The sequence below is a fragment of the Chanos chanos genome, chromosome 8, assembly GCF_902362185.1.
Source record: "Chanos chanos chromosome 8, fChaCha1.1, whole genome shotgun sequence".
Classification (NCBI taxonomy): Eukaryota; Metazoa; Chordata; class Actinopteri; order Gonorynchiformes; family Chanidae; genus Chanos; species Chanos chanos.
Genome location: NC_044502.1, coordinates 35,455,938 through 35,526,550, shown reverse-complemented (window position 1 = coordinate 35,526,550; position 70,613 = coordinate 35,455,938). Strand labels below are relative to the sequence as shown.

The following is a 70,613-nucleotide window of genomic DNA, read 5'->3' as shown; positions in this document are numbered from 1 at the left end:
GAGAGGCGAAATTATAGAAATTCTTAAAATATGAAAGTAAAAGTCAAGATTGTTCTTAGTTATTGTCAGCTTAAATCGCATTTTAAGAAAACACATGAATCTCTCGTGTGGGCGATCAGGCTAGGCATTATGGAAAGAACCTTACAGGAGTCCAGTAATTCAACTACAAATCGTAAGCTTTAAACACAGACTTATCACACAGGTCCAACTGAGAAGAAAAGAATGGAACCTAAGTATTTAAATAAACAATGGTCATGACTCTCACAGGGTCTTCGAACAGCTAATATGGTTAAGCTGATGACTGGCATTACGGCATTAAGTCATTTGTCCTCAAGACTACGTTCAGCCACTGTGGGTTTGGCTTATCACTACGACTGCTTAATAGAACAGTGTAGATTGTATAATGCCAGTAAAGCATCTGGTCACAACTAGCCTGTAAATGTTGTGAACATTATAACGATCACCGGTGCCTATTCAACATCATTTCTTTCTGTCTGCTCTGCAGTTCCAATTATGTAATGCCTGATGGGTTTAGGTTCCGGGGATCTACCATTGGCTAGTGACGGGGCACCTTAAAGTTCATCGCCAAAATTAACAACATATATACATGATGAATTTACACAAAAATTTTAAAAGGAAGAAATTATTGTTATGTAGTCTGAAATAAGTGAATCTTTGGGGTTATACTTTAGAATTTGCCGGTCGTGAGATTACAAAAAACACGTAACCTCCTGAATAAGTAGTATGTTCCGGATTACGCGTCATCCATTGTTTACAAATCAAGCTAACGTCTTGCTTTCTGCTGGGTAGCGTGGTGAGCGAGGACACCGCTGACGCGCACTCATTCATTTTGAAAATTTTGTGTAAATAGCCCTAAAAACCCAAAATGCCGTGTCGAAAGGAGAACTACATATTTTTGGAGCAATCTGTAACCGTGGATTCTAAGGAGGTGGACGCTCTGGTGACAAAAATCGGCGAAGCCTTGCAGCTTCACAACAATAGCACTAACCCAAAGACGATGTCATGCCTCCATGGTCTCTCCACCAGCAACGGTAGTCTCAACGTGAAACAAACCAACAACAACACTACGGACGTGCAACGGCGTAAAGGGTGCTGTATTCGTTTTCGCACTCGAGGGCTTCGGAACAGAGCTAGTCCATATAACATCCCAGGATCGAGCGATCAAGAATGGGACCATTTTAAACCATGGAACCGCAAAAAAGTCGACGTTGCGAATGACGAGGACGACCCCCACCAACTACTTCAGGAATTAATACTGTCTGGCAATCTGATCAAAGAAGCAGTTAGGCGACTTCAATTTGCTTCTGAATCGGAACGTGATATTTCACAAACGATTGATTATCAGCAGTGTTAACCTGGATTTCTATTTCCTCCTTTGTTTCATCGGATAAAATGATATTGTACTGGGAGTATGTGTCAATGAACTGTGTTCAGTGCTGAAATCAAATGTTTGGTCAGATTTGTGTTTGTTAGCTAACAAATGACGCTTTATGTCGACTGATATTTTTTCTGGTTTGTGAGTCGGCGTTTTCATCCACCTCCTTGCTTGTCTAATTCAAAGTCGAAAAGGTTTTTATTTGAACTGTACCTTTTCTAACTGAAATATTTTGGGTAATGATCGTCCTTCTGTTAACATTGTCAAAATTAGCTGAATTAATTCTGTGTCAAACACATGCTATCTTGCATCTACTGTGGCCAACTAGCCAAGTCACCAGTTTATTCACCACTCTAAGCAAATGAGTGTAGCATCTGGTGTGGATGGGGCTTAACGGCTGTCCTTGCTAGCAAATAAGCTTAAGGGAGAACGGCCTTGTTTACAGTACATGCGAGTGGGCCGATAACAATGATTAACGCTACCTAGACTGCAAGATACGTGTGGTATGGTTTCATATTGAAAAGAGTCGTCAGATACTCTGTTTCAGGCAGTCATTATTTGCATTTCAGACTGACATTTATTTTCACTCAATGGACACGTTCACACATTGTCCCTCGAGGACTGAGACAAACAGGAAGAGAACGGCGTGGCTATTCCCAGAAGACCAACAACACGGTGTATTTTGTTTTAATTATTTTGTCCAAGCCGACACTGAGTGGTCTGGAATCCCGCATTGATGCCATTTCTCTATTGAACAAGGAGATGGGGTTTATCACAACAGAGACACTTGGTGCTTTACATTTGGATTCCGACGTGGAGTTCGTTTGTTTGTCATAACTTTCACTTTGTTATCGTGTATGCTTCGCAACGAAGTAGTTTTTATATTCCTGGTTTACTCAGGGATATTTGGTGTCTTTAATAAACACGGTGTATTTTGCAAATTTGTGTTTCTTGGTACTGCGTTATTTCAGTCAGTTAGCGTTTATTTCATGTCCTACCATATTCTTCCCTTGAGATAAAGAATATACGCATCACAATAGGCTACGATGGGGGCATTTCAGCCCAATCACTACTTGGGCATTGGCCAATGCAATACATTACGTCTCAAAGTTTCATTTAAAAATAGTGCCATTCTTTGAAGCATGTTCTAATTAAAAATGTAATTATGTAACATTCTTTGTAGGGCTTGCGCCTATTTAGGCTAATTGCTCCTACCTGGATAACAATAATGAAACAGACTGGCACTTGAAAATATACAGGATGCATTGTGTTGGCTGAGTTTCAGAAGGGTGCAGGTTAGCTAGTTTACAGGTTTGTAATTGTTTGGCTAGCCCTGAAGATTTGTATAATTCAGTGTTAAACATCTTTCTGCACATCTTAATACATAATTACTATTCACTTGCTCTTTTATTTAACATAAAAATTAGTTAAAAATGAATATCAGACATGCAAATAGTATTCACTGACATGTCATTCATACCTCAGCAGGCACAAAATTTCTCTTTTTGTAGATTTAACAGCTTCTTAATGTCTGTTAAGACTATTAGATTTTTTCCCACTCCTGTTTATAGAACCCATCTGGTTCAGAACTATTCTTGGGTCTCCTTGCGTGTTTAAGATCTCCCTAGACTTTTCAATCATTTTCAAGTCTGGGGCCTGATGATTCTTTCCAGGATGTACTTTTCAGTTGATTTTGGGGTATGTTTCAGATTGTTGTCTAACTTTGTTTAGTTTTAAATTCTTGACATACAATGGGAATATTACCACATAAGATTTGTTGATATAAAGAGATGTATTCCCTCTGTCAGTTAATCTTTCCAGTACTACTGCCTGCAATACAGCCACAAACTGGAAAAACTTACTCTTGTGCTTGATAGATAGTAAGGTTTTTCTCAAGTACTTCTCCAAACAGACCATTTGTTGAGGTCAAATAATTTTATCTTGTAAGTCTAAACCACAGTAAGTCTTTTTTTTTTTTTAAAAAAAAAAAAGCCTTGGGCCTGTTTTCTTTCACATTTTTAGGACAATACAGGAGGTTTCCTTTTGTCAAATCTGCCTTTAAGGCCATGACTGTGTAAAGAACATTGCATTGTTGACTTCTAAACACCTGCTCCAGCCTCAGCTAAACTTTGCTGACCGTCACATCTACAAATCTGCATATCTGCCTAGTTTTCAGTGAAGTATATCAAAAACTCTACCAAATCTTGCCTTCATTTCAACTAGTCTATTTTACTTCTCTTTTTTGACAATGTCTCAACAGCTAATATAGCCGCATGAAGGCATTTTGAGTGTGGCTATCTTTGTAACTGATTTATACATGTTTATGTAAGTCATTAATCTTTATTTTGAATTTCAGAGACAACTACTTTGTAAGTTACTCAAGTAGCTCACAACTTAGGCTCTAACACATTAATCAGCTTTTCTATACCTTAGAATGGCTTGTTGATAAAGAATGATCAGTGAGAGTGTACAAATCTTGGTATATGCTATTTTGAATCTGTAAACAAAAATTACAAATAGACATTGATTGTACATTAATATTGGTAGTAAGACTTTTTTTTTTTAAGTTTGTGCGATCGGGTCAGTCTTTGTTCACTTGGAGATTCAGTGAAATATTCACCTTTACAAGGCATGCCCAAACATTTACAAAAACATTAAAATAACACATAATGGAAAGCCAAGAATGTTTGATCAGATCAGATTTATTACATTTTAAGAGTGTCAGTTGGTGCCTAAACCAACAGCTTCCTGCACCACCTTTGATGCACTGGCTTCAGCGCATCTGTGTTATGGCTTCGCAAAAATTGCATTATTGAATATTTGTAGGACATTTGAGGTAAACATAATTTGAAATGTTCTGTAATTTTCCACACTCCTCATTTTGAGGAAGGAAGCTATTTCAGGTCAATACTTTTTAATAAGGTTGAACGTATAGTAGTGGTAGATGAATACAAGCCTACGCAGGTACACTACTGAGGTGAAGTGTTAGAAATATTGTCAGTGTTGTTAATGTAATGTCTATAATGATTTCTATAAAGAGTCAGGTTGGCAGTTTCACAAAGCTGTAATATTGTAAACACATGCTGGAGAGTAACGCAAGTATTTGATCATTATTTCAACTTGCCAGTGTCATTTTACAGCAAAAGATTTCATCATGTATTATACATTTATATGATATACATTTTCAGATTAATATCTTTGCAATACACTCGAGCATGAGCATGGTTGTTTACAACACCTCCTTGTTCTACAAATACAGTGACAGCAGCTGCATTTCATGATTCATTTGCACAGCAGGTGGCAGTACAACACTGAATACAAAACCCAACAAGGTTTCAAATCTTTCCAAATAACAAGTTCTCCCATGGTTGTGTTGACATTACAACACAACAAAGCATAAAAATAAAAATGTCATTCTCTGGTGTTTTCAGAAGATGGTGTAATAAAAGAGAGGAAGCTTGTTCTTCAATGCTGATGGAGAACCTGAGGGTAATAATTATTATTACAAAACACATTCAGCGTTTGGTACAACGATGCAAAGTTATGCAAAACGAACCAGAATAAATGTTGGACACAGGGAAGGGAACACCATTCAAATTTAACCTCCGAATTGTACTATAAAGATAGCTGTTTTCACAATATTTCAGTTGATCTCCTCTTAACTGTTTAATAGAGATGTTTATCAAGCTTTCTGTAAAAAAAAAAATAAGAAAAATCAGACTGTCTACACATCCAGTGGGAATTATGAAGTTTCTCCCATTCCCGAGCTTTCCAACAGTTAGAAGCTTTTGTTGTTCCTTTAAGTGTCACAAACAGCTGAATACTTGATCATTTTAAACATGAGTCTTACGTAAGTGCGCCTTGTGTTTTTTCAACTTGTCCTACATTTTGACCTGAATTGCAAAATAAAGATGATGAAACTGCAGTTCAAAATGCAAGCTGATGGAATTGCAGTGCTTTGCGCCTCCGCTGGAGATTCCCTTTCTCTCTGTTCTTCTTGTTTTAATGATAGCATCGAACAATTTCCAAGTTGGTTTGCACATCATAGATCATCAGAAGATGTTTGAACCATGTACAGGGAGGCCATGAGGAAAAAGAAGGGAAAAAAAAACAAACAAACCAAGAATCCACATGAGCATACTGAGGTAACCTTACTGACATAAAGTGGCAGATGGAAACAGATGTCCTCCATGAATAAAGACATCGCTGAGAAGAGCTTATTTGGCATATGACCAAATGCATCGCCACGCCAGACAGCACCAACCACAGCTCATGGGTTTATTTTGTTCAATTTACAGCTCATGTATCTTTGTACCTCCCCAAGAAACACAATTCAGAGTGTACTTATTTGTACGGCAGATATCAAACCAGAGCTCAAACGCAGATATAGCTAAAAGAGCATCTGGCTCAAATTGTGGGAGATAGAGCTTTGAGGGTAAGACTACTGTCAGATCAAAACAGCTTATTCACTCTTTATCAGCGATACTGATTCGTACTTCTGATGTGTAATTATTGCGAGGAAGAGATACTGAGAGAAATTAGATTTTTGGAGAATCCACTGAACTAAACCCTTCTTTTTGTGAGCTGCAGCTATAAACCACTTATTTAAAATGCGTTTGGGAACTGTTGGAAATTGTGCTATCGTGCAGTGTTATGTCCTCTGTGGGAACAAACACACACGGACAAAAACGTTTGGTTATTCTCTAATCAGTGTTCATTGTAATGAGTCACTGTAACAGATAAGATAACCACCAGTCCTGAAGGTCACGTGAGTGTAAACCTGTCTGCTGTTTGAACGTTACAGAACAATACAGAGGGCGAAATGTACCGCAGAAAAAAAGTGACTCAATAACATGATGCTCCAGCTGAGCAATACATGTCTAACCATGGCGAAAAACAGTCATAACAAGGAAAAAAATTCATTAATATTTAATGGAAATGATTGTCATATTTGGGCAGTGCTCCAGACACTCCTCTTCCCATGTACCTCACCTTAGCCCCAGAAAAGCACATTAGCAAATTATTAATTACCCAGACTGCTCGGTGTCCGCCCTGTGTTACATAAACCCTCCGACAATTTGTTCAGAGCAGAAAACATTACCCTGTTCTCCCTTGACTAAATATTGAAAAAAGAGCCATCAAATCTGAAATGTCATCTTCAATGCTGGGGTGTAAGCCATCCTAATAAGGTAAAAAGTCTCACTATGAAAAAAAAAAAGTTTATTTGGCATGAGATTGACAGATGGAGTGACTTCTGAGGAATGGCAGATAAATTTAGTCTTTGAAGGAGGTGTCTCAGCAGTGTGGATTAGTGCCTTTTGTGTTATCCTCATGTATTGGAACCTCAGGGGAAAACAGAGTGTACATTAGATTTTTCCCTTCATGCTTTCTTTCAGTGTTTCTGTTCCCCCAGTCTCTCCCTCTGTTGTGCCCCTGGCATGGAGATCCATTTCTAGTCAGCCTCACAAATCCCTTCCCTAAAATGTGAGAAAATCATTGACTCACTGGAACATTCCTGGCAGACGTAAGCCATCTGAAACCTCTTATACCACGAATGATGCAAGATTAACAATTAGTGTCACTTAAAGAAAGACTTATCTGTTGAAATAGCAGTGAGATTTCTTTTTTCTTTTTTTTTTTTTTCAGTCAGACAACAGCAGTCAGAAAAGGCTCTATGCTCTGCTCTCTTCTCTCAGTCTTCTCCTTACAAACACCTATTAATGCAATAAATATGATCTGGTAAAACTGAACTACAATTGGATTTCAGTTACATCAAATTGGACAAAGGATGTAATGTACTTGAACTTTACATGTATATGGAATGTGTGTGTATGTAATGTAAAAGGTTTTTTGACCTGTAAGTCTTGTAGTGTTGCCTCAGTCCAACTCAGTTGAAGCTTTCTATGTCTTGTAGAAACTGAGGATGCTTGTGTGAAGGTCCAGACAGGGACTTCTGCCAAAAGGCTGGTGTATGAAATGGAAACGTACGTTGATCAAGAACCCAGTTATGTTTGTATATTTTAGAGATGAGAGGCAAACCTCAGAGAGGTTACAAAGACACAGACAGTCAAATGGTCACTTGAGTCACTCTTTCATTTAAACCTTTTTACATTTGATGCAAACTGATTACTTCTACTTTGCTTTTGCACTGATTTCTTTTTTAAATGTTGGATGACATAGCACTTACTCAGGAATGAAAACCTGTGTTGTACGGGTGATTTTCTCTTGTGTTTGTCGGTGACTCTGATGTTTAATCTGCGAGAGGAGCTCAGGGACGTACTCAGAATTCTGCTCTCGTCTACCAGTGGAGGGAGAAGAACAGAAATGATTTCGAAATGTAAGAATATCCTCACATGATCCTTTGTACTTACCAAACAGCCACATCGAGTTGCTCGGTTTGACTGCAATAACAAAAAGGATTCATTTTTGCTGAAATATGAAATGAACCAAATGTACTGTAGAGCGGAACTCAGCCATTCCTGAATTATTTAGAGCAGTGCAATTAAAACTAATTTTCTGTGAAATGGAGGACAGCTTGATAGCTGTTTTCAACATTTTTATTAACCCCTGTCAAGCCCTGGTCCTCTCTTTCCCCCTCTAGTGGTTTGTTTTGATTAAGATCCATTATTTCCTGGTTTCCTTGGTTTATCTTGTTAATTGAATTATTAGCCCCACTTGCGTCTTGTTTGTTAAGTCTTGATTTGTTTCCCTCTTTATACCCCTGTGTTTTAGTTCTCCCTTTCGAAGTCTACTCTTGTAAAAGCATGTACTAAGCTCTTTAAGTCTGTTTCAAGTTCCTGTTGTGAATTCAGTCAAGTTTGTCAGTCTAGTCTGTTCTTTGTGCCCTGTTCGCATCCAGCCTGGTTTCTGTTTGTGTCCTTCCCTGTCTCAATATAAAATCCTGTGGTTACGCACTTGTGACCAGCTCCCCGTGCAGTCTGTTACAACTCCATACAGATGGGCAGTTTTTCTGAGGACAATGCCAAAGATACTCCCATAGCAGAACCACCTGCCAAATGTGATACCTACACAATAATAAGACATAGCCTGGAACATCCTCAAAACTGATGATATATTTTCAATTCTTTCATCTTGTTGGTTCTTCCAAATTGTTCCAAAGTTCTTCCAAATTGTGTATTTAACCAAGGATAGGAGACAATGTGTGTGAGAGACAGAGAGACAGAAAAGTTGACAAGCTACACACAAGTCAACCTGATTCTGTGAATGCACAATGTTGCAGTCCAGTGTAGGGAAAATTTGTCACTCTTCAAAAAGAGGAAGCATTTCCTTGAGGACACCGATGGTGTAACAGGCTGGTGTTTGAAGTTTCAGATGAAAGGGTTCTGCTCAGGGCTTGGGTAGCGGCAGACAGCCCGATTATTGTTATTCAAATGACGGAATGATTTTACACCTGCGCAAAAAAAAAAAAAAAGGATCGACTCCTATAATAAGACTGTTGTACCATGAGAATAATCTCTGCCAGTTAATTTTAATGTCAATGCTGTCTTCTTTTTCTCTCATTCATTCCTCAAATACTGTAAAAGTGGCTTAACAGGATGTAAGAGATACTGTATGCCCTTCCATGTAATTCAAATAAGTGTTAAAAAAAAAAACTCAGTTAAGTTATTCTAAGATTCCCCTTGACTTTCAGTCCCGCTCCAGTCTTAGCTGACTGTCCCAGCTGTAATTTGTTTGCATGTCTGCCTCAGAATCTTTGTCCCGTGACAAATTCTCTTCCCTTCTTTCTCTGAGGGCCATCACCTGGCCTCCATTTTGACTTTGTTGTTGTCCTCAAACTTCGTGTCACAGTGTCCTGTGTTATACTCTGATTAAAGGAGACATATTTGGAAGCTAAGGTTTTAACAATACTTTTAACCAGGATTGTTAAATTTAACAATACTTTTAACCAGTAGACGATTTGTAGGGGGATGAGAGGGGATGCAACATCACCAAAATGCATCCCCCTTGTTAACCTGGCATCCCCCTATATACTCTGTAGAGTAATGTCAGTGACCATTCGGCCATCCCCCTTGTTGACCATTGGGCAGTCCCCCCTGTAAAAAAAAAATAACAAATCACCTATTGGTTTCAACAACAGGCTTTTGTATTTACTGGATTTCAGCAGATCAGGATAAGGGGAAAAAACAGACAATTAAACAATGAAATATCACTCAAATAGCTGGACCTCAGTGAATGGTCAAAAAAGCAAAAAATATAAGATCTGGTATCCCACATTTTTCTATGTTATGAAAATCAGCTATGTCTAGTGAAGTCTGAACAAAAGGTCACTGTTATAAATAGGTTTTTACGTAGGTTAGGCGTGCTAAGTTGCCCCTTCATGTTCCCACACCAACCACCAACCACCCCACTCTAGCTCTCACCGTCTGTGTTAGTTGTTCCCTGTAACCCTGACCTATTTGTGAGATACCTCCATCTACCACCAGGTATCACAGGTCATTTTAGCACTCATTTTTCACTCTCACTCTTCAGTCTCCGAGGACAGAGAACAGCTAGACTAATGTCCTTCGCTTGTCAAGGTAAGTGTATGGAGGTGTATGTATCCTCTCCTAAATGCTAATGCAAGACCGTAGTGGAACAAAAAATAGCCACTACTTAACTACTTAAAAGAAATAGACTTTTGGAAGTACCAGCTCAATTTTGACCAAAACTTTCACACATATATTCATTAACCTAATGCAAATAATTGAAGCATTTTTGTTCTTTTTGTCATGCTCACCCACAAAGACATAGTTTACTTGCATTCATTCATAGGTATCAGTTCATATTCAGACATATCTTCTTCATGATATTCTACCAGAATGACAGTAACCTGATATTCTCCCTTATTATGGTTACACTTTTCACACCTAGTGAGATTCTGCTGTGGCCGGGTTGAGATCCGAGTGTCTGATTGTGCTCCTAACATGTCTCCAATTGTTATTCCACAGGTCTCACAATGTTATTGGAAATAAGGTAGACTTACTCTCTGGCCATCCTTCCTGACATTATTTACCGTAGAGTAAACACAGCTGCTGGACCCAGGATGCAACTCTGATTTAAAGGTCTCAGTACCACAGAGTTTCCCACATGGAGGAAGGCTGCTGTCTACGTGAATTATACTATGAGAGCATGAGAGAGGGTGTCTGTTTGGTGTCCTGGCCGTTCTTCCAAAGACCAGTGTTTAGTTAAAGGGGCAATGTATTTTACTTTCCTGCCATCCTCTTGAAGAAAAAAAAACATTGATGTATTTCGATTGTGGTATGAATGTCAAACAGTTTTTCTTTAAGGTGAGAAGTAATTATTTCGCTCTACCTAAGATGCAGTAAACAGGGCTTGGATTGACCCCAAAGGTTTACTAAGCCTAATCTCTTGACAAAGCAGGAACATTAAAAAGCAATAAAGTCAAACCTTTAAAGCCTTAAAAGTTAAAATTGTGTACGTGTTCATCAATGTAGATATATATACATGTACACACACGACACATATGAATCTACACAGACCGAGCAGACAAATTAGAACCTACCTTTTTTTGTGTTTCTGGTGCCTGGCCGACAGGTCTGGGGGAAGAAGCCAGTCTAGTGGGAAATAGACAGGGCTCCCATCACAGCACATCAAACACATTCAAATGCATTCTATTTATACCTCAGCCAGAGCACACTCACTGGTAGTCCTCATCTGACTGGATCAGCGCACTGTTTGTAATTTATGAAGTTGTGTAAAAACACTAGCAGCTTTATGAAGTATTCTTCAAAACAGCTCAGACGCCACTCTATAACATAACAAATAGTTTATCAATAAAACACTTAGCGGAAGTCATTTAAAATACAGATTTATTAACTACGGAACAATATTACAGTAATACATTGCAGTGAAAAAACAGGATGAATTTGGATAGATTTGTGCCTGAAAACACTGAGAGGTGAACATACATTGAAAACAGAGCTTTTTCAGTCTACTGCTTAACAAACTGTACTGCTCCTTGCGTCATCACAAGCCAGTGTGTCTCTTAAATAGGTCGGATATCACCATTTAATGTACATATAAATAGATTAGACTTGTGAATTATGTATGTATGTATAATGTATTATGAATTCTTGTGAAAATTACAGCAGCCACACAATGGATAGAGTGATAATTAATAAAATAAAATGCAGATGAATCTTATATAACTGATTATAAGGTTTGAGGTCAGAAATTGCATTAAATAGTCTCCTCTTTCCATTCCTTCACCCAATATACGGTTATTCTTCGTTATAAAGGCATTGTTGTTCTGAATGGTCTCCATAAACACTCCTATTTCCTTCCAAAGTGGCGGCATTCTCTGGAACAGTCAGAATTCCCATTTACATTTAAATAGACTCTGATATACAGTAGACCTAGTGTTTACGGAAGCCACATATGCCATACAGGTTCTGGGCAGCTGCACTCCTCACAGTTCAAATTAGGGGAGTCTTAGACCACCTCCTGTAAATATTCTGGCAATAAGTCAAGCAATCTGCTGCAAGGAGAGCCAGACAGCCATTTAAGGACATCGCACTCACAGTCTGATTTGTGAGAGACTGAAAAGAGGAATTCTTGTAAGGTTTTGGATGGCTGTCAAAGTGAGGAAGAGGCTCTGACTCGCTGTGAACTAATGCCAGAGAATGAAATCTTCTATCTTATTCATAATTATGTATTACAGTAAGTAGACACAAGAACTGGATACAATGTTGTGTCTGAAATGGTAATTAGCTTATGGTCGGCATCTATGACATTTGCGCCAAGAGAAGTGACTCGAAAACCAAACCATCAAATCTGTCAGCTGTTACCAAGCTATTTTCCAACAGCAGAAGCTCCTTGGACTCCTGCGATGTTTCAGAGGGCTTATGCCGACAGATACAAACATGATTTATCTGTGATCTGGCACAAAATGAACACTGTGTGCCTGTTATCTGGCAAAGTTTCATCCTTACAACCACAAAACAACAGACTGCACAGACTCTGAGGTATCCTAGACTAAATTCATGCACGGTTGCATCCAACTTCACTCTCTATGTCAGAGAACTTAAAAATGAAATCTCTGGCCTCTGTCTGGACCCTAGGGTATATGAAACAGACAGGGTTTGAACCTATCTAACGTGCTATCAAAATGATTTGTGTCGCTCTCTGTAAGTGCACGAATCCCTATCATCAGTGAAAATAATACAGTTTCCTTCTCGGGAATGAGTTTGAATGCCTCTCAAGTTAAAAGCAGCACAGAGGGAAAAGACTGCTCTCCCACAGAGATACAATTTATATGGTCTGGAAGCACCTGAGCAGTCTCCTATTGCCCATAATGCCTATATGTCAAACCCTTTGATCTAACAATATGTTCTAAAGGTGTCAGGGGCTGGACAACCACTATACAACTGCCTGCCCATCAGTTACTAAGTAATTTATCAGATCAGCTTGGTGTCTCTCAGCAGGTTCAAATCATTATCTGCCCTGCTGGGTCTCTGTGAATGGTCAAGAGGCACTCACAATTATTCGAAAAGCATGTGGATTTCCAGACAACACGTCACAGGCTTAGGGAATTACATTATCACAGAAATGCTCAAATAATTTAAAAAAAATCAAATGCTTTCAAACAAAGAAGAACCTTTTCACAGATTTAAAAAAAAAAACAGCAACATTTTTTTTTTCCGGTACAGAAAAGAACTTTCAATGACAAGTTAATTACATGGATAAGGAAGGAATGCCATGAAGACTAACAGACTGCACAAAGGTAGATTTAACACTCAAAGAGCATCACAATTCAACACAGATTCAGTTCAGATGTTTTTAGCCTTTACGTAAAACACTGTTTCACCACAGTCCATCTCACAAAGATTTCAGAACCTCTGTTTCCACTTCCCCGTAGTCAGTGGCCCCTCACGCTGTGACTCCCTACCACCATGGGTCGTCACCTGCACTGCTGTGTGTGCTGGCTCTCTCTCTGCCCTGAAGACGCAGCATCTCCATCACACTGCGGGCGTACGCATCCCGCAGGTTAACCCCCAGCGTAGTCATGTCCGACGCGGAGTTCCGTGTAAGCCGTTTGAGGGCCTCCCCATGTCGCAGGGCCGCCTCTTTCATCTTCAGTGTAAAGTAGCAAGCGGAGAAACGGTCGTTGATGATGGCAATGGGCAGTGCCAAGATCAGGATGCCTGACAGGATGCAGATGAAGGCAATGATCTTGCCCACTGTGGTATCCGGCCTGATGTCGCCGTAACCCACAGTGGTCATGGACGTGGTGGCCCACCACCAGGCGCAGGGCACATTGGTAAAGGTGGTCTCTGGGGTATCGTGCTCCACGGCGTACTCCACCGTGGCGAAGATGGAGATGCCAACTGAGAGGAACAGCATCAGCAGGCCGACCTCCTCATAACACTGGGCAATAGTCATTCCCAAGGACTTCAGACCTAGTCCAGAAAACACACACACACACAAACACATACACACACACACACACACACACACATACACACACACACACACACACACACAGACTTATGAAAGATACTTCATCTTGATATATTAGCTATAACTTTCCAAATAAATGACAATGTCTGAAAAAGTTTGAAACAGAAACCTAACTCTTCTAACTCCAGTTTTAACATATTGAATCAAACACAATGCTTCAAAAGCCAGCACTTCTATTATTATTAAAGTCATGACAATATGAAAATAACACGTTATTGAAGTCAAGCCTCTGACTCTTTTAATACTTTATAACTGACATATTTTCTGATCACTCCTTATTTCAGTCATTTTATGGGCGAGATGAAATACATTCTGTCATTGTGCTCTCACAAAGTCATTTCTATTAATGTTCCTCATTCATATGCTCTGAGATACCAACACGCCAGATGAAACAGTGAAAGGAATGTCCAGTGAATCAACAGCAAATCTCAAGCACAACAAGTTCCAGTGGAAATCCATCCTCTAAAGAAATGTCAATGCTGGTTGGTGAGATGAGAAGAGATATTGATCAAAGACAAAGCACAGAGCAGTGATATTGCTTAACGCTAGAAGAACGATGAGCATAATGAAGTGAATTTTAAACGGGGCCTGGAATGGACAAAAGTAAAGAAACAATAGCCTGATTCTGAGCTCTACGACTCATTTTGCAAAGTCATGCTCTCAAACGGCAGAGCCAGCTTTTAGAGGACCACTTGAGTATGTATGCTTAGCCTATTTACAGCTTTACAAAACCTCTGCAGAGTGTATTTATAGATTTCCCTTCAAGCATAAGCTCATTGCATAGGTTAGTGCATGAAAAAAAAAATCAAAACTCTCCCAGGGTTTAACTGGTCACAAATTGCTCCTAATGATATGTGAAACTCAAGACAGAGCCTTTGTGGGGAGGGAAGATTTAACAGCTATCTACCCAACCAAAAGATGCCACTCTATAAATACCTAGATCTTTGAACAGCTGGGATGATTTCACACTCTTAAAATTGCTTGGCACTCCATGAATATTTCATTTTGGATTTCATTACTTGAGTTTCACAGTGGGGGGAGAAGACAATTTAAAAGATGCCCTACAACATCGGGGGGGGGGGGGGGGGGTGTAAAAAAAAAAACCCACACACATCTTATATGTGTCTCTTCAAGTTTGAATGTAGGGCACAGATGTACCAAGATTCAAATACAATTTCAAATTGATTTTTGGAAACTCAACGCAGGCAAATGTTGAAGAATTTTTATTTTCATTGGTTTTTTTTTTTGTTTTTTTTTTTTAATTTTGGTTCTGGGACCAAAATCAGCCTGGCTTCCTCAGGTGGAAAAGGAGGTAATGTTCCTGAGTTCCTGAAAAAGTTTCTGGTTCCCTAGAAAAGTTCCTGTGATGGGAAAAAAAGTCATTTTAGATCAGTTTCTAAGCTCATACTTTTTCTGGAATAAAACTCATATTTATTGAAAGGTACAATTTAGCCTGCTGTGCTGTCATGAAGGCCTTACCTTGAGTTTTTTTTTCTTACTCATTTTGTTTATTGTGTTTCCTTTTTATCTAATCAGAGTAGCTGCCATCACACCATCGATGGAAGACAGAGAATGCCACAAATGACTAAGACAAGCATTATTAAAATGTGGGTGATATGAACAAGGCTGCATGCACTCTGTAAATCCCTTTGTGGTTCATCCATCTGTGTTTATGACAGACCAAGCGAGGCTGACTGACTGAAACTGGTCCAAAGAGAAATTTGACAGCAGTGCTCTAATATTCATTTAAATTATGGAGATGAAAACTGTAAAACAAACAAACAAACAAACAAACAAAAACAAACAAACAAAGTACCAATGGTTCAATAAATAAAAACTGGGATTGAAGGTACTTCCAATGAATTGGGTCTGAAATTGGCATTTTAATGACTTGGTAAATATAACTATTCTTTACTTGAACAGGCCTCTTTCTTCTGACTTTACATTTCAGAGCGTACATCTCAGGATTTGTCACTCAAAAAGGGAATCAATCTAATGTGTCCTCTTTTCTCCCTTCCTGACCAAAGTTGATGGAATATGCTTAAGCCCCAACTCCCAGCGCTGGATCTGTAACATCATTTCATTTAATTATTCATAACTCTAAGGCTGCATTTGAAATCAGGATCCGTTCCTTCCAAAATTCAGAAGATCAAAGCCAATCACAAAAAGGCTCAGAAACATTTTCCTCATCTGTGGGTCTGTCACCTCTGGAGATTTCCCATGGAAAATTGTCAGAGTGTGAATGAATGAATATATTTATTAACACTTGCTGGGAAAAAAATCTCTCAGGCAGCAAGAGTTCATGAATTGTTGTGATCTCTCAGTGGTTGTGGTGTTGTTTTACCACAGTGAGCACTTGGGTGTGATTAACAGAAAGCTACATAAATAAGACATACTGCATAGAATCTCACAATCATCAGTCCTCTATTTTACCACCAAGTTTTTTCACTTCAGCTTAACCTACAAACAGTGAAACTATTCAAACTGGTTTGAATATAATAACTATTTGCACAGAGATGATCCAGATAACCATTCGGAGGCTACATCCCCATCTAAAAATTAGACATATAGTCCTTAAGAAAGAATGGTCTTTTTGTAGGTTTAACTGGCCTTATGAAACAGCTATCCAGTTACCTAGCTTAGCTTGTTATTTGACTGTTGACAGTCATATTATGATTTAGATGAGTTCTGCTATCTTGCAAGACGTGCATTCAATTTGTGACCTAGAAATAATCAGTGACAATTGTGGTTTATTTTCCCCATAGGAGTGTGGCTTTTGAAAATCCTGCCTGTGTCTAATATAGCAGTGTCCCCAACCAGCTGGACAAAATAATACATTTGAATCAGCTAACCAGTTTTAACAATAGACTAGCTAAAGTTCAGGCAATCTCTTGCAAACAGAATGAATCATTCTTAATTGGCTCCTCATTGATGCATCACACAAGTGATCAATCAGTTATCACACAAGCAGTAATCAATGTTTGAGGCAGAGCTTCAAACAGCCATCAGACGGTACAGCTAGTAACAAAAAGCACCTCAAGTAAGTAAGTAAAACATCTAGTCAACAAAATTGACTAAACATTCAAAAGTTTACCCATATCTAATTCCTGTTAAATGGAACAAACCCTTTTTCATTGTATGTTATGTGGCAACGATTTCTCGATAGCACCTGGTGATTAAAATGACTCCGGCTGATTTGATGTGATGAGTGGTGGAGTCAAGCAGAACCACACTAACTAGCCTGATGCCTATGAACACAGATGCGAAGTGATACACTGGTAATACTGCTGACTGAACTGTTAAGGTACTAGTTTCACATAAGATTTATAAAACAGCTCTCTCTCTCTCTCTCATTTTTTTTAATGTGTCATTGCTTGACAATATTGCCATGATAACGGACAGTGTTTTGTTGTTGTTGTGTAGTGGTGGGACATGACGGAGAGCTCCATTTTTTAAATGAATCTCTCAGAAATCATTTTTTAATAGGATGTCTGGTTACAACAAAAGCTTACTAGAGCAAATATTTAATTTAAAGTAAAATACCAGTGTGCTCTTCTGTCAGTTGACTTATAATATTTCATACAAACTACAAACAGTCATGACACTTCATGCCATGACAGTTCAAATACAACCAAATATATGAACAGTTAAGAACTAGCCCTAACAGCTTTCTTTTCTCTTGTCAATCATTTCAAAGATCCCCTTGGCTGTTACAGCCATGTTCCAGGATCACAAAAGGTCACTGATACAGGTCGGCTCAGTTATTCCCTTGCTCATCTTTCCTCCTGCTCCTAAAGACATTTTCAAGAATAAGAGTATATTTCTTATGTATATCAGAGAATTTCAAGCCTTTTCTTGTCAAAATACGATTTCTCTGTTCATTTTCAAATTACATGATACTGTTACCTCTTTTAGCAGCCCTGTAGGCCTATGTTCCTGACAGGAGCAAGAATTTCACACTTGCTTGAAGTGCTCCTTTAGTTGTCTTCACAATGCTCAAGCTATTGTTACTGTTAAAAGTAGCAAAACCTGACTTGCTTGTTAAATGCCCAAGGAAACCAATAAAATCGACATGCTTGACATTTGAAGATTGTATAAGGTTGATGTAAGGGTCTATTTGTGAGGTAAGATGCCTATTTGCCCTGAAAGCTCAGTTCTACAGAGTTCTCTGCTGATAACATTTCTTTTGAGTTGGCCTCTCTCTATATCCACCCTGCTTCTTGCCTCTTGTGGTTTAATTAATGTTGCACATTGGAAAGACCTGACAAGAGTTATCTGAGTAAAAGATACAGAGACATACGTTACCTGTGGAATGTCGCCCTAGTTTCAGCATTCGGAGTGATCTCATCAGCCGCAGGACTTGCACGACCCGACCAACATTCTCCAGCTCTGTGGAGCCCCCATGCAAGCTTTCCACTGCCAGAGTGACATAGAAAGGAAGGATGGCGAGCAGGTCAATGATGTTTACCACACTTTTGCTGAACTTGCACTTGTCCTTGACACACATGAACCTAAGAACAAGTTCACCAGTGAACCACACAATGCAGATGTACTCCAGTGCATCCAGGAAAGGTGGCCCAAGAATAGTGAAGTCTAGTGAGATCAAAGCCATGTTCACAATAGACACAACCACAAAGAACACAGACAATGTCCCAAAAGTCTTTGCTGCTGCTGAGGAGTCAGGCTTCTCCATGAGATCCCAGAGTCGCTGCCGGAGGTCCTGGCACAGCACTCCAGAAAAATCCTCCTCATCGTTGTCCATCACCTCCACGTCTCTGCGTATATCCAGAGACTCTTTCATCTCCTTCCTGCGGTAGTACTTGTCCCTGCAACATGGGTCTATGCGGAGTTCATCAATGCCCCAGTACTCAATTTCCTGCAAAAACGATACAACACACAACTCCTCTCTAACATGCAAGTGACCTGTCTTGTAGAAGTTCATAATATATTGGAAGGTCTGAGAGTTACGATCGAAGAAGAACTCATTCTCCAACAAGTCTGCATCGTCACACAGGTCCAAAGCTGAGTCACGGTTGGAAAGGGCCAGCTTGCCCAGTCTGGTCTCCGGGTGAGACGCCAGCAGCTCCTGGGAGAGGATGTAGCGACTGCCTCCAACATTAATGATGAAGAAGTCCAGTGTGTCATCACTTGACGGAGCAGGCTGGCTGAAGAAGACGCTGGAATCCAAGGAAAGCAGGGATGCACTGTCCTCATAGAACTCCACTGGGCTTGAAGAATCGCCCATCATATTGTCCTAGAGGATGAAAGGCCTTCATCAAAAAGTGAATATCATTAGAGGTGGTCCACATAGGCTACAACATATTTCTAATTTTGAAATGATGTCAAAAATCATGATGATATTCAGAATAGCTAAATGAGGATTAAAATGAGCTAAAAGTAACATTTTCACTAAATTTAGTAGGGATCATAGCTCAACTGATGGTGTGAAATTATCTGTGGGTGTATGCATGCATCACCATATAAAAAACAGTTACAGACTCAGCGACTTGCATCATCTCCATAGCAAAACCTTGGTGAACCTCTCTGCTATGAATGAGTAGAATTATGTGAATGAATATGCTACTTCCTCCTCTTTGCACACTCTGGCATATGAGACATCAGACAAGCCATGTGAGGGAAGAAGCCTTTGGCAGTGCCCTACTTCTACAGTGCTCCTTGTTGAGATTTAAATATTTTAGCTGGTCTGCCTAATTAATAGCACAAATGGTACTATTCTTGTAATCATTAATTCTCTTTGGTAAGTTCCTCTCTATATAATAGTGTCAGGGTGATAACTCTACAGTCTGCATTTTTAATAAGATCATTTGAACTGGCACTAAAGGTCCCAGAGCGGATACCATTCCGTAAAGATTCATTTACACACAAATGAGGCGCGTGGTAATCTTGGAGAAAAATGTTTGTATTGACTTCCAGCGAGTAGACATACAATGTTGGCTGAGCCATAATGAGAGTCCATTTCCACAAACTCCTCTATTCTTATATTTCACTGAGACAAGGTACAATTCCTTATGGGGAACATTTGAAAGAAGACAAAAACGAACGGAGATTTTTATATAAGATTTATATAAGATATAAGATTTATAAGAACACGAGTGGATAACTGGGTAGATAAGAAATTATTGACACACTTCATTTTCAGCAGATTTTTTTCTGTATCCCAAAGTGCTTCTTCCGACGTATGTTCTCCTAATTGTGTTAAACCACGCCGATCAACCTAATGATTCTGTGGTTAATGAATGAGAGGTCTGCATTGATTTTGCGAACATAATGAGTCATTTGGGGGGGGGGGGGGGGGGGGGGGTGCAAATAAATCTGGAAAATTAATTACACATCTCAAAAGCAAAAAAGAGGCAATCTCTCTCCATGTTCTGGTAAATTCTTAAAATGTCATTTATTCATTTAGAAGTGAGACACAATATGATACACCATACACGTCGAATACATTTCGACCAAAGTACACGAATAGACTATTTCGGGCATGGTCGATTGTTGGTAAATGTACACATAGCTTATAAAAACTGATTTAATTTTTATTAATGGGAGTCTTCCCTAAGCAATAACACTTTCCCCTAAGTGGCAGCGCAGATACACACACACGCACACACGCACAAACACGCGCGCACGAATTTACAAACACTATCTGAAATACACGATACAACTAAATTTGATTTACAGCATCAACCACAGAAATCAACAGATTGCGAAGGACATTTACCTTTACTTCATGAGAGATCAGTATTCAAGTCATGTGCAGGTTGATCAGTGCTTCACTTTGTTGTTTTTTAATTCCATTCAGAGATCTTCCGAAAGCACTTGTCCGTTTAATCTTATTTATTTTGCATGACTTCACGGCATCATAGGCGACAAGTTTCCAGTCTGCGAAAGACAAATATTCATCTCATTTCACTATGTAGGACACAACCTCTCCACAAGAGTTTCTGCAGTTTTTCCAACCACTCATTTACCCTCAGTTGGATTTTGAAAGCGGTGGGCCGAGCGTAAGGAAGGAGCCAATCATACGACAACTCATGCTGCTAGGCAACAAACTCTAGATATTGAATACAACCTCTTCCAAATTAGATGCGTTCCAGTTTTCTAGATCGGAAAATCCACTTTAAACTAAGAGACGAATGCGCCCTATGTATGAGAAATAAGCAGATAAATAAAGCAAATAACAGTAAAATATCAGGCAAACGATAGTTACCATGAAGGTAACTCAGTGGTGACAACTAACGCAAGTTAACTACAACTGTGGAGAAGTAACAAATATTGGGTTGATCACCTTTTGTATTAAAGCAATTATGCCCATCTATTGGGATATTTCGGCTTGATCGGTTGAAATATCAAATATCACCTGCAAAACATTCACCGATAAGCCACAGTAAATTATTTAAACGGGCATTTTGAATTTTAGATTCATGAATAATTATCAGAGGATAATTCATTGCGGGCTCCTTAACTAGATGCAGATTATGTCCTTTAAGTTTAATCATTGTGATCAATTCTTTGTTGCATTCCGTGGTGAGATTTATGGTCTAGTGGAGGCTCTAGTGGAAATCATTAAGTCATGGGATGTGAGTACTAAAAATATCCATATATCTATCCCAATGAAAGGCTGTTGCTGACATTCTTGCTACCTATTCTTACTCGTACTTTTCCTGCAGCCCACCTGTTGGCCTCTGAAGAGACAGTCTACATTACATTTCTACTTTTCAGAGGCAATTATAGGAGAATTCAGACACTGTGCAGCCTCCTCTCCTCACGTACCATCATATACATGCACCCAACCAATCCTACATTTGATCCCTGTGCCATTTAAAGATGATATTTTGATGCTGGGATGAATGAACCATTTTCTAATAACCACACCCAACTACACTTTTACATGTTTACACCAACTTTTCCCAACCATTAAAAAGAATTACAGACCTTCCACCGTTTCATGTAAACATTTTATAGATGTCTCAAAATGTATCAGTATGATTTTAAAATATTATATAAACAGATAATATCGAAGACAACAGAAAAATCATATATTGTTTTTTAGTAAATGTATTTGTGAAAACATATGCTTTATGTGTAGAGACAGTAGTGCTGCAGTCGTAGATCTTTTCTGTCTCCATTTGATGAATGCATAACTTATGGATGTACACAATTTGATTAATGCTGGGACATTTTACTCTCTTAGGAGAAAAAAAATACTGTATGTACTTCAAACTGTAAATGCAAGGGAAGTGGTCATGATAGTGACACTAAATTCAATTTGACACTGAACAGTTGTGTAATTGGAATCATTAAAACATCTAAATTTTGTTCAGTGTGTGAATTTATATCCACCAGATGTAGATTTCGCTGGTAATCTAAACAAGTCTGTTTTGATCCTATATATTTCTGCACAGGATCATGTCTTGGATTTTATGGAGACCCTTTTAGTGCTGCAATGGGTTAAAAAGAGTGAGAAGGGCATTCGTTTCTGAAAGGTCTTCAAAGATGGGTTTTAAGCCAGCATTGAAGTACTAAATGTGAGCCATTGGTGTAGGTAACATTTGGTACCTCATTCCCTGACAAAGCATCAAGACCCAGGATTTGACATCTGTGTGAGAGATAGGTATGTGGCCCTACTAAGAGGGCACAGAAAGCAGCAGAACTAAACAGAGGTTTAGATGGAATTGAAGAGTGCTCTATTTTCTTTTTGAAGCAGTCTGATAGCACTAAGGCTTTCCCTTTATCATAAAAGGAAAATAGTGCAGGATTCTCTCCGATATGACGCTAAGAAAGACTGAATAAGCCAAGGGTGATGAAAAATGTTTTGACTAATGTTTGCATAAAGAAAGGTGCGTGTAATGACAGGCTGCATTGTTTTTCAAGATTGTTAAATCAAGTAGGACCACACGTTTCCTTTTTGATGAAGTAACAAATTTACACATTATTTAGGTTGTATACATACTTTCCTTGCCTTATTTTCAACATTTTAATAATGTAGCTAAATAGACGACCTTCTGGCATCTCACCAAACAGAGTGGAGATAACATGAACTCTGAGTGCCCCTGTTTTTGGTCGTGGTGATTGGCACCCCCTGCTGTTTGTTATTTGAAAGACTACACTGATTATCTCTGGTTATGGCTGATTAGGTAAGTAAATGTATTTTATAGATCTTTCAGTGTTGTAAGACATCAGTATAAGGTTTGCATGGTTGGATAGGCCAAAAAAAATGCAGGATTATTCTACAGAGTCGTTTCATCTTTTAATTAACACTGGGTGGAACATTCTGGCTGCGTTGTTGTGTATTAATCTACTTGTCATGGTTTATTTTTTATGACACTGTGTTATGTCTTACTTACAGCCAACGAATGATTTTGGCAGTTAGTTGAATGCTGTAATACAGAGGTAGCACTAAATCAGTTCAAGAGCAGAGACAAACCATCCAGATGGAGGATCTGAAATATTTAGTTAGTGTGCAGGCTGCATCTAAGCTCTATGTAAATTACACGTATAGCTGTATTTTTGCTTCTTTGTTTTACGGAAATATAGAGAAATGCTCCATAAACAACGAAAATGAATACTTCACTGACTCTAATACAGTTGTTGTGATAGAGCATCCACATTTTGAATCCAGTGGAAATTTAGCAGTTTAGGAGATGGTATCTATAAACATTTCACACTTCTGATTTTAGGGTTGGTTTGGATATTTCAGTCTGAAGAAGCATTCACCATCTATTTTCAGTTATAGCTATCACAATAAAGGTGTTATTTCATGTATGGAACTTTTCTGATGTTTACTCAGGGTAAGTCAAATTAATGTTAGGTGTAAGATCAAAACTAACCTGTACACATCCACTTTGATAATGAGTACATTTATGTCATTGGGCCATTCTAGGAATATATCAATGCCTTCATTTGTCTCTGTGGAAGCCTTTGGATTAAGCTGTAGTCATTACTCACCTCGGATATAAAAATCATTCATCAAGTGGATACTGTTCAGTAAACATTGGTACCAGCACAGTCCAGGTACCAGTGTAGAACTTAAGAGTCTGGGAATTAGGAATGTGGCTGTTTAGTGAGACTTAGTACAACTTAAATTAGACAGAAAAAAACAGATTGTTAAGTCATTGCAGACAAGAATTAGAGGCTAGAGAGAACGTTTTAAGTACCATAAATCCATAGAAGATTTTGAGCTCCAGGCAACATTGCTTGCTGACATGAGAAGACAGTAGGAGGAGTGCAGATTGGGATGGAAATGGGAAGAGACACATTCATATGTCAGGCAGTACAAACTGTTGCCTTCTAAAGTCCAGTGGCTTTGAGGGAGGTCAAAGTCAGGACAGTCAGTCAAGAAACAGATATTTATGAAGAAGCAGTTAATCTGTTCTAAGAGGTCAGTGTGAGAAAGGGGACACTGGTACGTCAGTATCAGAATAATTAGGCTCTGTGGAAGCCAAAAAAAAAAAAAAAAAGGGAGTTAGGATTTCAAACCCAGATGGAAACTAGGATGAAAAGAAGCAAAAGGAGAAAAGCATAAGGCGATTTTAATCAAGTCATGAAAGATAGAAGGATGCGAAATAAGGAATGCAGGAGAGTCAAAACAAAGATAAGGGGAATTCGGCATGGAAGTGTCAAGTCAGACAGGGAATAGGTAGAGAACAGACAGAGGCAAACTATGCATGCTTAGAACTTGTTTCATTCTTGTTCTTGACATTTATTTTCCAGAATATACACATCAGTGCATTATTTAACTACTAACTTATTGTCAACTCAACCTCTTTTATACGTCAGGAAAGGATGCAGTTGCAATAGAGCAAGCCTTGCACATGCAAAGAAGTTAAAAAAAATAGTATACAAGAATGTTAGCAAGAAAAAAAAAAGCTACAACGTTCGTTACAAAAAAAGTATAGAGGATAAAACAGATATCATTAAGATGTTAAAAAACTTGATATAAAAATAGTAACACCACTGCTATGTGCACCTCCTTACACAAAAGAATTTCTAACTTCAGTGTTTAACTCATCTTCATAGAGACTCGACCAGTTTCTATATGGGGTCCTACTTCTTCATTTACAGGCAACTCCCATCTGTGCTCACATGACATTACAGAAGAGTAAAGTACTCACTTTACAGAATATTGGAGGGAGAGATCTGGGCTCATGGTAAAAATGTGACAGATTACAACAGTGAAGAGGTTGTCAAATCCAATCCAAATTTTGGCAGATGTCTAGATCAGGCCAAGAATGCAGGATTAAGGTTTGAAAAGCCACTAATACGCTGTGACTTTTCATTGATAAATAAATCAATTCCATCTGGCGTTTTATCATTTCTTTGGCTGCAACAGTCTCTTGAAAATACCATCGGTCTAGTTTGAACATATAGCTGAGAGTGCATTGATGGATTTCCATTGCTGATGATGGTGGTAAACCCACAGCAATCCTTTGTTCACTAGAACAGCTAACTTTTAAGATGTACGTAACTTTCAAAGATGACGTAATAGTTAATTACAAAACCTGTTACATTATGAAGGGATAAACCCTTTTTTGGTATGACTCGGACCCCTTTGATGAATGTTGTGGGAGCCTGTTAGATCAAAGACCCCACTGAGCAGAATTTATTTAAGACCTATGTAGAGAGAACAATCTCAGAAAAATGCAATGTCTCAATATCACAAAGTCCACACAAAGCAATAAATAAGACAGGTTGTTTTACATACCACTCAGAATCCCTTAAATAACACTCAGACACTCAAACTTAATTTGCTACATCACCCATCCCCTCATCAATGCAAGTTACCTGACTGATTAACTGTGACAGGTTCCCTAGGTGTCAGACCAAGCATGCATGTCACACATTATTATTATTATTATTATTATTATTGTTGTTTATTATTATTGGTGTTATAATAATAACAATAATAATAATAATAATAATAATAATAATAAAGTGCGTCATAAAAAAAAACCGTGGTCTTGGCACAGCCGCTGTACCAACCATAGAATTAAACGTGAATCTCTATGGTACCAACATGGCGAGAGATAGATTCAAGGCGTTCTAAGTTAAAGGCCATCCAGTCATTTTAGATCAGTGATCACGGCCCGCCCACCCTGAAAACCGCCATGTTGAAATTGTTTTGACAGTACACACTGGAAATTACGTTTGCGACACAGTGGTCTGTATGAAACAGTTTATTTGCCTGTATTTTTTCATTTCTAAAACAGCGCAGACAGTGAATTGCAAAGCTATCGTTGTTTGTTTCGTAAGGCCAGATAACTAACTATGTTTTTTGGTGTATGTTAATAGCTTGTTGTGCTTCTAAGCCTTGTAAGCAATTGCTAAAGTGTAGTTTGCAGAGTAGTTCCAAGTTAGCTACATTAGCAAAGATTTAGTTTGTCACCTCTAATTTTGATACGTTTTTCTTCAGTTTTCATCAGTTTTCTCGTTAAAAAATGCCAGCTGCCTCCTGTAATTGTCGAATGTACAAGTATTAGAGCTGCCTTGTACCATCAGTCCCATAGCTAATCTAATGCCTTGAAAACAACTAAACGCGCGCCAAATCCGTTTTGAACATAGCTCAGTGGCTCTATCTTTGGCAGTGCAGTTAGCGGGTGCTGAATTTGGGGAGCTAGTCTGCCTCCACACGGTTGTCAAGACTTTTATCGAGATTGACGCTTATAGCGATTGCTGCAGGCAGTTTATGTTTTTGGAAGCTCGGTTTATATCGTTGAATCAGACATTCTTAATTTATATTTCAGTTAGCCAAAGTACCGCTTGAGCTAAATCGGTTTGCCAAAGTTAAACTGCTAACCTACCAACTAACTTGTAGGTAATATTGTTTGTTGTTGTTTTTTTCACCCCTCTCGTTTGTTTTTGCGTTGCACGTTAGCCTTAGGACCAAGTTGGAGGTTACTTAGGTCGCTGTTTGTAAACATTAAAGGGAAGGCGTACGGTGACTTACATTGCTTAATCCAGAAGAAATTAGCTAACTGATTCTGTCGAATAGTTTGGAAGTGACAACTGTTTTCTCGAGCAATCGGTTACCTATAGTTGTTCTGCTGCAGCCTACGACATAAATTAATATTACTTCATAACTGTGTGCCGTTATCCATCCTTAAGGTATGTCGGCAGATGCTGCCAAAATCGCCAGTATGACTGACGCTATGGAAGTGAATATACCCGAGGGAGAGGAGGACAGTATGAAAGAGGAATCCATGAAACAGAAACCCAGGAACAGAATACGTACGTTACGAATACATTTCATGTATCTGTTTGTTTTACATTTCTTTAAATATATTATGAACAATTTATATGTCTCTCTGCACGCCCGTTGATTTTTTTCCCTTGAGGTTTCATTGAAAAGCCTTTTAATTGCATTGTATTTGACTGTGTTGCTGGCAGACCAAGGTGAAATAATTGAAGGGAAAAGAGAGAAAAAGTTGGTCCAAAGACTTGATGTCCAGATGGGTAAACCAAAAGAAAGGCTGAAGATTGAGAGTGGTGAGTGAGTTAGCTTGTTTTCTCTTTAAACTGAAGTCCTGTTCTTTTGCTACACTAAAACCTTCTTACACAGACTGATTGCTTAAAATGTTGACATGACCTAAGAAGCTAAATTTACACAGTGTGTAATATATTTGTATTTCATTGTTGGCACGTCTTCCTGCTCAGGTACTCAATCCATTTTTAGACACCAAGCATAGTTTACAAAGTGAAAAGAGGGATCATAATTGGTTCTGTAGGCCTGAAACACACTTTTATTGTATGCAAATATACAGAAATCTGATGGCCACAGTAGACTAAATACATTCATGTGTAGATAAGAATGTAAAGATTGAGTGTTATGATGACACGGTCTTTAAGGTGATAGTTCAGTGGTTTAGGTTTTGATAGTGAAAAACGACTATTGAGGTGCTCAAGTCATCTTTGATGTCTATTGTTTTGATGTAAATGTCTTTTCCTTAGATGATCACACTCTGTTATGATCAGTAATTATTGTCTTGTCTTGAAAATGATAGGTAGAGGTGATAAATTGGGAGACATTGCTCGTGTCAACCACCACATCGGAAAACTTAAAGCTCCTCAGCTGAAACCACTGCATAAGATCCTCTATGATCGTCCAGGCGCTGTAAGCATGTAAAACTTGATTTGTTTCGTCAATAGTAAGTGTGTGTGGAACCAGTAGGACCTGTCTCCTGTCTTTGTCAGTCCATGCCGATTATTTTGAGCCACTGTCTCCAACTTCTACAGCATACGTGATTGGAAATTTAGTAACCTTTTGAATATACCTGACTGGAAATGTAGGTATTTAATATTGCCTCCAAATACAAGTATACCTAAATTGCTATTATGACTAACTGAGTTCTTTTTATTAGTTTAAAATGACATGATTCAGTGACAGTTAATCCTACAGTACACCGCAGCTAGAATAGAGTGATACTCTGCTTGATAGTCAGCTTATTTATTGAGAGAGCCATGTATTCCACATTTATTAAAGACACTACCACAGTGCAGTTAGGTCAGTATGTTGACATTTGTCTTGGTTATACACTTGCCACTAAACTGTGCTTAACATGAAATAGATGTTAGTGTCAAATAGTGTCAGTAAGCAGTGGACAATATGAGCTTTTGTCCATGTCTCTGGTTTACAGACTTCACATACATTTTTAGCAAATAAACATGCCCAACTAGCAGGACCAGGTACACTGTGCATGTTAACATCTTAGCCATGTCCAAATCATGAATAGTGTATCAGTAATTAATCACTGTATAAAATGTAAATAAATTATATTTTTAATTTCAGATGTCTTCAATGAGGAAGAACCTTCGATTGTTCAGTGGTTTCACGTTTGAGGCAGACAGTGAACTTTACCTCAAAAAGAAGGAGAAGCTTATGAGGTAGTTTCAGTAAATCTCAGTTGCCTTCAGTTTCTAAAAAAACAGATTGCAGATTTGTCGTAAATGTTTCATTATCAATACAAATGTATGGTTGTTGTTTATAAAAAGTGTTATTTTTAAATTCCTTGGATCATGTTGTGATGTGATGCTGTCGGAAGTAGTGTAATTAATCCATTAATCAGCACAGTTAATACATTAATCGGGTTTTAATCAGGAAGGAGGAAAAAAACGTATGCAAAATGGCTTCCATTCTGTCAGTTTGGGGATTTGGAAAGATTTCGATCAATAAATAGTTTTTTTTTTAAATTGTCTCCAGATGAAGAACTAGGTACTAACATGGGTCATGGTCATGCGTGTTCTTTGTGTTCTTTGCAACGGTTGATTCAGCCAGTTTAATCATTGAGATTCAGATTCAACCGTAATGATGGTGTGAAGTGTAATTCACTGCTATGACCCTCCCACACCTGAACTATCTTAACGTTTTGGTCCTTGTTCACTTTTATCAGTGACTTCAGTTATAAACTCACAAGTATGAAAACTAATGGATGTATTTTAGAGTCATGCTGCAAAACTCTTATCAGCTCAATATATTATTTACTAAAGTATCATTCCTTATTACAGGTAAACTGAAGAGCACTTAAATTTACAGACTACATCAGTCCTCTGCTGATAAAACCCTTATCAAAACAATGCTGTGCCAATTACTTCACCTCTGTTTAAATTATTTTCCATTGAATGTGTTAACTGTCAACTCAAATCTATCTGCTCTAGTTAATCAGCGTCTCTGAAACATTCTAAGTGGTTATCTTTTTTTTCTGTCTGTCTGCAGGTTCACAAACTTACAACTTAGGACCATTTGCCAAATTTTAGATCTGGAGAGGGGTGGAAAGCGAGACATTTTAGTCGACAGAATAATACATTTTCTCATGTGCCCCACTAACACGGGCAAGGTAAGTGTACAATGTCCAGTCACTTTCTTTTCCTGCTCACTTTAATAACAAAGGCAGTGAGGACATGTGCCATGTCATAATACACAAATTCTCATCTTGCTAATATTTTTTTGAGGCGGAATTTCTGTATTTAAGCATTTAATCGGTTTACCTCTGTAACAAAATTCTTGTGCAGCCTGTAATTACAAAACGGAAGAAGAAGAAGAGGACGACCACTAAAGACACCAAAAAAGAGAAAAAGACAACACCCAAGAGCAAGAAGCCTTCGGCGGAGACGAAGTCAAAAGCGATCGTTACCGACTCAAGTAGTGACGACGACGAGGATGAGGAAGAGGAAAACAAACATGTAAAGAAGGAAACGACAAGGGTGCCATCAGAGACAGATAATCAGAAAAAGAGCGACGGGGATAGTGACTCATCTTCATCTGGGAAGTCTGACGATCTTTCTGACAGTGATGAGGAAGAGGACGTGAGTGAGCCTTTATACGTCTCTGTTTCATAAAACGCCTGTGCAGAGTGTGTTTCATCAAGTCAGTGTTCTGTGTGTTTCGGCAGGTGAATCACAAAGCCAGTAGATGTTAACTGTGTTCTTGGAGTTTATGCAAAATTTCAACGTCATGTTGCTTGTTTTCTTAACTGAAGCAGACGCTTGTGTTAGTAGATATGATGAGCACATTTTGTTTTGCAGTTCATGAAACTCTGATACAGAATTCATTTGCACTGATACACAATACTTGTGATAGTAGGAGGAATCAGAATTTGTGTTAATGACATGCTAAAATTACGGATTTGCCTGAAGCGTTAGGGCTTCAGAACAGTTTAAGCTATGTTGTCTTGAGCAACTAAAGCAATTAATTTGAAATGGGTATTTTTTCTGTTTGTAATATTGCTTAAACCAGGCTTCCAAGTCCAAACAGAAGGCTTCTGGTAAAAAGAGACCCCCTGCCAAAAAAATGACCACAAAGTCTGAAGATGTCACTGACCAGACAGTGTCAGATGATGAGAGTGAGGGAGATGATGATGAGGACAGTAGTTCTAAAAAGGTCAGATGAAAGCTGCTCATTTTTTACTTTATGCAAATTTAGTTGGATTGCTGTGTTAAGTAAAAGAGTGTTGTTTTTGTTGTGATGCTAGACCACATAAATTGATTGAAATTGATCATTCATAGTTACATGAATAATGTATTTTAGTCTGTGTTTGTTAAAGCGAATTGAAGAGCCATGGGCCACTACTTGAGGTATCCTTCAGTATTTTTTATTTTCTGTTTTGAGTTGCTGATAAAACTGAATCACAGAGTATCTAACACGTCTCGGATGCATTGGTTGACCCAGCAATATAAAAAGGGTGTTTTTTCTTGTTATGAAAATGGATTTAGAGTACAAAAACAGTTCACTCTTTGACTAATCTTATTAATGGATAGTTCCCATGGGTCCAACTAAATAATTGTCAGAAAGGTGGAGAGAACAAGGAAATTCATCAGATAGCTTCTATAAAGGAAATGGTTTTAAAACAAGAAACAATAAAAGACTTTTACAAACACATTTTTGAAGGATGCAAAATATTGTCTACTTGACAAAATCCCAGAAAATATCAAGATATCATTTTTTGTTAATATCGCACACCCCTAAATGGAATTCACGGTGAAAAGAATAAAACTTGGTGAACCTGTCATTTAAAGATATAATTTGACTACTATCACACCAGAGGAATAATTAGCTTTGTTAGTTGCAATCTGCGCAACCATTTTTTTCTGGAGAAAATATCCTTAGTTAAACAGAAAGCCAAACAAACTGAAATCATATGAAATCTTATGACTGCGTGTCTTTCAGCCTGTTACAGTTTGGCAATGTTAAGGGGCCAGCAGTTAGTTAAACTTACTTTCCTGAGGGAGCAGCTTGTCAGGGGGTTTAGAAGTTAGTCACTCTGAGATGGTTAGCAAAATGTTCAGTGAATGATGGCCTACTAATACTCATACTCCTAGACAAAGAAGAAAGAACCAGCCAAGAAAAAAATCGCAACAAAACCTCTTCCGAAAACAAAGAAAGCAGACAGCAGTAGCAACAGGAGTAAGAAGACTCCCAGCAAGCGGAAAGGTGTGTACAGTATTTTATGCTTCTCTTTTCCTGTTAAGTATTTGCCCTGGAACTTCATTCACTCTGTTTATTTATTTGTTTATTTGTTTTGGCCTTATTTAGACCTGGATGACAGCTCAGATGACGATGAACCCTTGATCAAGATGATAAAAAAGCCACCAACAAATGACCAGCTGAAGGAAACAGTCAAGGTTCTCCTGAAAGATGCCAACTTTGAGGAGGTGACCATGAAGCAGTTCTGCCAGCAGGTTTGTTTCCCAGTGGTGTTGAGTTGGTAGAAAAGAAACTAAAATTGAACATATATGAGATAGCGGCAACAGGCCAGCTCGATTTTTAAAATATGAGTAGCCTCAAAGCAGATTTGTATTTCTGTGGTCAGGGATACACTTTTAGTTTATTTTGTGTGCAGTCACAAAAGCTAGCAGGTTTTTCTCTGAAGTCGCTGTGTTACACGTCATTAGACGTCTTTATCTTATTGAAATTGAATACACTTGTGTGATTCAGTTGAAACTGTGTATGTGTGCAATTTTGTTGGTCCTTGCTGTAAAAGTAAAGTGAACGGTGAATAAGTGTGGGAATTGGTCTGACTGTCCCACACTCAGTTCCAGATGGTTCATTGCCCTGTTTCTATTATCCCAAAATAAATGAGTCAAAGTATCCCCTAAGTCACATGTGTCAAAATCCGGTCCTTGAGGACCAGGGCCATGCTGGTTTTTGTTTTCAACTCTTAGTTACCTGTTGATTTTCAACAACAACAACAAGGTTTGTTGATTAAACTTGTTCGAATAAATTAACAAAATAGTAAAAGTTTAGGAGGAGCTTACAGAATGACAGCCATCTTGACGGTGCGTTACCTTGAAAAGAGGAGATTGTATCAGATATTGTATTTAGTTGGTCGACAAGAAAAACAGCAGGACCATGGCCCTCCATGACCGGGTTTTGACACCCTTGCCCTAGGTTCTCCACATTTGACAAATTTGGCCCCGCAGACCAAGAGACTTCGCTTACTAAGACAAGAACGTGTAGTCGAGTTTAATCAATATAAGACAGGGTTAGAGAGTCACACGAGCCAGAGATCTTTCAGGATTTGTATCGCCGCTTAAAAGTTTCATGAATTTTCTCTCTCAGGTTTATGACACCTACCCAGACTTCGATCTAACAGACAAAAAGGACTTTATCAAGCAGACAGTCAAGAGTGTAAGTACTGTTATGAATGATATAGTAATGACACAAGTTCAAACCATCTTTTTTTTTTCTTTTTTTCTTTTTTTTTTTTTCAACTCCTCTGTGCATCATAGCTTTCTAGTTATGTGTTTTCCTGTCCAGCACAGGGTAAGATCAAAACTGTATGGTCTTGTTGGTTTAAACTTAATTTGGTAAAATTGTACTCTGCCTGCTGCATTTTATTTGTGTTGCCAAAATCAGGGCTGTCAGTGTAGATTCAAAGTTCAAACATTGTGCAACTGTTATCTGAACTTTGAGTGCTAATTAATGTTTTGCACCAGTGTTCTTGTCTCAGAGCTTTGTAATTAACTTGAATTGGTGGAATACTAAAGCACCAGTGCGCTCACATACAACCTCAGCCTTTCTATTGCTAACCTTCTCCTCCTGACAAAATCAGTGGGGATTTGAAGTCATATATATGTTAGTACTCACAGCTCTAGCTCAAATACATGGGACCTCAACTCCATAAATCTTTTGAAACCTGGTGTGAAGATGTAGTGAGCGTTTGTGATTATAGATTTCTGTTTCATTAAAATGTGGTTTTTTTTGGTGGTGAAATTGCACTGACATCAGAATAATCCCTCCTTTTTTTCCTTTTTTTTTTGCAGCTGATCTCATAGGAAGGGCCACTGACCAAGCAGCCTGGTTGGGAAAGCACATGTTCTTTATGAGGGATGTAAGTGTGAGTGAGTGTATATAGTTCAGTATAGAAACTTTGTGCTAGACAGGGAGAGCACTGAATGTTTTTATAGATTCCTTTTTTTTAATGACAAAAGCTATTCATTTCAGTGTTTTTTTTTCTACATGTACTTCTTTTTTCTGTTTTGTTTGTTCTTTTTTTTAAAATCATGTTTTGTTATTAATATAGCTTTATTTTTAATGCAAAAACATGCCTTTGTGTCTTCCTCAGTAAGATATATGTTTATTTAGAGTGTTTCATTAACTGGCTATGAGTGAATCTCCTATTGTTGCTTTTAGTCAACATTTTGCAACCCATTGTCAGTTGTTACTATTGATTTGTAACTTTAGATGTACATGTTATATGCAAAGTCCTGAATTACATTAATCAACTCAGTTTGCACTGTATTGTTGAGCAGAGCTAAACAGATGGTTTCGCTCAGACAGAAGGATTGGCACGCTAACTATTAATCAGTAACCTAGTGCACTAATGTAAGTGCATTAAATTATTATTTATTCTCAGATTCAAAGCTTGCAAAGGCCTTGTTTGTAACCCTTATTTTTTATTGTTTCTACATGTGTGTATATTCGCTTGTCTCATAAAACACTTTCTGATGCATTTTTAAAATAAGTCTCTCGTTGTTTTGTTTGTTTGTTTGTTTTGTGTTGATTTGTGGAGTAAGGTGTGTGATTATAACTCATGAAAACAAAGTTCTCTGATGGGTATTTATGAGCAAAATCTGCCTCCGCTGCTGACCCTTTTTTAAAATGTCACGTTGGATGACGAATATATTAGCACCTGTTTGAACTGAGAATAAGCAGCACTCCCAGTTTAGTAAGTCTGTGGATTTTTGTACAGAAATTTCTACCATCTTAGTTTCAGTTATCACTAAATAAACGTCTAATGTAGGTTTTTTAGTTGATGACGTCCAATATTATAAAAAATAACAGCTCAGGCCTTGAATGCCTACCTACTGAGGGATGCTTTTCATTAATAAGACAAAAGCGCCATCCGCTGCAGTTCCTGCAGTGACGATTTTGTACATTCAGAGTAAAAAAGTCTTTTATTTAACTTTTCAGACTGGGGCAAAAGTTGTGCTATATCCTAACGGACGCCGCTGCAAATCCTTGAATGAAACCCATAACAGGGCATTCAAACTATTTGAATCTGGGGGTTTTTTTCGTCTCACAGAGATATGAATAGTCCAAGTTGGCATAAAGAAAAATTGTTATTTCTGGAACGGAACTCTTAGAGGACATACATTTTTATTAAGCATGTTTGATTTCCGCAGACTGTCATAGTAAACGACAACGCTATTCTATTGTTTACGTCATCGTTATAGAATTCACGAAATATGATTCGTTAAAATAAATTAATCATTTTGCTTTTATCCCCCTGAGGCTCTTGTGACAACGTTCTCAATTACCTGTCGAACAGAGAGATGCGTTGTCACAAGAAATCGAGTAAGTGCCAGCTGGTGTTCGGGTTGTCGCATGTATAGGGTGAACTTAATTAGGTGACGTCTTATTTTCATGCACGTGTAAGCATCCGTTAATCTTATAGCGCGAAGACCTACAGACAAATTTAGTATTCTGTAAGAGCGAAATTGATATTCATTCTATTTAAGGACTGAAAAAAAGCATGAAGCAATGATATAATGTACCCTACAATGGTCATTTTCCAAGTCATTTATAATGTAATTTACATTGAAGCACTGAAGTATAAGTAATTTATTTCCTACCTTGGTCTCTAAAGCCTCAGAAAGCACCCACCAATGTAAGCACAGAAATGTAAGGGGGAGAAAAAGGAAGAGGTCTGGCCCAAAGTCTTGCTTGGAGGGTTTGCCACGATCATTGGACCGAGTTCTGGTCCTCGAAAATGTACAAGTGCCTGGTGCTCAAAAGCGTAAGAGACATAAGTGCCATGACACACCTCAGTCATGTCACAGGGGCCAGAATGTGTCCTGTAATCTGAAAGAAGAGAGGAAACCTGCACAGAGGAGACAAGGGCAGAAAAGTCTCCAGCTGTCACAGGATGAAGCAGGTCCTTCTGCGACATGTGACAGGCCTGCTAAACGCCCTCGGAGAGGTTAGTGCAAGTACTGAGTTCCTTATAAGCCTCTAGGATGGGCAAGATAGAGTAGTGTCTGTGTGTCCTGCTCAGATGGTACTTTCCACTATTATTCTATTTACTTAATTAAACAGTATGTGAGACACCACTAAGCCATTTTATTATTGTCCAAAATGAACTGTATTGCAATAAGCAATACATTATGAACAGTAGGCGATTTGTAGGGGGATGAGGGGGGATGCCATCCCCCTTGTTAGCAAAATCACCAAAATGCATCCCCCTTGATAACCTGTTAACCTCCCCCTATATACTCTAATCTCCCCCTATAGAGTAGTGTCCAGGGTTCAAATTACAGGGGGGGGGGGGGTTGACCTCCCCTAATTCAGACTTGGACCTCCCAAAGAGATAAAAACAACAGTTCGGGGGGGGTCAAAACATTTATATATCCTATGCTATGTAGCCCTGGAGAAAAAGCTGACTGATTGTCATTGTATAATTCACACTCTGGTAGTGTTAGTGACCACTGGGCCATCCCCCCATTAAAAAAATAACAAATCACCTACTGATTATGAACACCACAGCATCCTTATTTTGTTTTCATAAAATGTATGTTTCTAAAGGCAGAATTTGACAGTTCAAATAACTTTAATGTCTTAAAGAATAGGGCTTGTACATGTCTGAACCAGGTGCAAGGTTAAAAGAAGATAAAAGAAAATAAGACAAATGAAAAAAACAAACAAACAAAAAAAAACAGCTGATACAAATATTGCTACTAAGTCTAAATTTCTCAAATGTGGAAATTCTGGAAGGTGGACATTACAAATTAAAACGTATCTTAACTGGCAGCCTCATGTTCTTTGTCTGAAAAGGTTAGTTACCAGGCTCTGTTGCATGTTGCAGGACGTTTGGAGAAGCTGTACATAAAAGGTCCTTTACTTGGTAAGGGGGGATATGGTTCTGTGTTTGCCGGGACACGAATGAAGGATGGAATGCCAGTAAGATCATATCCATTACACACACACTCTTTTGGTCAGCATTTTAGTTTCCTGTGATTTCCCTCAAAACATTAATATCTGCTCACATAATCTGACAACCAGATTTATTGCTGTAATCCTCTATTAAGAAATCAATGTACTCATTTATCTGATACAGCTGTGCTGTGCATGGCAATGAGCTGTGAATCAGTATTTTGAAGTTGTTTTGTATTAGTATAAATCTTCATTTAGTTCTGCCTTTCTGACCAAGAATTTTGCAGATTTAAATCAGATTAAAGATTATTTTTCACTGCTCTTTGCAACCTCATATTTATATTATCAAACATTGTAATAGTGTCCAGAGAGCATTACAGTCAAAACCCCTTCACTGCATGTCTTTGTAAGTCAAAATGTACTTGCTCAAAGATGACTAAGCAACTCTTTTACAGAGGTACTAGTGGTCAGTTTTGGGGTTTTTTTGTCTGAAATTGTCTAAGCAACTTGTAATTATTTAGAGATATGTCCAAATTTATTTCATTCATTGCTGTCCTCAGGTAGCCATGAAGTATGTATCAAAGGTGCAGGCAGAGGACGAGCTTGAGATGGTGAGTGATCTGCTCATCTATCACTCAAATGTTGCAGTTTTTAGTGTATTACAATAAATTCCATTCTACTAAAAACAGCAGTAATCAAACTGATGTTGCTACCAGTATGACACAAGTACACTCATTACATTTTTTTCTCTAACAACAAATTTCTTTCCTTGACACTATAGCCAGGTCAGGGTGTGATGCCCCTGGAAGTGGCTCTTATGAATATGGTAAATACAGCTCCACCTTGCCCCAACGTCATCCAGCTGCTGGAGTGGTTTGACCAGCCAACCCGCTATATAATGATCCTGGAGAGGATAGAGCCTTGTCAAGACCTCATTGCCTTCAGCCAGGACCATGGTGGTTGCTTAGGTGAAGGCATCGCTCGGAAGGTGCTGAAACAACTTTTGAATGCTCTACATCATTGTGAGTGCCAAGGCGTTCTGCATCGAGATGTAAAACCGGAAAATTTACTCATTCAAACTGATTCGCATGCGGTGAAGCTTATTGATTTCGGATGTGGAGACTTGCTCCAGCGTTCGCCTTACAAAGACTTTGCAGGTAAGTGTTGTTAGGTTTCATATAAAACAAAAGACTGTGTTGACTGGCTACACCAGTTTTGTATAATATTTCATTGTCAACAGCTGTCACAAAAGAGAAAAAATTCATTATGAGGTTTCATCTGAATGGTTGATGTGTCTCATCTTTTTGTAGGAACATATGAGTACACCCCTCCTGAGTGGTTTTTGCAGAGACAGTATCTGGCAGGTCCAGCTACTGTGTGGTCAGTGGGAGTGACGCTGTTCAATCTGGTATGTGGCTTCCTCCCATTCAACACCAAACGGGAGACAATCAAGGGCAATCTCTACTTCATAAAAGGCCTTTCGTCAGGTAAAGAACTTAGGACACAGTATAGGCTGGGTTCACCTCTGGAAGTTAGATCATAAATAGAAATCCACCCTTACAAATGACGTATCATGAATCTTTACTTTTCTGAGAAAAACTACACCATCACAGCAAAGTTTTATGTTTGCTTTCGTTCCCCCTTGTTCAGAGTGTCGTCAGCTGATCCGCTGGTGCCTAAGTGCCAACCCAGTAGATCGTCCCACATTGCAGCAGGTGGAGCACCACCCTTGGCTTCAGCAGAGGGGTTAACAGGTCTGGGTTGAGCTCCTCTTCCTCTTCTCCTCTATTCAATGGTCACTTAATTGCAGTGCTCTAAAAGAGCTGATCAGATTTGCTATTTTAATTATATTGCATGCTAATGAAATACACAAGGATGTATGTGGGACTGTAACTGTGAAACTTGTGGAGCACAATGAAATTCACTAGTAAATGTGAACACTCATATGTAGATGTAGACTGAGAGGAAAAATGTTTGTATTTTTTTTTTCTGTCAGCATTTAATATGAAATTATGATTAATAATGCAGGTTCTCCCATGCTGCTGGAGGATATACATCACAAGAGGCCTGGTGTGGAGCTGGGGGAATTCTCAAGTGCTGAAATGCAGCTTACACTCCTGCATGGAGCATTAAACGTAATAAAAGCCAAAATATTAATGTTAAAAACGTATTATTAAGTACACAAAAGAATTACGTTTACATCATTAGAAGAGCGAATGATGGCGGAAGAAAGTTTGTAAACTCTTAAAATTATGTGTGTTTCTGTGTTAATCTGGCCCACGGGGTCCGAATAATAGACAAAGGATCTGATCAAATATATAACACAACAAAATTGTATATTCCACCTGTCTTTATTTAGGACATTGATGCAGCATTTATTGTCTTTGATGGAAAAGGCATGCGATGTTTAGATCTAGTAACGTACAATCCTTTCGCAGCAAGTACCCTTACACCCATTTCAAAAGTGTAGATATTCTCAGTCTTCAAGCATTAGATAAAAAACATACATATTCAATATCTCTAAAGGGAAAATATGCATATGCGAGAAACTCGTTCCCAGTTAATCCACATAGTAAAGGAGCCTCATACCTCCTGTCTTCTGTTTTAGTAAGGATACCACAGCAAGGCAAGCCAGAGTCTCTCTATATCGCACTTAGGCATAAAGCCTATTCTATTTCCTGCTCACGCCTTCTCTCACAAATTTACTAATAACATTTTGCTTCATCTTCCCTCACCCCCTTCCATGGGGTGGCTGCCATGATGTCAAGACACATAAGTATTCCATAATAATAGACCAGACCTGACATCTTTAAGGTCATACCTTTGGCTGGTAACTACCTTCAGCACTGCAAGTCCAAACACCATTGTATGACCCTGCTTGCCTGTATGTCTGACAGAGCCAGAGCCAGAGCCAGACCCAGACCCTACTTTTTATTCTATAAAGCTTCTTGGCATCACACCCCTCTGTTATAACTGCAATTACAATTAATCAGTGATCACTGTATATTATTTGTTCATCTGGTGTAAAATTTGACAGTTCAAATAAAGGAAACAACACTTGTAGAGAATTGTTGTTCATTTTGTTTATTTATTCCAAAAGATTTGGTCCATTTGGCTTTGGAAAACGTCAGTTTGTTTTTGTTTTGAGAGGGAAAAAAACACAAGAATGGTATAATCTGTATGCAGATTCCCACAAGAAACGTTTGTCAAAGCCACATGTTACCACTGAGGTTCATCAATTGTTTTTAAGCATGAGAGTGATTTCAACAAGTGGACAATTTGAATACATATGCACGCTTATAGTGACATGTTCCTGGCCACGCCATAGTATTATTGATTATTTTAGATACCTCATTTTAATCAATAATTAGTCTGAAACACTTGGAGAAATGGTGTCAGGATTCACTGTATTTTACAGTGCGCATTCAGAATTCTTCCATATATTACTTCTGTAAGTCAGAGTATGTGTTGTTTTGCGCGTGTGTTTGCGTGTCTACTCTTGAACGAAAATATGAAAAGATTGGTTCATTCTCTTTTTCGCTTGGCAACACTATGCCTCTACTCTGATCCCTGGCACCATGAAAGAAACTCAAAGTACTTCCTGTGCTCACCTCGTATCCGCCAGTTGCATTGGTCGTAAAATATATGGATGGCTGTTAACAATGTGAAACCTTAGCTGCCATTTCGGTTTCGTCTGTCCAACCCGTATTTAAAGCAGTTCTCGAGAAAGGACCAAAGATGATCACAGGACACAAAAACACTGGGAGCACTGTCAACGTTGGACTTTACCACCGCTTTCCTGCACAGGGTAGGAGCCTTCACCAGGAAAGCCGAACGAAGCCTCGAACCACGAACTACACTGCAACTCAATTCAACCTGGGGCTGATACTATGGAACAACCAGATGAGGATGTACGTAGACTCTCATTGCATAGCATAACTTCTCACAGAGAATGTAACGTTTGTTAAAAATGTCGTTTCCGGAGAAAGCAACTTGATAGTGAGACGACATGTTAATGTTTAGCCAATATACATAAATAATTTATTGTAAATTGGCACAATTTGTACCTTTGAGCCACAGTCTGATGAACCTGAAAGAAGACGTATTCTGGTAAATGTACTCGTGATCACGTGTTTAATTGACCCGCCTACATACTGGATCTAACTCGCTTTGTGACTGGCTAGCAGGATAAACAGTATTAGCCTCTTAAAAATTCAGTGACAGCAGACTTTTGCATCTGTCAGACGGTGTGTCCTTACCAGGCATTAGATGGTGCTGGCCTCTTATGCAATGGGTAGCTATTGCTTTATAAGAAGTCGTTATCTTCTTCGACAGGTCCCCTCCGGCCTGTCTGTCACACTGAACCGTCAGTACAGCCTCGAGATTTCTCCGGGGCTCCTCCGGACGGAGAGCTTCATTGATGGTCGTTGGGTATCTGCTCCTTCGACGTTCCAAGTGTTAGATCCTGCAACTGGTAATGAGCTAGCGAAGGTGTCTGACTGCGGTCCACACGAAGCTAAAGAAGCTGTCAATGCCGCGTACAAGGCATTTCAAACATGGAAGTGTCAAACAGCAAAGGTAATGCTGTTTGCATTTATTCCACCTCAACTGTCTGTCATTGTAAACCAAATGAATGTCTTACACAAAGTGTTTGAATTTGTGACTCGATGGTTATGAAAAATGCGCAGTGTAGAGAGAAACTGGAAACGCTACATCTGTCATATACTATTTGTGAAGGCCCATTATCTGACAGGCGCATTTCCTCCCACCAGTTTTAACTTTGTAAGCAAACATTAAGTCTTTGATTGGTTGTATCAGATGCGCTTAAACGTCACACTGGTCTCATGCACTGGATTTGGACACACTTTTAGTAGATCAGCGGTGAGACGAGTTTCCAGAGAGTATCAGACTGCGTGCAAAAACGTGAGAGGTCTACGAAGTTGTGTACTTTACAAAACAATTAGACAGACACTTTCATCTTTCATTATATAAACTCGTTACTCACCTGAAGATTATTTTTTTTGGAAATGCTGGATAACGTTTGCGTTGCACAAATGCTTAGCATCAATATTTGTCAGCAGACTCTATTAATGTGTATTTGCAATGGCCAAATTAATCAGATGTGGAGCTAATTTGTTTCTTCTTTGTAATACATTAACAAACAGCATAGTTTTTTTTTTTTTTTTAATGAATGACTTCCAGCTTCCTCTGTGTGTTTAGTTGAACGTAACCAGTTTGATCTGGTTGCCTGTGTTTTAGAATCACTGTAGATGCTCCCCCCTCACTGGTCTCTGCCTCCCTTCTCTTCACTCTTGATTTGCTTTGTTTGGGTTGTCCTTTATGCAAACGAACCACTTCCACCTCACAACACGCCCTCCAAGTGGTCTGTCCTCATCAATATATAATCTCATGTTTTGATCATATGCCCTTTGTTTTTCGATGGATTCCGAGTAAACATGTCTTTGCAAAAGATACAGAACCATCTCATGTCTCTAACACACTACCAACACACAGTGTTTACATGTGACATTTAGGAGCGGAGTAACCTTCTGCGGAAATGGTATGACTTGCTAACACAGCACAAAGAGGACCTTGCCAAGCTCATTACAGCAGAGGGTGTGAGTAAATTGATTTATACATTTTATTTTTATTTTGAAATTATTTTAATACCTACAGTGAGTTTTGCAGTGAAATTATATTAAAGTGGACTATTGATCAATTCTAAGATCTGTGTTGAAACAGTTACCCAACAGTTACCGTACACTGTTAGTTTACGAACTGTTTTGTTTATTAAGGACATTAGATAACATTGCATTAGATAACATTTTGATATCCAATTGTGCAAGCTGGCCTGCTATAACAGGCCACTAGATGTCACTAAAGGCATAAGGCCAGACGTCTGGAGTTTAGTTTGGTACCTCAGGAAAGGTTCACAGCTAATATTTAATTTGAACCACTGTAAATGGACATGAGTGTTGAATATTGACATGTAGTTTACATTTAGAGGGGCAAGTGCAAAAAAACAAACAAACAAACAAAAAAAAGGTAGTTAGACGTTGACCACAAAGCTGTACACTCTGGGTAAAGAAATGTTTTCAAAAGAAACATTTTTCTCTCTTTGTCAAAGGGGAAACCCATGAAAGAATCCCTGGGTGAGATAGCTTACTCTGCCTCTTTCCTGGAGTGGTTCTCTGAGGAAGCTCGTCGTGTCTATGGAGACATTGTTGCTACACCACATAAGGATCGGAAGGTCCTTCTACTTAAACAGCCACTAGGCGTGGCTTCAATCATCACTCCAGTAAGTACCTAACACACGATGTGCAGAGATCACACCGCTGTACCAAAGAAGAATGCACAGTGGTAGAACTGCACAGGCAAGTTTATTACAGACTCCTAAGACCTGAGAGAGGGAGACTTCATTGCCATGTTTACATGGTAATAAACCAAATTCATAACACAATCACAGGTATTGTGCTGTGATTATAACGAAAAACTGCAGGTAGGGTCATGTCAGGTGGAAGTTGTAAGGGGAGGGGTCAGTGTCACCTCAGAGTAATGCGGCCTGCAGGCTGATTAACTGCGTACATGTTTTGGTCAGTTTGGAAAGTGCAGTAAAACTCTTTCAACAATATTTGCTCGTAAATGTCACATCATGTAGACAACATTTTTCTGTAAGGTACAGTGTCTGTTGTCCTGTGTTGATCATGGGAGAGTGCTACAGTGTGACCATTATCAGTAATCAGTCCTGTTTCTGATATTAAAGAGTGTTGGGGAGTGTGACAGGGAAACATTTGTAAACCTTCTCATCATGATGCCTGGACACGAAATCGGTCTGAACCTTTTGTATTGATAGCAGACCCATAATGTTCACTTTCTCGGTTCTTTCCCCACCAAACAGTGGAACTTCCCCAGTGCCATGATAACAAGAAAAGTGGGTGCCGCCCTGGCTGCTGGCTGCACTGTCGTGGTGAAACCAGCTGAGGACACGCCTCTGTCCGCCTTGGCGCTTGCGGAGGTTAGTCACAGTGTTTGTTCACGTGATTGAACGTATTAATTACATTAATTAAACCAATACAGAAGGCAACATTTATGCAGGTGTTGTTGAAAGTGAATAATGGCAAGGATACATTAAAACAGGGCATATGTAGGTTAATTGCAACAGCGTCATTTTCTTGTGGTCTGCCAAGGCTATACTCCTGTATTTCTATTTACATTTCTGCACTCACGCTATGAAAAAAATCCCATGACCAGCATGCAAGAACAGATACTTTTTTGACTTGCCCTGCCCTGTTATGTACACCCGTGCTGAAAAGATGTTAAAGACACTAGTGACACTCCCGAGTATTGTTTAGATCTTACGGTTCAAGTGTTGTAGACAATAATCTGACAGAAACTCAAACAGCCTGAATATAGTGGAGTATGTCTGTAATGGGTGAAAGATTAAATGGCCTAACCCGTGCCTCTGCAGCTGGCCGCGCAGGCTGGGATCCCACCAGGTGTGTTTAACGTGGTGCCCTGCTCCAGAGAGAAGACCCCTGCCGTGGGAGAGGTGCTCTGCACCGACCCTCTAGTTCAAAAGGTCTCATTCACTGGCTCCACTGCCACAGGCAAGGTACGGAAGCCTATTGACAAGACGCTAAGCTAAACAGAAACGAGAAATTATAAAACCCCAAGTCATCTGCACAGCTCAGATCTCTCAACCGTATCCTCAACCGTATCCTCTTTTAGCAGGCACCTGCTAAACAAGCCTGTGTGTCTGGCCTGTGTTTAGATTCTTCTGAAGCATGCTGCAGGGACTGTGAAGAGAGTGTCCATGGAGCTTGGAGGACACGCTCCCTTTATTGTCTTCGACAGCGCGGATGTGGATAGGGCTGTGGCCGGAGCCATGGGCTCTAAATTCAGGAACTCGGGTCAGGTGAGAAAACCGTTGTGAAAGTTGACAAGCGTGGACACTTGAAACGGTAAGATCAGTCATACCCGGAACCACTGTGCCGACGAAACTTCCCATGTTTTCTTCTCCGTGTCCCTGTCTGCCATAGACTTGTGTCTGCTCCAACCGCTTTTTGGTACAAAGCGGCATCCATGACACATTTGTTGAGAAACTGGGGAAGGCCATGGATGCGGAACTGCGTCTAGGCCATGGGTCTGAACCTACCACTACACAGGGTCCACTGATAAATGCCCAAGCTGCTGAGAAGGTACCTTGCCCATACAAATTTCACTGGTCCGCCACAGAATTAGCATAAACACGACCCACTTTAATGGACTGTCAGAGATAGATAAAGGTCATATCAAATGAAATGAAAATTTTAGTTGTTTCTGAAGCATGAACTTAAGAAAAATGAAGCAATGAAAATAAAAAGCCCCAGAAGACGCTTGAACTGTTGCTTGAACTGAGGGAAAAGAAATTTAAGAATGGCGCTATGCTGCTTTTACAGGTTCAGAGGCAGATTGAAGATGCTGTGAGTCAAGGAGCTGTGTTGGTGAAAGGTGGAAAGCGTGTGGGAAATTCCTTCATGCAGCCCACCCTGCTGGTCAATGTCTCCACCGATATGCTCTGTACCAGGGAGGAGACCTTCGGGCCCCTGGTCCCTGTGATCAAGTGAGTGGATTATGTGACAGTTCTACTGCAGCTAAGACATGTGCACAATGCAAATAGTTACATCAGTCATATCAGAATGAAAGAATGTGTCTGTTTTGCTCACATATAACATTTAAAAACTTGAAGGGTTTGGGATCTCGTATATACTCAGTGTTAGAGCATTGTTGTTGGACCTGTATAATGATTGATCTGTTCATCTCATTAACGTTGTCTACGGGATGGATTATTGATCCATGTTCTGGTTGAGATTTTACACACAGCTGACCGCTCATGTGTGGTATCTATTCTGTGAATAACAGGTTTAACACAGAAAAGGAGGCACTGGCCATTGCCAATGCATCCAGGGTTGGCTTAGCAGGTAGGTTTTTCTCTGTAAAGATACACTGTTCCTGTTTGTTCATTTTATAACATGTTTTCGGACATTGCCATCACCATTAAAGAGCTATTTCGGTGTTTTATAACTGCGTTGATATAAAAACGCAATCTATACTTGTGGTTTTTCCTGACTATGTGAATTTTTGTCTGCCTCTCCTCAGGCTATTTCTACTCTCAGGACATTAGTCAGATTTGGAGAGTGGCTGAGCAGCTGGAAGTTGGCATGGTGGGGGTGAATGAGGGTCTTTTATCCACCCCCGAAGCACCGTTTGGAGGGGTCAAAGAATCAGGTCTAGGTAGGGAAGGATCAAAGTATGGGATTGAGGAGTACTTAGATGTTAAATACATGTGTTTGGGTGGATTAAGCCTGTGAAGACTCATCTCTGCTCTGAAGCTCTGACCAGACAAACATGAGGGAAGTCACAGTCAAAAATCTCTCATTACAAAAAAAAAAACAGATCAAAGGCAATCCAGAAAAAAAGCGACACAGAATTAAACACAGTGAATAATTCTGCAGAATAAATGATTTTCCACCACACCACAAAATGATAAATATGTTAACTCAAAACTAGATTACATCAGGTACGTCAGGTATGAGATAAAGGGAAAATACAAATTCTGATGATATAAATTCTATGCTGTTTGCACCTCTTTGTGTATTAGACGACCCATATTTTTTATTATAAGCACTGAGTAGTGTTAATGGAAGCACACTGAAATAACCTAGACCTGAACATGGACTCAAGCCTTGTTTAACCATAACCTTAACAAAAAGCGCACAGTTTAAAATAGACAGACTTTTATACTAAATATATGTTCCTCATGGTTTGTTGACCAGTGAATTGAAATGAACCTGTTAAGTCTAATGTTTTGTTAATCATGCTATTTTTATAAGTAAAAAATGAATGTTTTATCCTGTTAAAGAGAGTCCACTATTGATGTGACCTGTTAATTATTCTAACCGATACATGGTAAACACTGTGCTGTAAAAGTGTTTTATTTCTTAGATTATGGTCTTCCTTTTTCTCTTGTCAGTGATTGTTGGAAATGCCATGTCAGACGTTTTTCTTGTTGTTTTGTTGCCAAATGTTCATGCATAAGTGCCAACCCAAATGTTTAGGTTAGAATGTCTTAATATCAGTTGTGTGTTTTAAATTAAAAGCTTAATTTATATGATTCTGTTTCTGCATTTGTGGCTGGCTGGAGTTAGTTAGAAGGAGCTACAACAAATATGTGGTGTTTTTTTTTTTAACAATGTTTATACATATGAACTTAAACCATCCACTAGACCCACTGTCCCACTACCACTAACACACACTGCCAGAAAAATAATCAAGGAAAAATTATGGGTTATGTACAAATCATGTACGGAAGCACTGTGCATTGCATGTGCATTGCTATTTATAATATGAGTAGAGTCTTTTTTTTTTTTTTGGTAACAAAAATTCTGAAGCTGAGCAGTTGTCCATGTGACAGGGCATAGGTAGAGTGACTTTAGGTCGGTTCCATTGCTATGCTAGTACCAGGAAAAGGAAAGCAGCGAATATTTTTGACTAGAATTTTTCCTTTTTTTATTACCTCCCCCCAAAACCTTTGTTTAAAGTTATTATATTTATTTGTCAGTTCTTTAAAAGAACTGTCAAATCCATCTCTGGTCACTTGAGCAAATACCACTTCTTCAACCCATAAGTGCTCTTTGATGTCATCCACATCAGTGGCTTAGGCTGGGCTGGATTTAACAGCCAGGTTAAGGATGCTATCGCTCGAGTCCTTCTCAGACGGACGGCAGGAAATGAAATCATAACGGCACAAAATTTCTTTTTTGGCAGAAATCACATTGAAGCTGTGGTGAAGCAATTATAGCTTCAATTAAGTTTCGATGAAGTGCCTTCAAACTATTATTTTGACACAACCTGATGTGGTCAGTCCTTACAGAAAGGTAATGTTAAGCCTGAAATCACATATTGTAGTATGAAAATTCACACACGTAATGTAAAAATGAATCCTCTCAAAGGACTACAGTTATCAAATATATCCACATGTCTGTTTGTGTGAGACAAACCTGGTTGTTTCTGACCTTACTACTGCACTGAACTCTTATCGGAAGTGATTTAGCTGTACTCGTGGAATTAATGGTCCTTATTTGGAAAGAAAGTTTGGGTAGAGAGATACATAGAAGACATAATATTTCCATTCCAACAAACATTTTTCATTGTGAATTGTTGTTTGACTTCCTTTCAAATATGACTTGTATTTCAAATTCAGTGTCAATAAATGTTCAGTAACTTGAAAAACTATTTCAGAACAATTTGAAAATAGGCATTTGAGTAATGTCAGCACGCTCAATGGCTCCAACCTTTACCTGTTTTAAACTTAATTAATTCATTTTACATGAATCTATTTTTGTTTTCTGCCATAGATTAAATCTTAACCATAATTTTAGGCAATGCAATGTGTGTATCTACTAAAAAGGCTCTGACTGTAATTGTTAATTTTTTATCCCATGCCTCCAGAGTTTTAGATTAGAGTTAGAGTGTGTGTAGGTATTGTACGTTCTGACATAGTGGCACCAGCAAAGAGGCAGGGATTAACATTTGTATACTGTAGCCCTTATGTTTGAATTACTCCTGATTTTCAATGTATTACAAATTTAATTGGTGTAATATAACATGATTTTTCACAGAGCTGCTGAGTATACAGTACACATGGTGCTTATCTGCTTCACATGTGAGTGGTGTGATCACTGGACATCACTGAATTCCCAACCTTAATAATGACAGTCCTGTGCATTTACCAACTGTGCCACACAGAAACACCTTTGTTTGTTTTGACCATTTTAACTTAAGCATCTAGAAGAGGAGCTTATGAGCCAAAAAGAGTCCCCTGCAGAGACAGATTATTTTCATACACTCATATGTTAAATTTATCTAACATGATAACGCAATATTAAGTGATGTAAATAATCAAGAAAAAACAACAAAGAAAACCCTGATTTTGAAATGAAAAAAGGATGTCAGTACAACTGTAAGGCTTGTGCTGTATTAACTGTGATTGTGACAAAGACAATTAAATGAGACTAAATGGCCAAAATACATGATAAAGGAGATTTAATAAGGTACTGGATAAAACTTGCACAGCATAAAAGGGTTGTTGATAGTACAACACTCCGTGTGGGCTCTAGGTGGAATCTCAGCGCACATAAGGGGTCTTAGTAAAATTCCCAGGTGGGTTCATAATGTTCAAAGCAGAACATCCAGAAGTTCTGTATGTTATGCTTAGAACATTATAAGTTTCTTGGTAAATCCCTTATTTACAGTTCTAGTTGTTACCCTCGGCAGCAGTCTTGGAAGAAGCCTCTGAAAAGAATTTATGCAGAACGTTTACCAGAAACCAATAAAGGTTCTATGGAGAGAAGCCATAGAACTCCATATGGTTCAAGTCAGTACCCTTTTTTTCTAAAAGTGTGCTGCAGTGAGTCGGCTCTCAGTGTAGAGGCTGAATGATAAAATGATAAACTGATCCCACAAAACTAGCATATAATCTAGTTAAGTGCTGAACGCTAAAAACCAATTATTCACTCTAAACATACAAACAGTGACAAGATGCAGTGAATTGCACTGCATATGTGATGTGATGTTAAATGTAAGCAGAGAATGCCCAAATATAAATTCTTTTAATGAAATAAAGCAGTCGTTTTCAGTAGTTCACAATAATGCATTTTTATGGAAGCAGTTAAGGGACATGGAGAAGTTATCTGATGGCCACACTTTATGCATCTTGGGCTCCCCAAGTTAGGATGGCATGGGAAGGACTTCTTGAGATTTGGGCTCCATACTTCTAGGTACTCTGTTGAGGTCATGACATTGTCATGGATACATAATACATTGTGTGCGTGCTATCCAAAAAATTGTGACCATGAGTTTCTCTATGACAGAATGAATGATTTTGAGACCATTTCCTTGTAACTATGGTTACCGAAACTAACAGGGGATGTAAGTGGCCATTATCTGAACACTGAGCGAAACTCTAACAAATAGCTTGAATTAAAATGCAAATGACTGATTCTATTTTAGATTTGCAATGTCGTGTAAAGACATTTCCAAAGTCACTAGTATTAAGAGACTAGGGGCTGTCAGCACTAACAGGCATCAAGCACTGAACAAAGACAGATTTAGATTCATTTTAATTAGAAATTTCAACTGAGTGACAGTAGCTTGAGCCACTGTAGACACACTACAAACTGCCTCTAATTTTCCATTAAAGGTCCATGTCAGAGGATCATGTTGCCACAAAATATTACATCGTAGTAACAAATTGAAGATAGCTTGCCATTACACACACGCACACACACGCACACACACACACACACACATACATACGTATATGTATTTATATAGGTAAACAAAAGCCACAAGGTATAAACCCACAAGACACAAACTCATGGACTCAGGATGCATAAAGCATGGCTGTAAGATCATATCTAATAGTACCAAACTAAGGAACGTGTGTCTATGTCTTTTATACTGCAGTTACTCTGGGTAATTAAGAACACCCTTCCATGCTCCCTCGTCAGCTCTCCATAGAATTCCTGATGAATCACACGTAGTCCCTTGACAGCCATATTAAAAAGTAAAATTGAGAGGCCATAATTCATCATAAAGACAAATATTGCTGTGCAAGAACTGATTGACCTCTTACAGGAAAACTGTATTGACATTTTCATTACATGCGCTTTAAACCAAATAAAACCATTTGAAGGGAAAAAAGCTTCATTGAAAAAAAAAAAAAATACTATTTAGATGCACACTCATTTTCAGATATGCAATCTGCTGCTATGGAGGATCAATCATAGAAGTGAACAAACGGTTGGATGTGCATAAGATCAGAACTATTTACACTCAACAGTCTATATTCACAAAAAGCAGCAAGGCATAGACATAGACTAAACCGGTCTGAGGAACCAGTCCCCGGGGTGGCCCTCATGAGCCACCGTAGATCACAAAACAACTCTCTTTTTTTAAAAAAAAAGGCCCCTGAGTCTCACCCATCCACAGGTCTTAGGCTGAATGCATCTCTGCTTTTGGCTGCACCGTTGGCACGATTTCTGGCCCTGTCTGTCCTCTCATAGCTGTAGACAATGTCTTGCTCACTGTCAAACTCTGACTCAGACATCATTAGACTGGAGTTGTGCTCTGTGCTCCTGTGTTTGATGTCTGTGGGACACACACGCAAGCACGTGCAAGCACACACCCACATACACACACACACACACACACACACACACACACACACACACACACAGACACAGACACACACACAGACACAGACACACACACAGACATAGCACTCAATACATCTGTCTACATTTCAAAGTTTTCCTCCAGATTTCTTTATTTTCGCACTTTTAAGTCAATGGCTGAGTAATTACATGTTAACATTGTAATCGCTGTTACTCTAGCTGTATTCTAACATGTCTGACACTCTGAAAGGAACTGTAGCTATTACAGTACGTGTAGTAATTATTTATATGTACGTATATATGTGATAATTATAGCAGCTCTCACTGTATTTTGGCCGCAGCTCCATCTTCTCCTGTTCATCCATGTTGTCAAGTATAGTGTACTTGGTTTTCTTCCTCACTTTTGTGCGTCTCCCTCTACAGATTCAAAGACGTTGTTGCATATTAATTTTTATCTTTCAATATTCAAGTATTCACTTTCCTTGTGAGACTACAATTAACAAATGGAGTACTTCTCAGTCCCACACTTATGTAATAATTATACTCTTTAATACTGTCTGTAACATCCAAAATGAAACCAATAACTTGTTATTAGCTGTTCACACATCTGGTTCCTTGTCTGATTGAGATGTGACCAGAGACCAGGACGTCAGTACCTTTTCCAGCAACAGATACATGCCCAGCCCACTGACAGGACAAGGACAATGAGCACGAAACATGTCACTGTCACATACAGCACACTCCAGTCTGTAACGGAGGACAGAGAGTGAAACAAACTTTTTCCAGAACATTCCTTACTGTGCCTTCCTGTTTTTGCTTGATGATCAGTGCATTTACACAATTTGCGTTTATTGCACTCACTCATTTCTCATGGCAGCAAAATCAAACCAATGTTTTATCTTAAATATACAGTTTAATTGATAAATGATGAACTGAAGATCATAAGTGATGAATGTACTGATCATGTGTAAAGAAGAGAAAGTTTGCTGTATACCTAACTTCAACATTTGAGGTGAGGGAAAAATGCTCACCACAATTGCTCTCGCCATCAGCGAGAAACTTCCGGACTGGGTTCTCCATCCACAAAGGGTCACAGGAACAGCTCCTGGTGATGGGGTCACACTGGCCGTGTCCAGAGCAAAGTAGCATGCACACTACATTAAGAAGAGAATATTATGAAGGGACTCAAATCAAACTGTATTCTCTTAAAACAATATGCTGAACATGGGTCAATACATCTTTTCAGTACCATCTTTTAAATAAACGTAATTTATTCAGCATTTTACACAGTTAATTAACTGTGGTGTGGTGACAATAAAACATATACTGGCAAACTTACTGACTGTGTTTACTCTGAGCACTTTAAAAAGCAGGAAATCACTTTTCCCTGTCAGGAGCTGGTTCCTAAGCAAACGAGCCAGTTTGGGGCCGGGGATTATACCATCTGGACCCTGCACAGAGAACCTCCACACTGTGCTGCACGCACACACACACACACACACACACACACACACACACACACACACACACACACATTTAGTGGACACTGTGGAAACACAACAAAGATCATGAGCATCTAAAACCAGAACTCAAGGCAACCACACCTTTGGCCACAGACAAGAGGGCATGACTAATTTTATGTCTAATAACGCCAGAGTGTATGCATGTTTAGTGAGTATTTGACTGGAAGTGTGAAGCACCTGATATCAGATTGCCCATGCAGGCCTTTCAGGGCAATATCCGTTTCCAGTACATGCAGCAGAGCTGCCAGCTGTCTCACCACCGTGTCCTTCTGCTGATGACTAACCTGAGCCACTCCCACTTGCAGTTCAAGCTCCACCTCCTCTCTCTCGCGCGGGTCTACCGCCAGACACGACAAAAAGACACATGCTGTGAGATCACCTGCTTCACAATACACACACAGGCCCTGAGATCACACCTCTGAACGCAGTGTCAGACAACACTAACAGTCAGCAAACAAACCACCTCGTAAAACTTACACCCAGACAAAAGTGAATAAAATGAAGATTTTTTTAACCAACTTTTGCTAGCAGAATGTAATACAAATGACAAATCCTTCTTTAAATCTGACGTGCTACAATGTCCTCTGTAGAATACAGTTTGCCTCACTGAACAGCATACTGCACAAGCTTTTGTTCTCTGAAATAGGGTCACATGAGGCAAGCAATATCCTACCAGGACGCACTTCCACAGTGGCCGTTGCAACACTTGATCGCCCCTTGGTGTCAGTCACCCGTAGCTGGAACAAGTAGGTGCCCTCCACCAGGTTAGCTAGGTAGAGGGAGGCCTGGTGGTCTGAGCCATAGAGGATATCCTGCTCGTGAAGACAGGTTTGGAGAGAGAAAGAAATAAAGAGAGAGATAATAAGTCACTAGAGGCTGAGCCACTACAGAGAGCACACGGAAATTCCAGAACCCCACTCACCCCTGCGGCAGGACTCTGCTCGTCTCTGACCCACAGGAAGGACACGTTGTTGGAAGCGCTGTTGGAAACTGAACCCCTCAACACCAGTGAATTGTTAGGCAGCGTCAGCGTGTGACTACCACTGGCATGAGCTACAAGAGGTAGACTTTTGGCTGGGGAATAATGAACACAAGATCCAGACAGAAGGGCTGTTCAAAAAGACCATAAATATCTCAGCAATGAACAGTATAAAAAGCAAAATAAATGAACACATTCATAGACAGTGTAGCTGCAGCTGAGTGTTGATTCTCGTTGATTCTCACCCTCTTTCACTGTTACGGTCAGTAGTGCACTGGCCTCTGCCCCTTGCTGGTCTTGCACAGTAAGCCTGAATTTGTGACTTCCCACTCTGAGACCTGTTACTGTAGCTACTGGCTTATTGGCATCCTTGATTTTTGCACCAGGAGGTCCACTAGAAAATTCAAACATGCCATTTGATAATATGACCAATTCACTGACAACCAGTTGTGAAACCTTTGTTTAAACAAGAAAGGTTCACTAATGCTACGTTGAGAATCCCAACAGAGCTTCACGTGTTGGTCTAATGGATACCTAATGATGTCCCAGCGGAAACTGGTGATGGCTTGATCATCAGTGCTGCCAGTGCCATTCAGTGTGATACTGCTGTCAGGGAGAACAAGCTGCCTGTCTGGCCCAACCACTGCCACGGGAGGTCTGTTCTCTACGGGAGGACAAAAGAAAACACAGTTTAATTTAGTATAATGTATTCATGTCATCTCTCCAACAAACCTTTCAGGTTTTATCTATTTACTGTAACCAATTACTCAGCCCTCAGCCTTTTTCCTATCACAGTCTTTTCTGGTGAGTCATGAATAAACACTAACGTCTATTAATGTGAGCTATAAACTACAGGCTTGCCTGTTTCCAATTGTGGCTGTGTTTGTTACCTTTGTTTTTGAGACATACCTTTATGAGGATATGTGTTTATGTGTATGTTTGTTTACCTGGCAGAACAGTAACAGTAACTGTGCATGAGTCCTGTTGGATGCTGGAGTCAGTGACAGTCAGTTGAAAGACATACACACCTTCCTGGAGACCAGAAAGCTGCAGGAATGCTGTTCTCACACCCTGAGAACCACACAGAAAAAGAGAGCATCAATCCACAACACAACACAAACACATACCAGAGTATTTGACACACAGGACACTTACTGAAGGTGAGTGCTGTACCAAGTCTCTTTCCAGTGATACTACCTATTGAGATATTGTAAATCATTCACCTGCATGGTCACTTCTTTAGTTTGGCTGCTTGGATGGAGGCTCCACATATAGCTGTTGATGGAGTGATCATCAGTACTCTGATTGCCATGTAGAGTGAGGTGATTGAGGGGTAGGGTGATGACTTGGTCAGGGCCTGCATCGGCCACTGGAGGATCATCAGTTGGTTCGGTGATTCTAACCTGTGCTGTGGTAGCATCAGTCTGCCCATCAGAATCAGTCACCGTCAGCCTACAAGAAACAGGATGACAGAAATCAGGACAGTACACCGAGTGCCTGTTACTTAATGAGGTCAGACCAGATTAAACTGCTCTCAGAGGGCAAATTATCTACCGGAGACTTTTTTACTGTCCTCAAAACAGGATGTCCGTCACTGATGGTACTGATTAAACATTTGGTAGAGTATATTGAGAGGGGTTAGATATGATACAAATGTGTAACCAGAGGTGTAGTGTGTCTACACCTCATCTCCTCCTCCAATAGAACAACACGCAATTTAACAGACCGGGTGGTGTTATTAGCAAACTTAAATCCAAAGTACAATGCTCATACTTGAAGGTGTAGTTGCCAGGAAGCAGACTGTGGAGATAGAGTACTGGTGTGTCCACAGACACCCCATCCTCCCATGACGGACCCTCGACCTGTTCCCACAGGTAGTTCACAATCCCAGTATCTGCCGCGCTTTCTGTAAGGGGATGGACCAACAAAACACAAACACCTTTCAATATACATTCCGCACAAGTTAACAGAAACCCATTCCGTTTTTTTAAACATCACTGTGTGACTGACACTTTGCAATGAAGCAAAAAGTTTAAATTATGCCTGATGCAAAGAGAAATGACAGAGAAAAAAAACATACGGCTGCCGTTAATGACGACGGAGCTGGCAGGGGGAGACGCATCCTGGGTCTCAGGGAGGGCGATGGCTTTTGGAGGCCTGTTCTCACTCGTTGCTGTAGACGGCAAAACGGTAAGGATGTGCAACACTAGACTGATGTGTGTGTGCGTTTATCAAAAACAGTGGGAGTAATAAAAGTAAGCTATGCTTACCAGGGTGCACTGTGATGTTTACAGTGTTCTCACCATATGCTTGCTCCCCCCTGACGCTCACTTTTAGCACATACGTGCCTGCAGACAGCTATCAAAAGAAAACACAGAAACAAAACACCCTTACGAGCAAATTCTATTTCAGACTTCCCCATGGCTGAATGCAAATTAGAAAATTATGAAATTACACAATTATGAAATTTCTCCTCTGAAAGTTATATCATCTGAAATAACCTTTTACCATGTAGACTAAAACAAAACTAACATGAATTTAGGATGTTTAATAAATTCTGCGTATATAGCAACAATGCAGGCAACAAAGAAAAAAGACCCAATATTTACCGCTGACACTGTGACAGACTTGTTGTGCTTGCCCTCCATCACCATCTGGTGGTTATTTGACGAGCTGATTAAATTCCATTCAAATGTGTACGTATCTTCTAAAAGACAGAGACAAATAACACATTTATAGTGCATTCTTTGTTGGGGGACTATAAAGGATAACAATCCAAATCCTTGTCAGGTTTGCCACAGATTAGCTAAAGGAAATGTCTGGTATGTGACCATACCTGCCTGAGGCTCAGGGCTCACTTTAGCAGAAAGCTCCACAGTGTCTTCTGGTAGGGTTACATCTACAGGGTTTCCAATGGACACGCTCAAGGCTCTTGCTAAAACATATTGAAATGTAACAATGAAAAAAAGTAGAAAGTGTATGACTTTTCCCACACTGAAACATACATAAACAGAGTTGCACCGTGATTGGTGCTTTCATAGCAGTACCTGGCTGAACAGAGGTGGTTGGCGGAGTGGCTCTTAGATGGGGTAGAGAGGAGGGAAATGTGCTGGGTCTGTGTAGTTCAGCTGACTCAACAGCAACTGTCTGTAGGAGAGTTGTCGGCTCTGTGCTTGTAGCTGAGACGTTCTGTGGATGTTCATCCTACATAAACAGTGAAGCCCAAGTCTGTTACAGTTAGTTTTAGCATCTAGCAAACTGCCACTGCATGAGCACATGCTGTGGGATCTATTATTTATTCAGAAAGAAGAGATTTTTTTTTCCCTCAAAGACCACATGAAGGACAGTCAGAATGTAAGAATGACTGATCCACCCACTGGCACAGATGAAGGGAACAAAAAGACTGTTGAGAGGCAGAAAAATCTGTTATGCATCTCTATTAAATCAGGACATTTGAAATAGCGTCCTGCTTTGTATGATACATTACATAGAGCTACTATTAGTCACTGCTATTCTATCATGAATTGTCAGCCCACAGCAAAGTAAACAAGTGTCACAGCAGTGGAGATGTTGTCTGTGGTTTCTTTATCTTTAGTTCTCAACAAGAAAACGTGGAGTTGGGCCTTTCATTCGCTTTCTTATGTAAAAATTTCTGAAGAGAAAAACATTCGCAACAAAATAGCTACATCTGCAAAATACAGAGGTTCCTGATTTGTGGGCCATTGGTTTCCCTGAAGCAATTTGCTGAAATACAGTTTAAATGCACCTTTAGTAAGTCACTGCCCTTATGTCGTTTAGGTAAACAAACTAATTACACTTAGTTCACCATGGACAATGGACTTTGTTTTAGGTTCCTAAGTTACAATCTTTGGGAGACATAGCATGGTGGTGGTGTGCATTATCAACTCAGAGCTAACACTCACAATCAGCAGGGTAACTGGAACAGTTGATGAGGGCCTGATAGAGGGGTCTGGTGTACTGGGAGATGCTCTGCTTTCCTCCGTCAATCCTGAAGAGGGACTGACCTGGAGATGGATGCTCTCAAAAGGCTTCAGGATAGAGAATTTCTCCTGGTCTCCCTCCGTTTTTGATAGGTTAAATTCCTCTTTACTCTGAGCTCTCGTCCAATCAGGGAGCCTGAAGCTCTCCTCTGGTTCTGCCTTTGAGTCATCTTTCCCTTTGATAAATTCATCGCCCCCTGCCCTGTAGCTTTCAGCATATTCCATGTCAGGGTTGTCAAAATCCTGAAGACTGTTCAACAGGGCCAGATCCTTCAGGGGGTCCTCCAGCCCTCTGTGTTTGGGAAGTGACCGCCAGTGGTTGGGATAGGGCTCTCCCCGGACAAGTGACTGCAGCACCATGGTTTGCGGCGGGCCACGCTGCACAAAGGCTATGAGGGAGTCCCTGCCTGGTCTTTTCTTGGGCTGGCAATTCTCTTTTCGATGGCAGCTGAGCACATAGCAACGGCGCTCAGAAAACCAGGCCAAGTCACAACCCAGGAGGTCACAGCACGCTCCTGCACACTGGGCCAGAGACACCACCTCTGGTACCCGCAGGATACTGCTGGTCTTCAGGTCTGGGGAAATGATGGTCTCTGGGTAGGTAGCTGCTTGCCAGCACTGCCCAGCCAGTGCAACTTCAGGAAAGAGAGCATAGGTGCAAAGGACACAGAGTACAGATAACCTGCTGATTTATGACCAACTGACCTAGTATTTCACAAAACAGAAATCCTGATCTGATCTCAATTGACCAGAAATCTCCCTAGGCTAGAAACGCAGTGTTTCTTCAAAATACTTCAAAAGTACCAAGCTTGCACGATTTTGCAGTGGTCTTGGTTGTACAAACAAAATCCTAGGTACTTCATTTTTAAATACAGGTCAGCAAATACAGTTTTTCATCAGTAGACACATATCAGTTCCCACTGTGATCAGTGGCTAGCCTGCAGCATTCTGTGTAGGGAAACCAAGCATTAACCAGATGGCTACATCAGTTAAAGCACTAAACCTCCATCAATTATTCAGAGTCCAATACGCTATGGGTGTACTGTCAAAAAATCTCTTCATGAAATTAAAACAGTTAAATGTGTAAGTATAGTTTTCATCTGCAGGGGTTCTTAGGCCTACTTCATTTGTAGGACTGAGTGTAGTCATGAGCACAGGATGCGATGCTGTGTGTGTGTGTGTGTGTGTGTGTGTGTGTGTGTTTGTGTGTGTGTGTGTTTGCGCTGTAACTCTGAGGAGATGCTTAATCAGCAGTCAGTACACTGGTAAACAGTACAATAATGCCTCTGTAACTGCTTTAAACAGACATGCTCTGAATGACTATAAAAATAAACTTACACACATTCCGATGGATTTCTTTTTACAAAGGATGAGCAGCAACATACTCCATACTCAGAACACATCACATATGCAGAACAGCTATATTTAAAAGATGTTCTCACCTTGAGGGCTATGTAGGTACAGAGATGAAATGATGATGACAAAGAGTCTCACTTTCATGGTGCCACCGAGGTTCGTTCACAGGGATGAAGCCTGCAGATTTTCCACTCTTTCACAATGCGCCGCTCTGAAGAAGGGTCCAACAAAACAAAACCAACCAACAGACTAACCAACCAACCAACCAACATTTTTCTCAGTCATTCAACACCACTGCTCCGGGACAGCAAGACATTTGAAATGTGCAGTGATAAAATACAGTCTCAGACCAGTTGGAGTAAAAAGGTCTTTGAAAACTACATAACAGCACGTAGGTTGTCAGAAAACATAGTGTAGAATGGGGATAACATAGGGGATAAGTATACAATAGTTGTTGATTTTTTTGCTGTAACTTTAGCAGCATACTCTTAAACACATCACTATGTTCTGAGAAATGTGTAACTCCTCATTAATATGTGTATCATCACTACGTGTCTCAAGTGTATCATTACTATGTGGTTCAAAAAAGCATGTATCCACACTGCAAAAAAGACCCGCACTGAAATGGACAAATGAAATGAGTGCTTTGTGCCCAATTAACTGCCACCTTAGCAAAGATGACATGGCATCTCTTTGTCCCCTGACAGATGGACTGACAAGAAAAGACAGCAGCTGTCTGAAAAGCCCCATAACTAATTACAGTAAAACAACAACAAAAAAATCTCCTTTAAAGATCAAGCTCATAATGCGGCTATTTAGATGTCACATGAAAGTTATTTGTCAATCAGGAATCAACAAACTGGCGATGCATCCTGAAGGAGAAAATGCTGGCAAACGCCAGGAGACTGACACATCCCGGGTAACACACGAGGAAAACTCACTGTACTTCTCTCATAGCAACAAGCCATTCAGAACCACGCTACCTCGCAGAGGTTATATGAGGTAAATACTAATGAGAAGGCCTACAGTAAACCAGTGTAGATTAAGAAATCCGGCGAACAGACGGAGAACGGCCTTTCATTAACATGGGCAGAGTAAACATCATAATAACGCAACTTTATTATCCCTAGTTGTCGCGGGGGTTACTGCTTGCATATACAAAAAAAGCCCACAGCGAACGATTCTAATAAGCCCTAACAGTGCAAAACTTACCACAATCTTCGTTTATTTTCAAAGGGGATTCCTTTCTTTAACAGAGAACCACTAGTCCAGCAAACCGTTCAGACAAACGTTTCCACTGACGTTATCTTTAGAGACGGACGGCGACGAGGCTGATGGAAGCTTATGGATGCGCCAGTATCCTCCTTGCGATGAGATGATAGCATTTCCCATCATCCGTTAAAAAAAGGCATGGTTCCCCACAACTGGCCGCAGGCATTCATTATGACAGGAATATACGTCTGCTTGTACTGCAGTTAGACGGAGTAAACAACAGCCAAACGTCAGTAATATTGTGGGATGGGATGGCAGTTCTAGGTGCTTCGTCTGCAGGAGGGAGTGCCGGCTAATGACATAGGGAAGGCGCAGGAAGACACGTGGATAGTTACTGTGATGCAGTTCGTTCAGTTTACCACCATACATTGCCATGTATTTCGTTATCCAGCTCGATAGCCTGCAGTCTTTCATCACTGATTGTAATGTTTCAACATTTGAGTAACAGAATCGTAGATTAATTATTGCAAGCTGCTGTAATGAGAAGTAAATGACAACAACACTACTACTACCACTATTGCTATGAATGGTGTGTGTGTGAATGTGTGTGTGTATATATATATATATATATATATATATGTGTGTGTGTGTGTGTGTGTGTGTGTGTGTGTGTGTATATATATATATATATATATATATATACATACATACATACACACACACACACACACACACACACACACATATATATATATATATACACACACACACACACACACACACACACACACACACACACATATATATATGTGCGTGTGTGTGTGTGTGTGTGTGTGTCTGTATTTGAATAAAAGTGGAAATAGGCGTAACAATCCTGTTTTTGTTTTTGTTACACTTCTAATTTTAGGGTATTAAAGCATTAATATAAGTGTTCTTAAACAAACTATTATAATAATTATGAACACTTAAATGTAATATTGGTTTATGGTTTTCATAAACCCAGTAATAAACATCTATAACCATAAACATCACTGAATATATATGTACAGAGGTTGGACAAAATAATGGAAACGTGGTGTTTCAAGACCTATAAATTTGCTGACATTTTAGACGTTAATGCGATTCCCAGTGATATGTTAATCTTATATATATGCACTGCCAACGTCCTGTGCTTTATGTATTACCCAAGATTTTTCTTTCTGTGGAGGTCTGCATATTAGTATAAGTCAAAATGTGTGATCTTTCAGACTTCCAAAGAAGGGAAAATTGTTGGAGCGTGAATGGTTGGCGCTTCAGTTACAAAAACTGCTGAGTTGCTGAGAACTAGGGAAAACTAGTTCTGGGAGGCATAACTCTGGACGGAAGACAAAACTCTGTAAACGTGACTGCAGAGCACTAAAACGCATTGTGTCAAAAAATCACAGAACCACAGCTACTAAAGTGACTGCAGAGCTAAACCAACATCTTGTTAACCGAGTATCAACCAAAACAGCTCGTCGAGAGCTCAATGCAACTGGAAACCATGGAAGGGCTGCCATTGCCAAACCTTTTCTTCCCACCATCAATGTTGAAAAACACCTAAAAGTGGACAATGGACCAGTGGAAGAATGTCATCTTCTCTGACGAATCATCCCTTATGCTTTTTCCTTGTTCAAGATGAATTTATATATGGAGGAAGCAAAAAGTAGCCCTTGATTTTGATTGCCTGACCCCAGCCATTAAGCATGGAGGAAGTTATGTGATGGTTTGGGCCGCAGTATCATGGTAGTCTCTTGGTCCTGTGTTAGCACTGCATGATAGCGTTATCTCTACAGAGTATTTGTCAATTTTGGGTGACCAAATTCACCCAGTGGTCCAAACACTCTATCCAAACGGTGGTGCCATCTTTCAAGACGATAATGCGCCAATTCACACTGCTAAAATCGTTAAAGACTGGCATGAAGAGCACCACAGTGAAGTTGAACACTTGGATTGGCACCCACAATCACCAGATCTTAATATAATCGAAAATCTCTGTTATATTTTGGAGCAGCAAGTAAGGAGCCACTTCCCTCCACTATCATCTCTGAAAGAGCTGGAACAGGTTTTGCTTCAGGAATGGATTAAAATTCCTTTAGCCACTGTCCGCTGTGTAGCACTTAAAGTGTGTAGGGGCTTTTATTTTGAAATGAAAACGGGGATTGGGTGGAGACGAGGAGAAGGAGAAAAGAGAGAACTAACGTTTGTTTCCTTGGGAGGTTTTTGTCATGACGTATTAAGTGAGCATTGTGCCGGTCTAACGTTTTTTACTAGATGTGAAGCCCGTTTCGGATGAGTTATAAACTGGATCTGTGTAGTAAACTTCCAAGTTTGTGAACATTCCGTGTCAGAAGGTGCGTTTGATGCCCCCTTTTTTTAAGGATTACTCCTCGACTCATTGACGCAGTTACTGCTGCCAAAGGAGGACCAATTCCATATTAAATAATAAAACTGTTATTTAGCAAGGTGTTTACATTATTTTGGCCAACCCCTGTATATATATAAAATCTCTAACTTTAAATAATACGATTGGTGTTACTGGTGCGTTGATGCGCATGTGTTTTATGGCACTCGGAAAATCGAAACTAGACTACAGGTCAGAATTTTTTTCACTGAAAGTCACAAGACTGTTTAGACATTATAAGAGGGTAGTCTGTCATACACAGAAATTAATAAATTGGTGATTCGTCCTGAGGGAGTAACCGTCAGCAGACTGTCAAATCAGAAAACGCGGATAGTAAAGTTCCACGGTTAGCCCAATCATAATATTTATTTATTTAATTTTTTTGGTGGTTGGTACCTGAAGAATCGAAACTCACGGATAAGCGCACTGACAGGGTAAAGTCAACATTGTGGTACTGTCAACAGACGGTTACGTCGTTATAATAATAGCGCTCTTAATTTAATCAAGTAGTAATAACTTGTCAAATCAATTAAGTGCCGAAAGGACAAGGAGAAGACAGGAACAGAAGAAGGTAAGCGGTCGTTTTTTGCTCAGGCTGCCTTTTGCGTTACTCCCAAAGTAATTTTGGTAGCACTTCAGGATAGGGGGTAGGTTTGTCATCAGATAGAGATAATTAGTGACTTTTCTTTGAGCTATTGATAAGAATTAAAATAAGACACCTAACTTGTGCTTTGTTGACACAATCTGATGAGACTCTCAATCTAACGAATTAGAAATGCATAAGAAATGCAATAGATTATGATGAATAATGCAAAAATGTGTGTGTGTGTGTGTGTGTGTGTGCGCGCATGTGTGTGTGCGTGCCCTGCATGGGCAATCTGATATCAGATGCTTCACACTTACAGTCAAACACATACTAAACATACATCCACTCAGGCATTATTAGAAATAAAATTAATCATGCTGTCTTATCTGTGACCAAAGGTGTGGTTGCCTTGAGTCCTGGTTTTAGATGCTCATGATCTTTGTTATGTTTCCACAGTGTCCACTAAATGTGTGTGTGTGTGTGTGAGCAAATTAAGGCACAAAAAGACACAAAGCTTTACAAGAGTGGTGTGTTGGATAAAGTTTTTTCACCACAATCACCCATTCCAAGAACAGTGTAGTGAGAGGTCTTAAATAAGGGGAGGAATAGCAGTGAGAAAAATACCCTTGTTTTTACTTTAGAGTTTTGACAGTGACTCACTTTGGTCTGTTGCCATTTTCACAGATTTCCAACTGTTGAGAATGGATGGCAAACCAGACTATTCTGAAAGGTAAGCAATCTCTTGGGAGCTTTTAACTATACCTTTATTTAAACCTTTGACTGAACAAGCTGATAAAATCTATGCAAAGAGTACAATTTAATACCCCAGTAAATGGTGCAGTCTAAGAGATTTGGGGACATTTTTAATGTGTCCCTGTTGCTTAATATAACATAGCTTTTTATTCAGTACAAGGAACACAAAACATTCCTGTTTAGTTTAGTAGTTTTTGTTGAATAGAATGAAAGGCGATTTAGGGTGTGGAAAATGATACCAGCAAACGTTGGTTCATCAATTATTTCCAATCCTCAGCCACACTGAGGCTTGCTTGCCAGCAAGAGGTGATGGAGATACCAGGAAATCTCTTGAGAGTAACATAGCTCAAGGGAATAGTCCAATGAAGACAGGAAGGCAAAAGAAAAGGAGAAGCAGAGTGCGTTCAAAGACGACAGATGCAGCGCCCAAGACAGCTACTTCTCCATCCCAGATTCCCTTACACCAGTTCACAAAGCCTGCAGAACCCCTGACCATTCATGACAATTCAGACAAGCAGACTCATGGCCAGTCTACTAGTTTCAAAGCTGTTCATGATCACTCTCTGCAGCCCATCCATGATACGTCCAACTGTGAGCAACCTACCCAGCCTGCATACAACCACTTTACCCATGACCAATCTATCCAGTCCAATCATCCCACCTCTGATGGGCCTACCCGAAAGACCTGTGATCAGTCTACTCAAACTGATTTGTCCCTGGTACAGTCAGCACAGACCCCGACGGTCTCATTGCAGAGGCCAAATCCACTCAGACACTGGCGATCACCCTGTCAGCATGTAAACAGGCTTACCTAGCCGAGTCAGCTGCGGACCTGTGGATTCCCGATGGTCAACCAGTTGGGGCTACTCTTAAGGATCTGAGTGGAGACCCAAATCAACTCACTGTGCTCACCTGGAATATTGATGGCCTTGATGGAGATGAATTTAAAGAACGTACACTAGGCCTGCTCTACTGCTTGGGAAAGTGAGTATTATTTTTTGAGTGCTGTGAATCCGAAAAGAGAGAATTTGGAGAAAAAAATGTACTTCAGTTGTGCATTCCCCATACTCAGTAAATGATCATAGGGCACTGATGAGAGAATGGCTGTGAAGAATGATCTTGAAGTATCTTGATGAACCAAATTTTGACAGCTTCAACCAAACTTAGGTTAGACTTATGTTGTGTTATTGCTCTCAGTGAAATTGAAGTGAACATTATTACTCAGCATTGTATGTTCACTGAGCATATAGGCCATTAGTAATATGCCCTTAGGTGAATGGATAGGTTTGTGTCTCCAACAGTCACACTTAACTATAACTCCTTAGCATTCTTTTGCTTGGTATTTTGTCACATGGTGCAAACATTAACATTAAAAGATGTGCAGAAGATAGCAGAGGGACAGGTCTAAAAATGTTTGCTTTTTTGCCGTCTCTTGTTTTTTGAAGACTTCGCCCAGACGTGATTCTTTTGCAAGAACTCATTCAACCCTCTCTGAGAATTTTACAGCATGTCATGAAAGACTACGAGATTTTGACAGGTTGGAAGATTTAACTGTACAATAATTAACACATTTAATCTCAGAGTGCTCATACTTTGTTAGGGGTCAATGAACAGTAAGTGTGGCCACAGCCACAAAAGCAACCCTAACTGTCGGTGCAAACATTTTAATTACAGGAGCTGATGAGGGCTACTTCACTGGAATGTTGTTAAGAAAGTCCAGAGTGCAGTTACTCCAAAGCAACATAGTCAAATACCCTACCACCGAGATGGGGAGGAACCTGCTCATTGCAAATGTGAGAGCTCCAGTTTCATGTACTCTGATTGTTAGGAGATGATAATCCGTCGAGCATTTACCTGTTACATGATAAAATACCTGTAATACTTGCTTTTTATTCATGCTTTTGATTTCACTTGTGTAATGAATTATCAGCTAGAGAAGGAGCTGTGGCACCAAATTGCAAATTTTTAATTTTTTTTTTAATGTCTCTGGATTATGATTATGAACCTGCAGTTCTATATTTACAGATCTGTTCCTTGGATCTTAATTCACGACTGAAACTAGCAACCCTCTTATCCCTTTAGCAGCCCTTGGTGTAGCAGTTAGAGATAGGGCTGTGGGTGCTTAAGGAGTGTTACTGAATAATTAGAATTTGTTTTATGTACACACAGATCTAACGTTGACATCATTATCACAAAAAACCCACCACCTTTTTGTTTTTAAGAATGTTTTTGATTCCCTTTTTGTCTAAATTTAAGTCTGTGCTGGTCTTCTGCCCTGTTACTATCTGTGGTTGTCCAGGTGATTTTCTCAGGTATCCAGCTGTGTGTGATGACCTCTCACTTGGAGAGCTGCAAGGCCAGCTCACAGGAGCGTATGAACCAGCTCCGTAGGGTCTGGAAGCGGATGAGAGAGGCGCCGGATGACCAGACTGTCATCTTTGGAGGTGACACTAACCTGAGGGACAAGGAGGTCAGTTTCTCCCATCTGACATTTACATCACTCCATTTTACCTGATTAAATAGCTCATATCACATTGTACATACCTCTATCTAATCTTTTAATATTGTGATTAGGGTGTGTGTGTGTGTGTGTTTATGTGTGTGTGTGTGTGTGTGTGTGTGTGTGTGTACGTGTTTGTCTGTCTGCAGTTACGAAGCCACAGTTCAGCTGCTATGTTTTTGTTTCCATGCTGACAGGTAAAGAAACTGGGTGGTGTGCCGGACGGTATCTTTGACGTTTGGGAGACGCTTGGGGAACCTGAGGACTGCAAGTACACCTGGGATACTGTTAACAATGATAACAAAGACGTTGACTTTGACGCTCGTTTGCGCTTTGACCGCGTTTACATGCGGTCAGCTAAAGACGGCACTCGGGTCACCCCGGAGAAAATGACCCTGGAGGGCATGAAGAGGCTGATGTGTGGACTTTTTATCAGTGATCACTGGGGGATTCTCTGTACGTTTTCAGTCAGGTCCTCAGAGGAGTAATGCCCGAGCCATTTCTGCTGAAACACGTTTAGTTCAAGAAACTGAACTTTGCTAATGTAGCCGATGTGTAAATATAATAGGTTTTTTTTATTTTATTTCACCAATAATCCATTTTCAGTTTCTGTATGCACTTTGTTCTTTGTTGTTTTTTTGTATACATGTGCTTATGTATGTTTTTCCTTTGGGGAGCTTTTATTTTGTTTCTTGTAATTTTGTTGTGTGACCTCTGACCATCTCGTGACGTTACTTTGTAAATTCGCGGGTTTCTCCTCAGTTGACTGGACGCTGTAATGAGGAGAGAGACATACCTGTATAGACGATCGCGTGAGGTTCTGTACTGTTGTTTTTTGTTTGTCACACATTTGACTGGACGCTGTAATGAGGAGAGGGTCGGTTGGACGCTGTTAAAGGAAAAAAAAAGGAAAGAATAAATGCTGCCCCCTGATTGGTTAACCAAAGATTGTCGCCTCACTATACATTCATACAACACAACGCAGAATTCTAACAGTGACAGACCAGACCGGTCACACTAACTCTTCCTAACCACTCTGAAGCACTCTTATGGTTCACAGAAATTTTATGGCCAGCATATTATGAAATTCATGAATAGAGAAATATGTGTCCTCAATTCAGACATTGTGGACAAACATTACTTCTCAAAGGCAATGCTGATGAACACAAATACAAACACGTGCAAATTCAGAGCACTTTTGAAATTTGAAACCACAAAAGCGTTGAATAATTACTACTACCAATATCCATGACAAGTACCATAGATTATCTAGTCGATAAACTGTGAGTAAACACAGTAACTGTATGTCAAATCAGATGTTCTCGTTGAAAATTGAAGATCAGGAGTGGACACTGACCTCTCATTCCTTTCTCAACCACTAGAGAGCACTGTAAGAACATCTGAATGAGTTTCTCAGAATATGGAACCTCTACGAATGGCGAAGAAAGTCATTAGCTTTTTTTATTTTTTTTATTTTTTTTTTTTTCAGATTTATCATAACGTTTCTACCTGGTCTGTCAGCTACAACATAGTTTTTTTCAATTACCTTACCATTAAAATAGTGTATGAGCCATGATGAAGACCATATCTGTAGACCAACGTTGGGGTTATTTATAAGAGCAAGAACATTATGACTCTTTCATTTGTTTATTCTTTTTTTTCTCATGCCTATTCAAATATATGACATACAGTTAATCTGAAAATTACACATTCATTTAAATATTGAGTCCAGATATTTATATATTGAAGCCTATTAATGTGCATTTAATATGTTTATAAAATGTATATAACAGGTGGTAATTTTATGTATTACTAAAGGCTAATGAGCTGTGCAAATATTGTTGATTATTGATGTCATTTATAGGATTCTTCAATGTCATGGTAATGTTTTTTTTTTTTTTTGTCACTGTCATCCTTCTTTAGTGTTGGTACTCAACCATGTCCAAATAGACAGATGAGAATGGCTCCTATAGAAAAGATCTGGAAAACAAGCCCCTGGTTTTTCATTTGGGAAATTGACTGGTAGCTCATTTCCTCAACAGTTTAATCCCAACAGAGTGGAAATATGCCTGGACCATCACTTGGAAATGAGGAGAGATGGCAAGCTGTCAACAAGAATGATCATTTTTCAGTCACATGGCTTTAGGAATCAGGTTAATGCAAGTGTAAATACACACATTACCAAATCCTTCATTAAGGTTCCTGTCCATGTTAGATTGTCTGTAATAAGATGCAGGATTTGTGCCAGGTTGTGTGGAATAACACGCAGGGATGTGGAAGGTGCTTTGTGAATTTTTTTTCCTCAATGCTCTTTGATATTTAAAACAAGGAACAAGGAGACCATGTCAGGTTAACAAATAAAAAAAAACCAAAAAACAAATCACAAGTGATAATGCCAATTTCCATGACTGAGCTATTCTCAAGGTTACATCCTCAAAAACATAACGTTAATTGCCAGTATAAAACCCTTTAAATTAAAGATGTATGACATGACCATTAATCATGCCTTTCATCAGAATTATGTTTTGATTTGTTTTGTATATGTCATTCATTTTCAGCCTTTGAAATATCATATGCCAAATGAATTCATTAACGGGCTTGCCATCGCCAAAAGATTAATTAATGGGTGGCTATCATGATATTAACCATTATATGGTGATATGAGTTTAGTGTTAATACATCATTGTGTACAGAATATTACACAGGTCGTGGCATTTTTCATTGCTCTTCTGTAACAGTTACGATCATTCACTGGATTAGCTGGTTACAGTCATGGTAGAGGGTGGTTGGAGGGTCATGTCAAATGGTTTGGGAATTGCCCTGCAGGCAACTTAAATTTCACTTTCATTTTTTTATGTTTAAAATGTAACTTTAAAGTCCATCGAGTCTGATTTCAGTGGGTTAAGCTGTTCACAAATGGCATGTCATAGTTTTCAGATCCAAAAATATTTTGCAAATGGACATTTCATTTGTATGCAAATTAAATAAATCAGAATTTTTGCGCTGCAGCCTGACTGCACTTTCCAAACAATCTTGTCAAAGTTTGTGTGTTTGTAATGTGACTAAATCAGCAGTTTGGTTGCAGAATTATGATGAGGCTAGGGGGAGACATTGAAAGTATGGTCTCCATGGACATATTGTCATACTTCTCCATCATTACCCTTGTCCAGCCAGCTAAAAGAAGACTTATGTATGTATGTATATATGTATGTATGTATGTCTGCTTTTCTAGAAGCTGAATGAGTTTTTTGTGAGAAAATAATATTCAAGTCACAAGGTTTTCGATATGTACTTTGTTCACAGCATGTAACTGGAAAATGCTGACTTTAGAGGGGTGGGTGTCCTTTGCCTGCCACTATACAAGGTGTTCTTGCAGCAGCAGGAAGTGAACAGGGCATGTGCCACACCTGTACCTACTTTTTTTCTACATTTACTATGTTTACTATGTTACACAATGTGGGATCAATATGACAATGGCATGCGACATCAACATGAAATAACAACAATATTCCGGCAGGCACTGGCTCTAATTATTAGTGTTTCTTTTCTGCACTTTTTTGTATCATGGATTATATCAATGATTATATTACAGATTATATTTCATTGAGTTAAAAACCTTGTTTGTCGCTCTGTTCACACATGCACACAACCATCCAAGTGACAAATCTTTCATAATTGGTGGAGCTTGTCATTTTAAGCACTTATGTGTTTACACTGAAACCATGTGTGCAAGACCAGCATTTCTGAATGCCAAACCATCACTGCTGCAGTGTCAGCTTACTTTTTAAGTAACATCTGCCTCCCAAATGATCATGTCAAAGAAAAAAAAAAGGTTTGCAAATGTCACTAATTACAGAGAAACGAAGAACAAAACCCTCTAGAGGTTTGAGTGTTATGGATGGACTGACCCATTAGCCACATAGGCAAATGTGCTGAGGCAGCAATTGAATCCATATACAACAGGGCTTGTTTCCCATCCCACTCCAGTCCAGCAGGCTACTCTCTAGTACTGCTGGACTCACTAGTACTAGTGATTACACGTAATTATACTGATTTAACATATATTGAACCAAATATTTCATCCTTACAACATAAGATGCTAACTCATAAAATGTCAATTGGCATCACTGTTGTACTTGTAAAATATAAAAAGACTGATATATTATAGCTTGAGATGAACTTTCATGCTGTGGTTAGATGTTTTCAGCATTTGAGGAACATGTGCACATAGGTCTGTGTTGACTTTTTTTTTATCAGAGGGAAAGTTATATGTGTTCATGCATTAGCTCTCCAGATGCCTCTGTTACATG

The 70,613-nt window shown here is 39.4% G+C and overlaps 7 protein-coding genes across 7 annotated transcripts; 5 read left to right on the top strand and 2 right to left on the bottom strand.

Moving 5' to 3' along the window:
- The first annotated feature begins 806 nt into the window (after window positions 1-806).
- gbp (glycogen synthase kinase binding protein) lies at window positions 807-2,337 on the top strand. The gene has a single exon (XM_030782653.1). The coding sequence runs from the start codon at window positions 887-889 to the stop codon at window positions 1,373-1,375; it is 489 nt and encodes a 162-aa protein (XP_030638513.1). The 5' UTR covers window positions 807-886; the 3' UTR covers window positions 1,376-2,337.
- Window positions 2,338-13,300: 10,963 nt separating this feature from the next.
- On the bottom strand, window positions 13,301-19,124 carry kcnv1 (potassium voltage-gated channel modifier subfamily V member 1). Its single transcript, XM_030782779.1, has 2 exons — window positions 18,182-19,124; window positions 13,301-13,815 (listed from the first exon to the last, which is right to left on the bottom strand). Exons 1-2 carry the CDS (start codon window positions 19,122-19,124, stop codon window positions 13,301-13,303), a joined length of 1,458 nt encoding a protein of 485 aa, XP_030638639.1.
- A 6,905-nt stretch (window positions 19,125-26,029) lies between these two features.
- dek (DEK proto-oncogene) lies at window positions 26,030-33,783 on the top strand. The gene is made up of 12 exons (XM_030781175.1): window positions 26,030-26,051; window positions 26,996-27,118; window positions 27,278-27,376; window positions 27,892-28,001; window positions 28,677-28,771; window positions 29,601-29,721; window positions 29,897-30,190; window positions 30,621-30,764; window positions 31,703-31,814; window positions 31,917-32,062; window positions 32,943-33,011; window positions 33,647-33,783. Exons 2-12 carry the CDS (start codon window positions 26,998-27,000, stop codon window positions 33,656-33,658), a joined length of 1,323 nt encoding a protein of 440 aa, XP_030637035.1. The 5' UTR covers window positions 26,030-26,051; window positions 26,996-26,997; the 3' UTR covers window positions 33,659-33,783.
- A 1,968-nt stretch (window positions 33,784-35,751) lies between these two features.
- On the top strand, window positions 35,752-38,506 carry LOC115819641 (serine/threonine-protein kinase pim-1-like). Its single transcript, XM_030783142.1, has 6 exons — window positions 35,752-35,805; window positions 36,657-36,782; window positions 37,316-37,366; window positions 37,537-37,912; window positions 38,066-38,242; window positions 38,406-38,506. The coding sequence occupies exons 1-6, from the start codon at window positions 35,752-35,754 to the stop codon at window positions 38,504-38,506; spliced, it is 885 nt and encodes a 294-aa protein (XP_030639002.1).
- A 2,420-nt stretch (window positions 38,507-40,926) lies between these two features.
- aldh5a1 (aldehyde dehydrogenase 5 family, member A1 (succinate-semialdehyde dehydrogenase)) lies at window positions 40,927-46,908 on the top strand. The gene is made up of 10 exons (XM_030781174.1): window positions 40,927-41,333; window positions 42,290-42,373; window positions 42,883-43,053; window positions 43,654-43,770; window positions 44,224-44,367; window positions 44,527-44,670; window positions 44,795-44,953; window positions 45,194-45,357; window positions 45,657-45,715; window positions 45,894-46,908. Exons 1-10 carry the CDS (start codon window positions 41,025-41,027, stop codon window positions 46,103-46,105), a joined length of 1,563 nt encoding a protein of 520 aa, XP_030637034.1. The 5' UTR covers window positions 40,927-41,024; the 3' UTR covers window positions 46,106-46,908.
- A 3,864-nt stretch (window positions 46,909-50,772) lies between these two features.
- On the bottom strand, window positions 50,773-60,222 carry kiaa0319 (KIAA0319 ortholog). Its single transcript, XM_030783141.1, has 21 exons — window positions 60,133-60,222; window positions 58,917-58,924; window positions 57,397-58,156; window positions 56,521-56,677; window positions 56,310-56,408; window positions 56,083-56,180; window positions 55,744-55,831; window positions 55,554-55,646; window positions 55,247-55,379; window positions 54,697-54,925; window positions 54,421-54,544; window positions 54,008-54,137; window positions 53,719-53,867; window positions 53,417-53,568; window positions 53,168-53,306; window positions 52,672-52,831; window positions 52,311-52,447; window positions 52,003-52,125; window positions 51,628-51,718; window positions 51,297-51,388; window positions 50,773-50,945 (listed from the first exon to the last, which is right to left on the bottom strand). The coding sequence occupies exons 1-21, from the start codon at window positions 60,220-60,222 to the stop codon at window positions 50,773-50,775; spliced, it is 3,225 nt and encodes a 1,074-aa protein (XP_030639001.1).
- Window positions 60,223-63,696: 3,474 nt separating this feature from the next.
- Window positions 63,697-66,791, top strand: tdp2a (tyrosyl-DNA phosphodiesterase 2a). The gene is made up of 7 exons (XM_030783140.1): window positions 63,697-63,780; window positions 64,081-64,394; window positions 64,529-64,787; window positions 65,249-65,340; window positions 65,478-65,596; window positions 66,103-66,273; window positions 66,501-66,791. Exons 1-7 carry the CDS (start codon window positions 63,752-63,754, stop codon window positions 66,789-66,791), a joined length of 1,275 nt encoding a protein of 424 aa, XP_030639000.1. The 5' UTR covers window positions 63,697-63,751.
- The last annotated feature ends 3,822 nt before the right edge of the window (window positions 66,792-70,613 follow it).

Bases quoted from the DNA above. Each gene is read 5' to 3' on its own strand.
- gbp (XM_030782653.1), top strand. From the start codon at position 887: ATGCCGTGTCGAAAGGAGAACTACATATTTTTGGAGCAATCTGTAACC.
- kcnv1 (XM_030782779.1), bottom strand. From the start codon at position 19,124: ATGATGGGCGATTCTTCAAGCCCAGTGGAGTTCTATGAGGACAGTGCA. The intron at 13,816-18,181 runs GTAACGTATGTC...TTTCTGGACTAG, and splicing joins ACTAGGGCGACATTCCACAG to GTCTGAAGTCCTTGGGAATG.
- dek (XM_030781175.1), top strand. From the start codon at position 26,998: ATGTCGGCAGATGCTGCCAAAATCGCCAGTATGACTGACGCTATGGAA. The intron at 27,119-27,277 runs GTACGTTACGAA...TGTTGCTGGCAG, and splicing joins GAAACCCAGGAACAGAATAC to ACCAAGGTGAAATAATTGAA. The intron at 31,815-31,916 runs GTGTGTACAGTA...GGCCTTATTTAG, and splicing joins GACTCCCAGCAAGCGGAAAG to ACCTGGATGACAGCTCAGAT.
- LOC115819641 (XM_030783142.1), top strand. From the start codon at position 35,752: ATGAAGCAGGTCCTTCTGCGACATGTGACAGGCCTGCTAAACGCCCTC. The intron at 35,806-36,656 runs GTTAGTGCAAGT...TTGTCTGAAAAG, and splicing joins TGCTAAACGCCCTCGGAGAG to GTTAGTTACCAGGCTCTGTT. The intron at 37,913-38,065 runs GTAAGTGTTGTT...ATCTTTTTGTAG, and splicing joins GCCTTACAAAGACTTTGCAG to GAACATATGAGTACACCCCT.
- aldh5a1 (XM_030781174.1), top strand. From the start codon at position 41,025: ATGGTGCTGGCCTCTTATGCAATGGGTAGCTATTGCTTTATAAGAAGT. The intron at 44,954-45,193 runs GTACCTTGCCCA...CTGCTTTTACAG, and splicing joins ATGCCCAAGCTGCTGAGAAG to GTTCAGAGGCAGATTGAAGA. The intron at 45,358-45,656 runs GTGAGTGGATTA...TGTGAATAACAG, and splicing joins CCCCTGGTCCCTGTGATCAA to GTTTAACACAGAAAAGGAGG.
- kiaa0319 (XM_030783141.1), bottom strand. From the start codon at position 60,222: ATGGGAAATGCTATCATCTCATCGCAAGGAGGATACTGGCGCATCCAT. The intron at 56,678-57,396 runs GTGAGTGTTAGC...CTGTTTATGTAG, and splicing joins TTCCAGTTACCCTGCTGATT to GATGAACATCCACAGAACGT. The intron at 54,926-55,246 runs GTATGAGCATTG...TGTTTCTTGTAG, and splicing joins CCTGGCAACTACACCTTCAA to GCTGACGGTGACTGATTCTG.
- tdp2a (XM_030783140.1), top strand. From the start codon at position 63,752: ATGGATGGCAAACCAGACTATTCTGAAAG. The intron at 63,781-64,080 runs GTAAGCAATCTC...TCCAATCCTCAG, and splicing joins AAACCAGACTATTCTGAAAG to CCACACTGAGGCTTGCTTGC. The intron at 66,274-66,500 runs GTCAGTTTCTCC...CCATGCTGACAG, and splicing joins CTAACCTGAGGGACAAGGAG to GTAAAGAAACTGGGTGGTGT.